This window comes from Simochromis diagramma, unplaced genomic scaffold (assembly GCF_900408965.1).
Source record: "Simochromis diagramma unplaced genomic scaffold, fSimDia1.1 OVJJ01000113.1, whole genome shotgun sequence".
Classification (NCBI taxonomy): domain Eukaryota; kingdom Metazoa; phylum Chordata; class Actinopteri; order Cichliformes; family Cichlidae; genus Simochromis; species Simochromis diagramma.
In genome coordinates, this window is record NW_024387142.1 from 544,790 (window position 1) to 616,878 (window position 72,089).

A 72,089-nucleotide genomic window follows, 5' to 3' on the forward strand; every position below is an offset into this window, starting at 1 on the left:
GCAGGCCTCACCTGCCACAAAAGCATTTGTCAGTCAATTGTTCCATTTATTTTTGAACATCTGAAAGGTAGGGGGACTACGCCATTTTATACTATACAGCTCATGCATAATTTTTGTAAAACCCCTTAAATTAAACCTGAAAGCTTGCACTTCAGTAACATATTGATTTGTGATTTCCACAGTGGTGCTGTTTAAAGGCAAAGCTGCAAAAATGTGCTGTCTTTGCCCCGAACATTCTGGAGGGCGCTGTTTTTGATCCCAAACGATTGATTCTCGTTATAATGTAGACACAACCTTCAAGGGTAGTTTTAATAAAGTGCCTTTAGAAATGTGCAGATTTGACAACCCAATTCAGCATTACACATATTTAGAATTTCCATATTTACACAGAGAACAGAATTGAAAATGAGCTGTTGCACTTTGTTTGCACAATTTTACTTTACGACAGTGTGTGGGAAAAGTATCCTCACGTTCATCACTTTTTAATTTTTTTACATCTTTGTAGCTCAACTGCAATAGGGTCCGCGCAAGACTTATAGCAATGACAAAAACAGTTTGCTTTTTATTCAGTGAAATTAAAGAACTTTTCTAACTTCTGATTGAATTCTCGACCTCTCGTCAGGACCATAATCCTCACGTGTATTCGCATCCTATGTGACTCTGTTGGACTCTATCAGATTTGATCATTCTTTGAAAATCATTTAAAAAAACAACAGGGTGTTTTTTAGTGCTTTTCCACAAGTCCATTTTAGATCCATGGAAAGAGGTATTTGTGTTATTTTGTTCCTTCTCTTGTTTTTGAGGAAACGACATGTTAAATACACCTCAGTAGCAAAATCAACGCGTCCAGTGTACCAGTTAATTATTATAAACTTTATAAATTCGGCATTAATCATAGACCTATTGTAGTTGATTACATGATGTAGATGATTTTAAGTTCCCATCATGTGTCTGTGTATTGTTAGTTCTTCAAGGTTTTGTTTTGTATCTAAAACTACATTTTGTTTACTTGATTTTCCTCCTCAGTACAGAGTGTTGTGTTTATTTGTATTTGTGTTACTTCCTTGTTGTTTAAACCCTTGTCTTCCTTCCTGTCATGCCTTGACAACTTCTCCTTATTTCCATCCACCTTCTGCAACTAGATGAGATCACACTCCACCACGCATTGCTCAGTATACTCTTTCACCAGCTCCACACTCAGGGTGTCGTGGCAGAATTCAGCCATGGCCTTCCAAAGCGGTGGGTCTAGGAACATCTGGCACATCACATGACCCTTCAAGGTGGCAGTATGGCGCTGCAGGTGGTACAAGAACTGCTGTCGAGCCAGGGCGAGGTCTTTACCAAACATGTCGATGTTCAGGTAATACCTGGTTAAAGAAAACATCATGACTGTGTGAAAACAGTTTCCCATTCTTAGCAGTAAGGATGATTGTAAATGTAATGACCATATTATAGAAACAACACGTTCTCATCCCAAAACGTAACGTTCGACGCCATGTGCCAAATCGTCGGTATGTTACGCAGTCAGAAACATGAGAACCATTTGGAATGAAACATGTAAATTTATTTTGCTTCCTCATCATTAATCGCTTTGGAAACACTATCTAATACAATTGAGACTGTGGTTAAGGTTAGGGCTGCAATACACGGTGCATATCATAGGTGCTATGGGACGCCTCAGGACGTGACAAATCGTCAGTATGTTACGCGTTGGGAATAAGAACGGTCTCTATAGAAACTATCTGTACCGTGTAGAAAAAAGTGAATTTCTTGTGCTCCCTAGTGATACTATTAAAAGTTGCTATTATAGACAATGGTTCGTGTTACTGTCAGTACACTTGCTTCAGCAACATCCATTTAGTCCTATCAATAAATGAAGAAGGAACATTTACCAGTCATCTCCAATGGGGACCCTGAATGGGAAGGTACAGAGGCTGGCCACAGTAGGATTGGACACATCATCCACCATCCAGTCAATCTCCTTCTTTAGTAGGATTGCCATGTTACTGGGCAAAAGCTTGAATGGCTGCCAGTCTTGAATGATGGTTGCGTTAGGGAGGACCCCGTGCATCAGGTCACTGTTTAAGTACAGCTGCTGGATTGCTGTATGGTCCAGACGCACTGGAGGAGGACTGGAGCAAAAGGTGGACAAAGTGGATTCATTGTCTCCTTCTAGACCAAATTCAGAGAGATGCAGCTTGAGGTCTTCAGCTCTGAAGCGCATCAGCAGGATTCCCTGGAGAGAGAAAAGGCAGCATTGAAAGCATGCAAACAGCCCAAAAAGGCTCATGATGACTAAGAAGCCATTTAACATCAGGACAGATCAAAGCATTTATTTACTCTACCTGCTTAGTTATGATGCGGTACTTTTCAAAGTCCTTTGGTCCAAGCTTATCATCACGGGTCAAGCGGCACACTTTGACCTCTGGATACCTAGATTTAACCAGCTCAGCACAAAAGCGTAGCAGAACACCTGCCACGCCCTTGCCCCTTTCCTGGGGGGCAACACGGAGACCTTCCACCAGCATGGTCTCCCCCTCATCGATGACACAGACAGACTCCAGAGCAATCTACCAAGCAATCAAACAAAGGAAGATAACAGACAAGAAATTACAAGCCATCACGCTGACATGGATACCTTTAATTACTTATTTATCTAAGGGGCCAACTCTGCTAGTTTGTGAGGAAGTCATATCTAGTTGCCGGGTGTTTTACTCAAGCTCATAGTAGCAAGTTTGGCGGTCCGTTAATAGGAGAGATAATTTACTTAATTATGTGCTCGAATCAACAAACAGCATTCAGATATATGTTTTGTTGTGTTTTATATGTATAGTAGATGTATATGTAGAATGCAACCTGCTGAGGTTTCAGGCTGGCTGGGTCATTTATCAGGGTGATGCTTTACAGCCATTTATCCAGTGAACTGAACTTTTACTACTGAGTGAACTTACCACTTTTCCATGTTTGCGTGCCAGTATAACTGTACGGTTGGTATCCTGCAGCCAGCTAGTGTATCTAGTAGGTAGATAGTCAAGGCCTCCATAGATGTCCTGGCTCATAGCCATGATTTCATCAAAGTCCTCCTCAGTTGCCACAGTAAACTGAAGGCCTGCCTGGGACAGGGCCTCTGGGAGCTGGGGCATATTCAGGCTGGTATCAATCTTCATCTTGGAACAACTGATAAGATAAAAATGGAAGAGATATTATTGTGGACTATATTAAATCATATTTTGTGCTTCAGAGCGGGATGTCATTCTCGCGTAATCAAAAATAATTAGCCACAGATAAGTAAATCATTTTACCATTTTCTGAAAGCAGAATATAACAGACCTCAAGGTGTATGGCTGGTGAACCAAGTTCACCGATTCCATCCTTAGCAAAGGGGACAAAACATTAAACACTTTAGTATTAACCACACCAAGAGACACACATTCATTATTCAAAGGCACTAACCAATAGGAAATCAAACATACATGAGAAGAAGAATTAGGAGCTGATTGCTTCTGCAAATTGGATTGCAGATTTTTGCGTTAGTGGAGAGGCCGTGCATGTAAAATAAGAGGTTCTATCTTGGACAGAGGCCAGAAGAGTCCTTGTTCATTAACCAAATTATTTAACAGCACATGTTTTCTTTCTCACAACACTGTGGGAAAGCCCCCTGTTTGGACCGGGTCTATCGTTGGTTCCATTCAAATACAATCAGTGCTCAAATGCTTTATGGATCACGTCTCTGATGTTAAGTAACACATTTTTCAATTCAATCCAATTTTACTTATATCGCAATAGTTCACAAAAACAGCCACTATAGGTGCTTTATATTAGAGAGAGAACCCCAGAAATCAGCTGAGCAAGATTTTGGTGTTGATCGGGAGAAAGAACTCCAGTCGAAGAAAAGTTCAAGGAAGAGCCTGCATAGCATCAAATTATTATAAAGAAACCCAAAAAGTGCAGATTTGGGGAAGAAAGGTTTTGGCCATTGCAGCACAAAATCCAAGATGAGCATGTCCTACTATGCATAGTAGAAAAAATTCAGCTTAAAGACAATAAAGCCTTTCTCTTCAAATTACAGCCCCACTTCAAAGACTGAAATATCCCTCTTTTACTACCAATGAAACATCAAGGAGTGTGAAGAACACTAGCTGCACATCACTTTGAGAGGTGATCATGAATTGGGACGTTTACCTTACATCAACCTGACATCAACCACCTCGGTAGACATACCATTGCATGTCAATTTGTGTAGCAGTGGGTGGCAAATACAAGACTGTGGCAACAGCAAACCACAAGGCCTCAAACACCGAACCACAAAGGGAAAAAGAGGGATTTTGCCGTATGTTCAGAAGACACAGATTGTGCAACCTCTGAAAGAACATGATTGGTGCAACTTGGTCAACAATCTGCCAGCAGTTGCCATGAAAGAAGTGTTAACGGGGTTTTAGAGTTTACTTTCAGCTGGAAAAGATGATTCACAGTACAATAACATACTCGCAGCAGAGTACAGCCAGAGGCATAGACTGCACATCAAACCACTAGCAACTACAGTGAAGAAAATGAAAAGATCGTTGCCACAGAGTTATGACCCCAACTACAGACACAGAAGTAGTGAAATCCTGTGGTTCTGAAAACTCAAGTCCAATTCAACCACAGTTGTGGCTGAATCACAGAAGGGCAAGCAGAGAAGATGGCTCACTTTTAATACTGTTTAATGTCCAGCATCATATTCTAAACATCATAAGTTTGTAGTGGCTGTCCTGTGTGGACCACATTACTACAACCTTTTCAAGCTTCATCTTATCTGCATCACACATGTTGGCCAAGCAAACTCGTCTGTTATGAATCTAAATTAGTGAAGATCATTTACTGGCTAATGCTCTCTGTGTTCCCATCTGAAGCATAGATCCTAACTGATCTCAGAGCAGTGAAAGCAGATTCAGCGGCAGCTTGCCAGGCATGCCATCATGTGCAAGCCACCAGGAAAAAAGCTGCTGGCCTCTCAGCTTGCACAGCTCCAGTCATTGTTAACAGGAGATGGACAAAACCGTCAAAACACAGAGAGCTGCAGTTTTCTATGAGATTGAAAGAAGCACAGTTTTCAGTGGCAACAACCAGCTGTGGCCACAACATGGCAGTAATGTTAACTGACAGGTTAATATTACTGCCAGCGCTGTCTGAGATGAAAGGAGATAGATCGCTTTACTTTGGTATGTTTTAATTTATGTCTATTTTTAAACATTAGACTTTTGTATGACAGAGTATTGGGGTCACATTAAGAAAAAAATATTATTGATCATTCTGAGAATAAAGTCAAAATGTGGAGATTATACAGTTGTTTCGACAGCTGCTGTACCCTCTGAGTTTGTGAAATTGTTCTTCAGAATCGGTTTTAGTAACAAGGAAGGACGTCGTTTCTCTTTTAGAACATAAACACAGGGTGCTGAAAAGTATAAAGATGTTGAAAAGATGGTGGAGAAGCTACATGTGGTCAGAGAAACCACACAAACCTGGTCGAGTGGCTGATTTGCTTCACTGACTCATGTAAACAAGTCATTTTGCATAACGACTGTGACGGTCTGTGTTGAAACAACAACTGTAATCTGCATGTTTCAACTTTTTTCTCAAAATTGTATTTAAACTTTTTCTTTTCAAAATACAGCATTTTGAATAAATTTCGACTTTATTCTCAAAATGATCAATAACATGTTTTTTCTTAATGTGGCCCTAAAACTCTGTTGTACTTGTCTTGCAGTATCACAAATTCTGAAATGTACAGTTTACAAATGAAGAACAGTTGCAAACTTTGCATAACAACCCATTGTAGACTACAACTTTTCCACAGTAAGTTTTAACCTCAAGCTCAAAGTGACAAAATCACACACAAAGAAAAAGAAATGACATTTGATTCAATATCTACCATTACAAAAACAAATATTTATTGTTCAATGTGAATACATAAGAATGCCATAGGGGCACTAAGAAGAAGCAACAACCTGTCCACATATTTCAGCATCTGTCAAACACAAAGCTGCTGTTTTAAGCAATACATTTGTCTTCAGCCTCCACACACCTGCAGTACATAATTCTGTACTACTAGAATTGCTCACACTGAACACTTGTAATTATAAAATGTCAAAAATGTACAAAAATGGCCCAAGAGAATCAGATAACCTTTGATGAAAATTTAAAGAAAAGTAAAATATATGGATGAAATGTATAAAGACGTAACTCTGAGAGAATCCTGGAGAGTAAAGGAATGCTTAATTTGTACGCTAACAATAAACAGTGCCTGTAGTAAAACGTTGCACCGTCATTAGGTCGTATTTCTGTGTAACAACTGGATGTTTGTTTGTGGATTAATGTTCTAGATTTGAACCCCTCAGAACTTTGTGTTCTCTGGTTTCTTCCATGAATCCAAACACATTCATGTCGTTGGTGATATTTTTAATTAAGGTTGATGCAAAATAATTATGTCTTTAATGGAAGGCAGACTAGAGAGACTGAGACTAGTAAAGCATGATATATTTATTGTTTTCGTTATTGTGGCTGAGCTGGGTTATTATAAGTCTGTTTGTCTGGGTTTGTGATGTGCTGAAGCACTGGAGTGTGGACAGTTCATTGGGGAAGTGCAGGCTAACACAGAAATGCTAAACTTGTTCCTACAATCTATTAATCGGCCATGTGAGCTGCAAGGGCATTTGCAGTGAAAACACTGTCTGGTCACAACAGATTGAAATGTACACATTGGGGACGCTGGTATTTTTCCACCATGCCTTTGAAGCTGTGAGATGAGCTGCCATGCTTGGCTGAGTATCCTGGTCCTACCAGTGAGAGGAATGCTATTTTATTTTTGCCTTTCTGTCTCTCAAACACTTCTCTCCTGTTCCTAATGGTTCTCTCTCAATGGCTGGCAGTGTTCTCCAGACAAAATGGAATTGGGCAACACTGACTGACCATCTAACGTGCAACTATCAGTGCGGACCTACGTCTAGTTTTTGTCCGAGCTGCCCAAAGGAGCTTTAGAACTGGTGGCATGAAAACACAGCGGGAAAAAATGTAACCAAAAGATTCACAAAAACAAGGACCAGACCATGATGTGACTTTATTGGTGAGTCATGAAGAACACGCATTATTCAGTAATTTCAGTTCAGAAAAAAAAGCCTGCTGTTGGAAATGTAGGCAGTGTGCCTTTCACTCACAGAGCAGTAGTAGTGGTTATAATAAACATACACAGCATTTTAACCAAGGTGACAATAAGTTGAAAAGACTGTTCCTGGTATTAAATTTCTTACACTGGTCATCTTTGGTGTGAACCACAGTGTGAACAAACTTTATGCTTTTATGCATCAGTAATGCTTAACAGTGAAGTGTGTACAGCTGCAGCTGTACTGGGGTTTACCCACTGTTGGGAGTCTCTATGTGTTATTCACTCAATACACGATTTTAAAGCATGTATAGGCTGTCACATGCACAGGTGGCAAAAACTGGAAAATGCTGGAAGCTGAAATGCCACCGAAGCACATCGCCCTCCATAAAGGCAAGGACAGCAATAGCTATCATTCAGTTTTATTAGTGCTGTCAGCGCTAAGCTTGTTAAAATGCCGTTAACGCCATAACCACAAATCTCCGTTAGCGAGTTACCGTGGCATCAACGCGTTAGCGCGGTTAGCTCGTTGTACATTTCACAAACGAAGAACAGTTTCAAACTGCGGTTATGTTGTTAAAGTCATTTTAACGAGATTAACGCTGACAGCGCACATTTTTATACATTTTCTATGTGTGAACATATTCAGCTCTTTACAAGCAGAGAACGAGCCATGTGCTCAGCACATGTTGTTGTTGTTATATGTTGTAAACATGCAGCCTCCTCATTGCACTCAACTGAAAAAGTACACTGACATTCTTTAACAACCTATGAAAAACGTTAGCTCACATGGTCAGTACACTCTGGTGAAGTCACATGTCACATACATTCATAATGAACATACCATCTTTTTTCTCTGCTAAGAAGCAAGAAAATATATTTGGAATGTTTCCAGCTTTCTTTTTTGTGTTTTGCACCAGTTAAACACAGAATTGTTTGGGCCATCACACTGAAAAGAACCCCAAATAGTACAAAACTCAAAGGAACACACCATGGATTCAGTTGGTTGGTCAAGTGATGACAACATGGACACCAAAATGATTCATGTCTCCTGGGTGCATCTGTGGCTCCAGTGCTTCATGCCAGTAGCCTCCATGTTGATGCAAAGACATTAGCATATCACTCTGTTGCATGATAGCAGGATCCGTTTCTCCCACGCAGCCCCGCCTATACATGAAACACACCATTGACACAAAGGCACCAGAAAATCATTAGTTTGTAAATCTGTCAATAATCATTCTGTGCTTGTTGTGATGACATTAAGACAACTGTGTCCTGCACTCAAACTATGTCACCTACGCTGGCTGGTTCTGTGTAGGATTAATAACAATTCAAGTAAATGTATAAAGTAACTGCACATTTCTATCATAGCCACAGCTAAACTGATGTTGTTGTGTAACTGTGGAGAGCCTCGTAATCTGGTCTAGTTGTAATTTGTAAAGATTACAGAGATTAATGTATTTTAATAAAAGTTATTAACAAAGGCAGTTCTATATTGACCCTGACGTTCCTGTCCCTCAACAGACAAATGACTAGTCCTCTCATTTTTGTGGTTGTGGGGTGACTATATAAAGAAAAACATTCCAACAGCACAGCCAGTGACTGAGCAGTCTCAAAGATCAATAGTGATTTCTATCGTAAAACTATGAGAAGTGATGACCTGAAACTTCACCTTCACAAATTATATTAAATGAAGTTTAATAAAGTAAATAAAGATGAAATGATCGAAAAGCTTTTTAAATACTAAAGTGGCCAAAACTGAATTCCAAAGTGTATCTAAGAGCCTTCTGGGGGCAGCTGTACAGTTTTTTAGGATAAATGAATTGTAGTGCAATAAAGATGGATCCATACATGGGGTTATGGAAACTGTTAGATTTTTTTTTTTTTTTTTTGAGATGAAAGAGTCTTTGTAAAAGCCTCAGCATTTTCACTAACTATTAATTATGTTTGTGTATTGATGGCATGAAAACTTTTGCTTTTTCTTACGGTGAGCTGTTTGAAAGTGTCTGGATATTTAGTAGAATTCCTGGTAATGAAGAGAAGTCTGATGAACCCACTAAGTAGGTGATAAGTTGGTGAGGTAGAAGTAGACAGAAAATCCCCTCTGCTATATTTAAGAGCATACCTTGCACACACACATATGTGTTTGTATGTGTGTGTGTGTTTCTTTAGAATTCTCACTGAAGGCATCAAAACTACGAATGAACACGTGGAATTATGTAGTAAACAAAAAACTGTGAAATAACTCGTGTTTTATATCTTAGATTATATCTTGGTAATATCCACCCTTTGCTTTGAGTCCTGCTTTGCTCACTCTTGGCGTTCTCTCCATGAGCTTCATGAGGTCGTCTCCTGAAACGGTTTCCAACAGTCTTGAAGGAGTTCCCAGAGATGCTGAGCACTTGTTGGTCCTTTGCCTCCACTCTGAGCTCCATCTCATCCCAAACCATCTCCACTGGGTTTAGGTCAGGTGACTGTGGAGGCCAGACCATCTGGTCAGCACTCCATCACTCTCCTTCTTGGTCAAACAGCCCTGACACAGCCTGGAGGTGTGTTTGGGGTCATTGTGCTGTTGGAAAATAAATGATGGTCCAACTAAATACAAACTGGATGGGATGCATGTGGCTGCAGGATGCTGTGGAAGCCATGATGGTTCAGTGCGCCTTCAATTTTGAATAAATCTCCAACTGTGTCAGCAGCAAACCCACCCACACCATCACATCTCGTCCTCCATGCTTCACATTGGGAACCATGCATGTAGAGACCATCGTTCACCTTTTCTCTCTCACACAAAGACTCGGCAGGTGGAACCAAAGATCTCAGATTTGGACCCATCAGACCAAACCACAGATGTCCTCTGGTCTAATGTCCACTCCTTGTGTTTCTCAGCAGCTGTTTGACCATAAAGGCCTGATCCACACAGTCTCCTCTGAACATGTAGAGATGTGTCTGCTACTGGAGCTCTGTGTGGCATCTATCTGGGCTCTGATCTGAGCTGCTGTTAACTTGTGATTTCTGAGGCTGGTGACTCGGATGAATGTGTCCTCAGCAGCAGAGGGGACTCCTGCTCTTCCTTTCCTGGGGCGTCCTCATGTGAGACAGTTTCATCGTGGTCTTGATGGTTTTTGTGACAGCACTTGGGGACACATTCAAAGTTTTAGCAGTTTTACAGCCTGACTGACCTTCAGTTCTGAAAGTAATGATGGGCTGTTGTTTCTCTCAGCTGATTGGTTCTTGCCATAATATGAATTCTAACAGTTGTCAAATATGGCTGCCAGCTGTGCACCAACCTGACTGCTGCACAACACACCTGATGGTCCCAACCTCATTAAGAAGGCAAGAAATTCCACAAATGAGCCCTGACAGGCTCACCTGTGAGGGGAAACATGTCAGGTGACGACAGCATGAAGCTCACTGAGAGAAGGCCGAGGGTGTGCAGCGCTGCCAACAAAGCAAAGGGTGGAACCTAAAATATAAAACATATTTATCACTTTTGTCTTTACTACATAATTCCATATATCTTGCTTCATATATTTGATGTCTTCAGTTTGTATCTACATATGGCAAATGGGTGTGTGTGATCTCTGGCTCTGTTGCTGCTGTTGCACAGAGGATCACCTGGCCACGGCGGACAACTAACCCACTTCTGTCCTATCTGCCTTCCCAGGGTCCAGAAACAGCCGGCACTGTTCCTGAGCAACAGAGTGCATCACAGATGCCGGGGGAGGAGTGCTAGAAGTGTGGGCTGCCAGGACACCTGAGGCCTGACTGTCCGCTGATGGAAGTGGGATAGGTGTTCCCCATCACCGGGGCTCGGGCACCCTCCCCCGGTCCCAGACGGACTACCGCATTCTGCTAAGGTGTCAAGTGGGTATAGACCAGGCTTTGGTAGACACAAGCTGCACGCAGACTCTGGTCAACCAAACCCTGGTTCGCCCGGGAGTATTGTTAGAGGCTGAGTGGGTGGAGGTTAGATGTGTTCATGGGGACATCCACAAATATCTCACGGTGCCGCTGCTGATTAAATTTAAGGGCAGAATGCAGTTATATCGCATCCCTGAATTTGGGAACCTTTTGGGGCTGTGGGTCAATGATTCACCCCCACGGGAGATTTCCCACTGGAGCAGTCATGTGACCAGTGTTGGTCAAGTTACTTGAAAATAGTAATTAGTTACTCATTACTTTTCCAAGAAAGTAATCCTGTAATCCCATTCTTCATATTCCAGCATATAAAATAAAATGGAGGTCCCATTTGAGCGCATTGGAATGGACCTCATTGGGCCATTTCACCAGAGTGTACATGGCTGTCGCTTTTTACTAGTTCTGGTGGATTATGCAATCCAATACCCAGAAGCAGTGCCGCTGTGCACCTTTTCTGCAAAGAGAGTGGTGCAGGCGCTGTTTCAGGTATCCCAAAAGAGATACTGACAGACCAGCTCACGTCGTTCATGTCTTGCACACTAAAAGAGCTGGACGAATGATTGGGTGTTAAATCAGCGTCTACCATCATCAGACTGATGGACTGATGAAGCGGCTGAATAAGACTTGAATAAGACCCTGATTCAGATGTTTGGATGTTGCTGCATTGCAACAGAGTTTTGCAGATGTGTTCTCCGCCTTTATTTTGAAACGCAGCTTGGCGTCACTGGGAGTTCACAGCCCTTCAGGTTGCCTGAACATAAGCAACATTTCAGCCAATTCAGAAAGAATTGGCTGAAATGCTGAAAATGGGAGTGAGAGAAGAGTCACACAGCACTTAGTGTAGCCCCATAGTTCTGGTATGAAGAAAGAGGGGTCTATACAGTTCTGTGTCACTACCACAGGGTGAAAAAAGTGTCACGGTTTGATGCCTACCCCATGCCCTGGGTCGATGAGCTCCTGGACTGATTAGGTAATGCTTGATTTTTCACACTTGATTTAACCAACCAGAGTCGAAGGAAAACACTGTCTTCTCCACTCCGTACAGTTTGTTCCAATTTGTCACACTTGTGTTCGGCTTGTTCAGAGCCCCGGCCACTTTCCAGTGCCTCATGGAGCTAGAGGGTCTCAATGCCCGGTGGTATCTAGTTGTAAAGCCAGACACCCCCGGGTTTGGCTCAATGCAGCTCTGACGTCAGTCGGGCAGTGTGTGGGGGGGTGTTCTCTGGGTCTGCTGCAGTGGTGCACTGGGCTTCAGTGCCAAGGAGGCTGAGGACCAGGTAGAGGGGATTAAATTAATTAATGCTCCTCTTTTTGTAGTGACACTGAGGACCACTGTGTGTGTGCAGAGACAGAGCACTCAAGGTGCTGACCAGAGATACGGTCAGAAGTTTTCATGCAGTTATCATTGGCATGAATATCGTAGCATTAGATCTGTTAATTATTTATTTGAACTGTTCTTTTTGTTTGGATGGAATGGTACAGCGTGCATCTTTAATGAGTTAGTTTACATACAGTTTCATATAAACACCTAATATTTGGTTAAATGTCCCTTAGTTCAACCAGATTTTTTGGTAGTCATCAAGAAGCTTCTGGCATAATTCTGGATGGATATTTGATGACTCTTCATGGGAGAATTGGAAGTTTCAGTTTATTTCAGTGGACTAGCTCATGAAGTTTGTTGGTTGGTTTCCTAGCACTGGTTTGGCTTTTAAGAATGGTCCACAAATTTTCACCAATGCTGAGCTCAGGGCTTTCCAGGTATTCCATAAGCCCAATGTTAGTGTGTTTTATCCATTCATTGTCCTGTTGGAACTCCCAGCTGTGTCTGAGTTCCCACCAGCTAGCTGTTGATTAATGCTGATGCTCCCTCCCTTTCGTGCTGCAGATCAATCCCTCGAGCACCTGGGCTATGGGACATTTTCTCCCAGCAGGTGAGGGGGGTTTCACCCAGAAACTGTCATAATGGGAAACACAGTACAGTCACAGACAATCCAGTGGGTAGTTGACTTCCTTTGCTATTAACTCCTCAGATGCTCACTCATCATGCCCACACTGGCGATGGGGTTTGTGGCAAGGTGTGGTGGTGCAGCTGGTTCCAAGGCATTGCCAGAGGAGACTGGTTGACACAGCTGGTAAAAACTGGCAGCTTCAAATTTTAATCAATCAAGAATGTGTCGATGTCTTTTGGAGCAGGATCTTCTTCCTTGGTTGGTACCCTCTCAGTCTCTGGGAATCTAAAACCTGCTTCCCTACACAATGACACTGGTGGTCCAGCAGCTTCCAGTTAATAGCAGTGTTGAGCCCTGTTTTTTTCCTGGATTGTTCCGAACCATCCAAACATTTCTTCACATCTTATGGTGGCAGTCTGGGTCTTCATCCAGACCCAGCAAAGTGGTGACACACCTGAATAACTACTACAGTTTTTTATTTTAATTTTGGAATTATGGTCTTGGAATCTCCAGTTGTTTAGAAATGGCTCCATGAGGTCTTCTTAGCTTGTGTACATCTACAATCGTGCTTCTTGCATCTTTACTGAATTATTTGGAGTTTCCCTTTGATCTGAGCATTGGTCAACCAGTAAGTACTGTCAAAAAATCCTTCTTTATGTTGGCAAAGAGAAGCAGTAGTTAATCTACCAGTAGTGGTTAATCATGATCACTAATGAGAAGTTAACTGGCCTTGTCTAGTCCAAAGAAAGTTGCAGCACGGTGGCACGGTGGTTAGCACTGTTGCTTCACAGCACTGTTGCCCTGGACAGGGCCTTTCTGTGTGGAGTTTGCGTGTTCTCCATGTTGTTTGCATGTTCTCCCCATGTTTGTGTGGGTTCTCTCCAGGTATTCCAGCTTCCTCCCACAGTCCAAAGACATGCAGTTAGTGGAGTTGGGTTAACTGGCAATTCTAAAAAACCCTGTCCAAGGTGCACCTGGACAGGGTTTTTTCTCTCGCCCTATAGTAGCTGGGATAGGCTCGAGCCCCCCCCCCGCCACCCTGACAAGGATAAGCGAAAGAGAATGGTTGGACAGAAAGACATCGTAAAACCTTTAGCACCATTTCTTCAGAGTGTTGAGTAATATATATATATATGTACTAAATAAATTCTAACTTTTGCCCCAATTAATTTTTTAAAATAATTTTTAATTTAGCTTTTAAAGGTGTATGCTATAATCATTCCAGCAAGGAAATATAAAAGTTCAAAGAAATCATTAAAAGCACAACTACTATGAAATTCATGCCCATCATAATTGTATGTAAAATTCACAACTGTATATAATGCACAAATTAAGTACACTGAAACATATCAGTCTGTTGACATACCAATATATGGACAAATTGTAATTAACCAGAATGTGCTGAGTGTCTTTTTTTTTTAATATAGTTCTCTTGATTAAACAAGTACTCCTGTACACTGCCTGTGACTTTGTTCATGTTAACCACACAGAGGTTGAACAACTGTAACAAGAAAAAAAGTTTACTCCAATCCTAAAAAAATGTCTTTTTAATTTGGAAATTTCCTCAAATAACTACCTATATGAACATAATATCAAAACCAAATTGCAGTTCTTACACTTACCCAATAAATTATTCTTTTGAAAAAGATTGCATCTGATGAATTTAAGCTATTTGTTCCAAAAACTTTGGAGAGTTTAGAATCATGCAGGCTCTGTAGGCTTGACTGGGGAGTAAACAAGCCCCAAATTTGCAAAGCGTATTTAAATATTCAGCAACCTCATGCAAAAGGATCAGGAAAACAGTTTGATATGAACACATGCAAAAACTTTGAGCATTCTTCGTCCTTCAGTCTGCTCAGATATGTCTGTGTGTGTTCCATGTCACACGCATCGCTGAAGCACTCTTTCCATGCAGTGGTTTGGGGTTACACAAACTAGCCACAATATTAAAACCACTGAGAGGTAAAGTAAAAAATAATTGAACATCTCACCGTAATGTTGTTATGTTCTGCTAAAAAACCTTGGTTTCTGGCAGTGTTGTGGATGTGACTTTGACATGTACAATGCACCTTAAGACTATTGCAGATCAAACACACCTCCACATAGCAACAGTGCCCCCTGATGGCAGCTGTCTCATTCAGCTTATTCACGATGCACCTCCGCTGGAAGAAAATGCAACAAAGACTCCCCAGATCCTGATCTAATCAAGGATCTGCAGGCTACAGCAGAAGACGTTCCAGACACAACAAACACCCCCAACATCTGTTGCACCCATGCTCTGACTGCTTTGACAACACAAGCAGGTCTGTGCAATTTTAAGCAGGTGGTTTTAATGTTGTGGCTGGTGATCATTATTAAAATTGATTATTCATAGGCTCTAATACGCTTAGTTTAGCAAACTTAATTTGTTTGCTGATGTGACAAAAGTTAGGGCTTCACTTCCAGCTGGGTAACGTTTTAATGTTTATGTGGAAATATATCACTGATGGTCAGTGGTAAGAACAAATAGACACATCTTTTGCTCTTTCTTCCTCACCCAACTGGTTCAGGCAGATGGCCCCGCCCCTCCCTGAGCCTGGCTCTGCCGGAGGTTTCTTCCTGTTGAAAGAGAGTTTTTCCTTCCCACTGTTGCCAAGTGTTTGCTCATAGGGGTCATGTGATTCTTAATATTTGTCCATATTATTGTAGGGTCTACCTTACAATATATAATATACCTTGAGGCGACTTTTATTGTGATTTTTTTTTTTATAAATAAAACAGAATTGAAAAGAAACCTCAAAAATGTTCAAATAAATGTAATTTTTCTAACAGATTCGATTTGGTCTGCAACACATTGTTTAAAATGCTGGTGGACTACAGTAGTTCCTTACACTATCACAGGGCCATCCCATATGGAAAAGATATATATAAATCTTATAAAGTTTGTATCTGTCTTGTGTGAAACTTGTATGAAAAGCATACAAGAGTGAAAACAGATATAAGATCCCTTGAAAAATTATACAATGAAACTTGTATGTTTTGGATACTTCCTAAAACAATATATGAAAGTAATGAGAAAGTGGCCACTTTCATGAGTAAATCACATAAGTTTTTACTATTTCTTCTCCATATGGGATAGCTTGGAGCCTGTTAGCAGAAAGAGGGCAAATTACAATGTAGTAGTTGACTCATTCCTTTAAAATCAGAGTAAATGACTCTGAGGGCTCCTGGCTATGAATGAAATGGTGAATGAATGTTATGTATGCTTTTTGAATTGCTTAAATAAATGTGATAAAAGTATAAAAGACTCCAAAACATTTTGTGTTTAAAGGGTTTTTTTTTAATTGATTTTGGTAACAGAAATTAGAACAGCAGCTTTTATTATGTGTAAGGTTTTAGGGGCTCATTAACAATGCAGCCGTGCTGTCTCTGTCATCTGGATCCATGCTTGAATGGAAAAGCAGTTGCCCCTGTTTTTTTCTGGAAGTATAGAAACACATATTATGCTACAAATTTTGACTTTTGTGATCAAGTAGTTACCACATATAAAAGTAAAACATGCACTTTACTGAATGTTCCCTTACCTGGGCAAGGACTGCAGAAGCCTTTAACCAGCATCAGAGAAAACACCATTCCTCTAAGCTTTCACTGAATCCATCTAGCATGTGCGATTAATGGTTTAAGCCCACTACCTGTACAACAAAGCACTGGTTATGAATAATGGGATATTTAAGACGGCATCGATAATTCAGAAAAGGTTTTCTTGGGCTCTACAACCTGATTCGTTTAGATGAAACATCACTTATTTTTCTGAGTTACAAAACACAACAGTAAAGAATATTTTTCTACTTCTTGTTTCTGTGCTTCATAACTTCACTTTTATTAAATGATTTGTTCAAGTGCTGATAAATTGACAATTGGTGTTCTAGTGTTAAGTAATTTAATCAGACCAGAATATGTAGGGTTTTACTTTTTTTTGTTTTTATCTCTCATCAAACAGAAAAAATAGAGTTGAATAGATTAACTTTATTATCAACATCAGTGGAAAATTGTCTTCAGTTCATGAAGCCATAAACAAATCAAGCAAATAACTTCACATCAACCTGCATTCACACTTCCACACAAGCACACATACAACAACAATAAAAACACATCGCAGCATCTCATTATTCAGTATACCGATTGCTCTTTGCGCAACTGACCCCTATAAGGTCATCCTGTGGGCGCTAATTCAAAGTCAGAATAAAGAGGGTGTTCACAGTCAGCAACAATAGACCGAGCTTCCCTGAGAACAGCCTTATGATGCAGCTTATCCAGCAAAGTTTGTTGTCCGCCAGTAATTTTTCCAGCAGTTCTGACAATCCTGTTTAGTTCTTACTTGCCACAGTTGGGTTACCATACCAGACTGAAATACTGAACATAAGGATGCTTCTGACCTAGCTCACTTAAACTCTTTCCAGCACGTTGTGGTTCCAAAGCCTCCTGATAAGAAAGAATCTCTGATTAGCTTTCTTGTAATAAATTGTGTCAGAGACCGGTTAATGTGATCGCCACGTGCCAAAAATGAGAGGATCATCATGGCAAGAACACCGAATAATCTTCACACAATTAAACCTGCATAATAAAGCATAAGACATGCTATGGTGAACACTGTGTCAGCAGCATATAGCCACACCCCCTCCCCTTACATGTCCCATTGTGAATGCAAAACTCTCCAAAACTGCAGCTCCTGTGGGATGTTCCTGGATTGCAATCCAAAGTAGTCCAAAGAAGGGCAGTGATGAACTATTAAAAGTGTCGTGGGTGCATACGGCTTAATTATTCACGTGGGGAACAAAGGCTGGCCTGCGTCGTCCATTTCAACAGATGTGCTACTGTGGTTCAAATTCCCCCAAAATGTAATGCTGCTTCTGACAGAAAGGTATCAGAAAGCACAGTAACCCCGGGACATGTTGGAGAGATTACATCTCAGGAGTAGGTGGTGAGAGGCAGGTCTGAGCTTCTCTGCTGCTGCCCCCGTGACCTGACTTGGCTGCATGACTTTTTGTTTTGCTATTTTAAATTGTAACTTTTATTGAAGTGGTTATGAATTTTCAAACAGCGGCATCCTTCATAATGCACAGCAGAATGTACTACACTGTTTATTTACAATTTTTGAGCATATTGTCATATTTTACTAACACGTGGACATCTTTTGCAGTAACATGCTTTCAAATTATATTCAACACGATGCGAGGTGCCACGCGATTAATTGGAAAGATTCATTTTTGAAGAATGTGATGAATGGGATAAAATGCCTTTGTTATTAATTTTAGACATTTTCCATTTAATTGTTCTTAAATGTAACAGAATATCTGAGTGTTTCTTAGCTTCAGATTAGTCAGTTAGTCTAATTGTTTTTCTCAATAAGTCGGCTAAGAAGTTAGTCGCCGGGAACATCCGTAGTCAATAGTACTGAGCGCTGCTCTGAGGTCTAGCAGGACAAGCACAGAGATGAGTCCACTGTCAGAGGTCAACATCATTTGTAACCTTCACTAAAGCTGTTTCTGTGCTGTGATGGGTTTTACGGAGGCCTTTTTTATAGGGCAACAAACTATTTTTCTGGGCTAAATGATCCACCCTTCCACCCATTTTCTTCCTCTTATCCAGCACTGGGTCACACGGGTAGCAGGCTAAGCAGAGGAGCCCAGACCTCCCTCTCCCTGGCTACTTATTGTAAATGTTCTGATTCTTATACAGAGCTTTTCTACTCAAAGCGTTGTATACAACATGACTCATTTACCCAATCACACCCATTCCCACAAGCACTTTCTCTGTACGTAGTGCTTTCTAACTACATTCACACACATTCATAAAATGCGCCAAACACATTCTAAAGACTAATGGAGAAGTGCATGAAGGATATGCATTTGAAAGGGGTGCTAGTTTTTTCTCAAATTGATTGTGTTCTCTAAAACCCTGGAAGATCATGAAGCAAGATTGTTGGAGGTCCTCACTCATTTCAGAGAGTTCAGATTAAAGTTATCACCTGAAAACTGTGTGTTTCTCCAGACCTCAGTGCGGTACCAGGGGCACGTAGTGTCCCAAAATGGAGCTGACACATCCAGAGAAAATCTCTGCCCTTTGTTCTTGGAAAGTCCTTCGAGATCTCAGAGAATTGTGATCTTTTCTTGGATTTGCTGGATATTATCGAAGGTCTCTAAAAGACTATTCCAGCATTGTGAAGTCCCTCAATGATCTGATTCATGGTTATCCTCAATCTACCAAAAGGTTTAGATCAAGAGACAGCCAAGACCAATATCACCCTCCCAAAGGGCTTTTTGGGATCCGCTGGACATTAGCTTGCCAGCAGGCATTTTAGTTGCCAGAATGGCCCATGATGCAGAGAGGGAAATAAAGACCTGTGGTAGATGCGTGCGCAGAAAGGCGTTCCCTGACAAAGCCACACTGTTAGGCAACATCAGTACTACAAGGCCACTTGAACTCTCTGTATGGATTTCATCTCTCTCAAACCAGACAAAAGTGGAACCAAAGACATCCTTTTAATTGCTGATCACTTTACTAAGTATGCAATTGCCATAGCAATGTACAATCAAAAACCCAGCACATACAATTCCACCAAGACTGAAATAACTGGGTTTGCAAACTTATCTTTGGTTGTTACCTCCACTCCACTCCTGAGACTGCATCTACTCCCCTGAGGCTATCTATCCACAGAGAGTAGTGACAAGCCTGTGAGACAGACACAAGGACTTAAGCCAGCAACGTGTCTCAGACTCTGATCAATAATATCCAGACCAAATCTCACAGACTGACCAGTCATGTAACTTCCCTGTTGACAGTCCAGATTTAGTAACTCTTCCAGTATCTGACATCGTCGTGACACAGAAATCGTCATTGCAGACCAAAATCCACCAGCAGAGCTGCAGACTGAAAGAGTTGCATTTTAAAGTTTCAGATGTGTCCTTGATCCAACACAGCTGATTTAAATGGTTAAATGACCTCCTCAAGATTTCTTGAAGTTCTCCAGAGGCCTGATATCGAACTAATCATGTGATTCAGGTGTGTTGACCCAGGATGAGATCTAAAACCTGCAGCCGGCCCTTGAGGCCTGGAGTTTGAGTTCAACTAGGGATTGAGAACAGCCGAAACGCGTTCAGTATGAGAAACCTGGGCACTCACTAATAGCTGTGGTATATCAATCAATCAATCAAAGCTTTATTCGTCACATGCAGGTTGCCCTGCAGTGAAATGGGACCCCCCCCAACCTTACACATATAGCACAAACATTACATGGGGATACAGGTCGGAGATTGGTAGAATCAGAGAAAAAAACATTGAAATGTACACTACAGTGGGGAAAGTGCAAGAGGAAAAAAGAGACCCCTACTCATGCTGTGCTTCCATGGTAGGACAGCATGAGAACAGGAAACAAAAAAAACTCCTCTGCACAAAGAGCACATAAATGTCCACAGCACAACATTGTGAAGACATGACAAGCTACAGGGGTGGGTGGGGGGTGAGGAGTAATCCGAAGCGAACACAGCAGCCACCCTGCACAGCGCTACCATTCCAGCGCGGCACACAGCCCGCCGCGTTCCCTCGCAGGAAACAAGCATCGAAGGCGTTGGAAGGGGAGGGGGGATGAGTGAGTGCCTATCAGTGTAAGTGTATGTGTGTGTGTGCGTGTCCATAGTTCAGCTGAGACAGTGTCCTTCGCCCTATCAGGCTAAGTAAACAGTCCTCCAGCCAACCCAGGTGTCCTTGCATGGGATGGGAAGAATAGCCGTAACACAGTCGTTATCAGGGAGTGATTGTTCGGCTCCAGCCTTGGGCCTGCAGCTGGCGCGTTATGGGGGTCCGCAATGTTATAGTCTCTGTTTCAGGGTTTAACCACAGTTTTTACATATATTTTGGATGAAGGTTATCATTCATTTGATTGGCATGTTTAGTCCCATCAGATAGTAATTACTCAACCATTGCCATGCAACGTGGCATGCATGAGTTCAATGGTGGAGGTTGTAGCCCAGCTAGAAAAACAGAAAAATAATTTAGTCATGTTAGTCATTATTTTCTTTGAGATCTTCATAATGTGCAAGTCCAGTGAGCTACAGTGAGTTGCCAAATGCAGCTAAGTGTTAAATCTAGGAGTTGTGAACATCGTCAGGCCTTCAAGTTGATAGAAGGCCTTAAATAAATGTGAGAAAGATATGATGCTGCAGTGATTTATTTTGTTGTACAGCAGAGCTAGTTGAATTAAGATAAAGGTTACACGGACACTGATTGTTCACTCTGAATGTTCTGAGTACGTGAGACTGTATCACAACTGTATATGTGACTATATGGATCCTGTGACCTGTTTATAGGTCAGGTTTTTTTCCATCTGGTAAAACAATGACTCAACGGATGAAGCAGTCTGAAGCAGGCCTCCACTGAAGAGTAGTGATTCCATACGTCCAGCTAACTGCATGGCAAGCCACTCCAAGAGTGGGTAAGACTGCTTTATTGAAGGCAGAGCTTTGTTTCCATGACAGACAGAAAGCAGCAAGTGAGGCTGGGGGAGATCACCTCTGAAACCCGGTCCCTCAGTATTGGTGCCCCTCAAGGATGTGTCCTCTCACCACTACTGTTCTCCCTCTACACTAACGACTGCACCTCCAAGAACTCGGCTGTCAAACTCCTAAAGTTTGCAGATGACACCACTGTCATTGGCCTCATTCAGGATGGTGATGAGTCTGCATACCGGCAGGAAGTTGAGCGGCTGGTACTCTGGTGCAGTCAGCACAATCTGGAGCTGAACACTCTTAAAACTGTAGAGATGACAGTGGACTTCAGGAGACATCCCTCATCTCTGCTCCCCCTCACCATATCAGACAGCCCTGTGTCAACTGTGAAGATCTTCAAGTTCCTGGGTACAACCATCTCCCAGGACCTGAAGAGGGAGACCAACATCAACTCCATCCTCAAAAAGACCCAGCAGAGGATGTACTTCCTGAGACATCTGGGGAAGTACAGTCTACCACAGGAGCTGCTGATCCAGTTCTACACTGCAGTCATTGAGTCTGTCCTGTGCTCCTCCATCACAGTCTGGTATGGAGCAGCCACTAAACAGGACAGGAGCAGACTGCAGCGGACTGTACGGGCAGCAGAAAGGATCATCGGCGCCCCCCTGCCCTCCATCCAGGACCTGTACCTCTCAAGAACCAGGAAACGGGCAGGGAAAATCATCGCAGACCCCTCACACCCTGCACACAGACTTTTTGACCTGCTGCCCTCCGGCAGACGGTACAGAAGCCTGCAGACCAGGACCACCTGACACAGGAACAGTTTCTTTCCCCTCGCCATCTCCCTCCTAAACAGTTGACCTGTCACACTGCTCCCACTGCCAGATTGCAACTGCACCTTATGTACATTCTGTAGCATTCATTCCACCTCATTTCATTTCTGTATTTTATGTGTAGAAGTAGAGCTGGGCGATATGAGATTTTTTCATATCACGATATGTTTTTTTCATTTCAGGCGATAACGATATCTATCACGATATAAGCCAAATAACTATATTTGTAAGATTTAAATGTGCCGTTGCTCACAAGTAAAATGTGAAATAATCAGCAGCTTGTTTTGATTTAAATATTTATTTCCCATAATAAGTTCAACAGGGTAGATGTACTTAAGGAACATGAGACTTTTTCAGATAAATAAAGGCAAATATTGCAAACTACACAAAAGGCAGCCGCTAAAGCGTTTAAGTTTCAAAACAGAACAAACGAAACAGACTAAATTGTCAATTCCACTTAGAAAAAAAAATATTATTTCTAAAAATAAATCTTAGTTTGTTTTACAGAAGAACAGACAAAATTGACTAACTTTTATAATATTGACTAACTTTTGTCAATATCAGATAAACTGAGAACTAAAAGGAAATTCTCAACCTGTCCTTGTTGTATAGCTTAGCTTTTCAAACAGTTTTAACAGTTACTTTAGTCTGACAAAAGCCGAATGACGAATCAGCGCTTCCAGTCAGAGATTGAGCATGCACCGCTTTATTGTATTTCCAGACTTGCTTTCGGCACATTTACAGTGCACGCTACTCTGTTTTTTGTCAGACTTGAAATAGCCGAAATACCTTCACACTACGGAACTTCTCTGGCTCTTCCGTTCGACAATCTCTCCGGTATTGGAACCATCATCTGTTTTCTCTTCGGTAACCTTCGGTCAGGCTCGGTTGATTTTTCTAGTCGGCACACTCATTTCCTCCATTACCCGGGCGGTACGGTGGCTGGCTGCTTCCCAAACAAATACACATGTGCGGCTTGGCACTTGTGCTGTACGCAACAAGTCACGTGACGTGACGCTGCGGCTGTGATTGGTTCGGCTCTGTGCTACTTAATTTGGATTGGCTGTTCTTTTTTTTTTTTAAGAGGACAAGAGCGGCGAGGTCTATCGCAATAGTTTAATTTTTCTATCGAGAAAAAGTTATTTCGCGATACATATCGTTATCGTTCTATCGCCCAGCTCTATGTAGAAGTTTAGATTAGTTATTTATAGTTGGTTTACACAGCTTTGTGTATGTATGTGTATGCATGTGTAATGTATATATAGACGTGTGTGTGTGTGTGTGTGTGTGTGTGTGTGTGTGTGTGTGTGTGTGTGTGTGTGTGTGTGTGTGTGTGTGTGTGATTGCTGTGCTTGAGAGCCTCCATCTACCGGAACCAAATTCCTTGTATGTGTCTGCTAGTATACTTATAAATAAACACGACTCTGATTCTGATGGTGGGACAGATACCTGCAGGACTTTCCTTTTTCACTGGAGTGTGGTAGGACAAACAATTAAACAAACACAGACCGGGCCCTAACAATCCGTCAGTTATGAGATATTCATTCATACATTTGACTCAGAGACTCCGCTCTGCCCCCTCTTAACACCACCCGAGGCTGCTACACACTTTCCCCCTCTCCCTGTGACCAATCAGACCACCCCGCCCCCTCCCTGAACACTCCACTCCATATGTCACTTCTACGCCTAATCACTCACCACTTTACTCCCTCGCCAATAGCACCCCACCCCCTCCTTGAGTGCTGACAAGGTGAGGAAGAAACTTAAGAAGTTCAGAACCAGAAAGGCAACAGGCCTGACGGTGCTGAGCCTTATTCTGGAGAAAGTCCCAGTCCTGTGGAAGACTTCCTGTGTGGTCCCAGTGCCATAGAGTGTATTCCCCAGGGTGACTAACCACTTCAGACCTGTGGTCTTAACTTCCCACCTGAAGAAGACCCTGGAGAGGATTGTTCAAGATCACATCCAACCTCTGGTGCGCATGCTGCTGGACCACCTGCAGTTTGTTTCATGTAGATGATGCAGTCATCTTCCTCCTGCACAGACCACTTTTACCGTTGGATTATTAGAAGCACTGTGAGGGCCATGATTTTGGAGTTCTTCAGTGCCTTCAATACAATCCAACCAGCACTGCTGAGGGAGAAGCTGGAATCAGCAGGGGTTGACTGTCAAATGACTGCATGGACATTTGACAGTCCATGCTGTCTGCCAACTGGTATACAGCACAACCTGGAGTATAGGAAGGTCATCACCGACCTCGTCATCTGGTATGAACTCAGCCACCTGCACATAAACACCAATAAGACAAAGGAGATGGTGGTTAACTGAAAACCAGCCCCCATCGCACTGATGACCATCCATGGTTTGGACATCGAGGATGTCGACATGTACAAATTCCCAGCTGTTCACCATAACAATAAACTGGACTGGCTACACAATATTCATGCTCTGGGCCAAACATGGCTCTATCTGCTGGGCAGGCTGAGGACATTCGGGGTGTGAAGAACACCACTAAGGACCTTTAATGCCACCTTGATTACTTCTACTATCTTTTATGTGGTTGTCTGTTAGGGAGGTGGTAGCACAAAGAGGGACAGGAAACAGCTTAATAGACTGATGAAGAGGAGCAGCTATGTCCTGGACAGTCCCCTAGACTCCATAGAGAAGGTGGGTGAGAGGGGGATGTTAGCCAAGCTAATGTCCGTCATGGACAACAACATTCAACCTCTGCATGAGACCGTGGAGGCCCTGAGACGCTCCTACAGCAGTAAATCGTTACAGCCCCATTGTAGGACTGAGCGCTACCGTAGATCGTTCATCCCACAGCAATCAAGCTGTATAATACACACACAGGATACTATTATGTTTATTGTTTTTCTAACATATCTCTAATTCCCCATTTCCTCCTGTCCCTTGTGCTGCTGTAAAGGGTAAAATTTCCCCAGTGTGGGATTAAATAAAGTCTGTCTATGTCATCTTTCTGTGGGTCACCTTCAACAACACCAGCCTAATGCCAAATCGCCAGAAGGTGCCCCCTGCTGCCCTCGTTGGCACCCAGAAGTGTTCTGTCTCTGCACCTCAGTACCAATGACAACAATCAAGCTCTGAAAGAAAAGCGTCCGGACTTCTTTAAGTTTCCTTGAAGACGTCTCGATCAGCCAAGGTTTCGGGTGAGCCCACTGTGAAACTTGAACTCACCCTATCATGTGATTTACTGAGGTCAGATGGCCCAGGATGAGAGCGGGCGTTAAGGCATCTGGATTATAGATGGCAGACAGTTGGTGTCGTAAGCCCCGCCCTCTGTTCAAAGATGGTCGCTCACAGTGGACGTAAATGGCTTCTTCCACTCCTCTTTCAAACCATCTGTCCTCTCTGTCCAAAATGTGAACATTGGCATCCTTGAAAGAGTGACCTTTGACCTCTAGATGCAGATGAACAGCTGAGTGTTGCCGTCACACCCTGAGGTTAATTATGGCGCTCCAGTGCTGAGACTCATTCTATTTACATTATATACATCTGGATGAATGTTTAGTCATCCAGGTAAGAAGAAATGTTCGTCTGGACATTTTCAGTGGAAGAAACATTTTATGACTCATGACTCAAATGAATCAAATGTAACAGAAGGAGAGGATATTTCCCCATATTGACCTCTCTTCTCTGCTACCTGCACCCCAATAGAGCACGTGGCTCTCAGACTGCAGGCTCACTTGTGGTTCCCAGGACATTTAAAAGTAGAAGAAGAGGAAGACCAGCTCTCTTCTGTAGAACCAGTTTCCAGTTTCGATTTGGGAGACAGACTCTCTGCTTTTAAGATTAGGCTTAAAACCTTCACTGTTCAACTCTGGCTCTCTTCCACGGTGTATCTTTTGTCCTATATTCCTCTGCGTTCTTCTTCTCACCTCACCCCTAACTAACCCCTTCAGTTTATTACATGCCTGCAGAATCAGCCAGCGACAGAATCCACTCATGAACAATTTTATAAACTGAGAACGTTTTTTGGCACAAGACCGGCATCACCATTAAGTGCCTATGATAAGCTATTACACAGAGTCACAGTAATTAGCTACATTTGAATTGTTTTCTGTTTTCTGAAGTATGCATGGATATTTTGGCATGGAGGAAACCACCACCCATATTGCTAACAAATGTATTACTCTTTCCTTAGTGGATTATATGTCTGATGTACACACAGCACTAAGCAAATCCCTCTGTCACTATTCTTTGTCTTGAGGGTGATCATAACCTCTCCATAACCTCACATTAGCAAAACCTTCAAAGCAATCAGAAAACCTCGTGAACAAAACGAATCCTTTTGACTAATAATGAATAACTGCCTGTCTATAAAATGAATGAGGGTCAAGGGGAGGCAGCGATTGGTGTGGGGGATGGGCTTGGATTATCTGTGTCATTACTGCCGCAGCTTTCAGTGGGTGTTATAAATACGATGAAACACTAGAAGGTGAGAAAACTGCAGGAATGACAGCTTTGTGTTTTGTATTTCTGGTCTGCTCTGTCCATTTTCAGATAAGAGTAAAGGCGTGAGTTAAGCAGTTTGCTCAGTTACACACGGTTTTAATAAGCACTGTTTCACAGTAGTACATCTCGACTGAGGGCTATCTGCAAGCAATGAAAACCTCTTTTCTTTCTGTGTAAGTCTTAATGCTTATCTGAAGTTCATACTCTGTCAAACCTCAGCTTTCCCTGAACCATCTGTTTAGCTTCTTTAAAAAAGAACCTCCACTCCTCTTCCTTCTTGCAATCCTACCCCCCTCTCTTTTTTTACTTCTCTCCTCTTTCACCCCCTCTCATCTTTCCTCTCTGTTTGACCAAGCTGCACTGCAGCACATGTGCAGTCATTAATTTCCAAGGACAACGCTGCGCGTGACTGCGTGTGCGATGGCCCTGACAGGTACAGTAGGGAACATGGAGCTAAGAAATAGTATGCACAGGTATACACAGAGGAGGCTGAGGAGAAAAGGGAAAAAAGAACCACAGAAACAAGATGAGAAAACGGGGAAAAGGTAGGTATAAGTACACATAAGATAATGCGGGAAGAGGAAGCAGGTGGGAGCACAGCTGGAAACTATAGACATAATGAAGTGGGGGGAAGTAACAACACAAGACGCAGAAAACAACATTACAACAATAAAACAGGAAGAAACAACTGAACAGGAAACATACCTAACTTAGGGATGAGAATCAAGAACTGGCTCTTGTAGAAAGCTGGTTCCTGCTAGTCCAATTCCTTGGAATTATGAGTCTGCCTGCCTATCAATCCCGCTTATCGTGTCAGAGGAGGATATAGCGACGCAGTCTAGAGCATGGATATGGACATTTATTTTTATCCATCCATCCATTCACTTCCGCTTATCCTTTTCAGGGACGCAGGGGGTGCTGGAGCCCATCCCAGCTGTCTCAGGGTGAAGGCAGGGTGCACCCTGGACAGGTCCCCAGGCTGTCGCAGGGCATTTATTTTTATTCCATAAAAAAAACGAGATACATGGTAAAGTGGAAAACTGCATCCAGGGCAGAAACAGCTGCATTATGTTCCTAACACAACTTTGGTTCTTTGCAAGCATCTGCCAAGACAGCATGCTAACGCTAAGCTAGCCAAGAACCCAGAGTGAAAGCTGAGTGAAAGCTGACCCCAGCAGCCAGGTCCTTACCCAGTCAGGCTGCAGCCTCCATTTCTACCTGTTCACCTTTCTAAAGCAGAATCACCGCGGCGACAGCTTTTATCTTTGCTTTGTGCGGTCAGCTTTGTATTCTACTAAGAGAAATATCTTAGAGTCCTCATTAGGGATTTGTGTTGTTGTGTGGAGTTGTAGCCTCAGGTTTATATTGTTAAATGGTGATTATGAGACAGCGTCTCTAAGTAACTCAGTAAAGTACTGCATTACATTTAAGGAGCGTGTTCTGTGCAATACGTGTAATAATTGTGAGTAATGACTCCAACAGTGATCACAACATAGAGGGGAAACACCTCAACAATCATGCACAAACATTTGACCCACAGCATGCATTTACTTTGCATGAATGTAATGTCTTTATTGCTGGTTAGCGACGGTGGTGACAAGAGAATCGATAAGGAATCAGAATCACTAAACTCGAATCAATTCCCGCCGACGGGTGAAACAAAAGGTGTAAAACGGCCAAAAGGTCAGGAAAAAACACACAAATCTAAAATCAACACAGTTTTGCAAACACAAATATCTACACTAATATCTAAGCCAACTCATAGGCTCTGCATAGCTTATGACTCTAGACAGAAATGTGCTGATTTCTTGTCACCTCTTCATCGTACTTTCTTCTGCCAGTTCAACAGCTTTCATGCAGCTGTTCGACTGTTCTAAACCCGCCAAAGAAGTGTAGCCTTATGCAATTGTCCAAGTGGCTACTTTTGTGTCTTTTGCAGTTTTCTGTTAAGTGCTTTAAGCCCCGTACACCTGTAGTGGTCCAAAACAATTTGGCACCAGGACAAATCAACAGCAGACGCATAATGCAAAAGAAGGCATTGCTCACACCACATCCAGCTAACCAACTTCACTTGCTGGAGCGCTTGAAGTCGCCATCCTCAGGCAAGCAGTAGCGAACGAGTGAGTGCCCCTGCTGTGATGATGTGTGAATAACATTGAATTGTCCAATCAAATTCTTAAACAAGATAGGCAGTCCATGCCAACTGGTCAGGGATGCACAAAATTGCAGCCCGAGGGGCAAATTCAAAGCTCCAACAGACACTCAGGCTCAGACCCCTGTGACTGGAAAAAACTGCAGTCTGTCCACAGACTACCATTTGGCTGTTACATAATCATCAGAATGTAATCATGTTTGGCCAATAGGGCAGGCAACATGACGTACGAGCAAACTCATCCATTGAAAACTTATTTTTATAGTTGTTTCTCACGATATTTTTATGGGAGTGGTGTCCTAGCGCCCTCTATTGATGAGCCAACATTGCTACACAGGGGAACATGGAAAAACAATGGACAAACGCAAAAGACTAGGACACCAAGCAACACAAAGGGAACTAATAAGAGAGCCAATAGAACACAGCAGCCAAAATACAACAGTCAGGCGTCGTGTGATGTTCCAACACGTTCTGTCTCCCAAAGTGTAACATTTACATACGCTGGGTGACAAACCGTCGATATCTTACGCTTCTGGGTACCCAACACGTCCCTCGATCACGTAATCGGAAAAACGAGGAAACATGAGAACTGTTTGGAATGAATCTAAATATGTACGTTCATTTTACTTAAATGTCTTGGGAAAACACTGTCTAACGTCATTAAAGTGCTGGTTAAGGTTAGAGTTTGGGCTGGAATACATGGCTGGAACGTGTTTTACCGCGGGAGCATCAGTCAACTGGATTTCATCCATAACCCGGCGTGTAGCATAAGAACGTGGAAGGTCACCTTTCGCGTTTCTCAGGAACGCCTCGGGACGTGACAAATCATCGGGATGTAACACCTCGGGAGTGAGAACAGAACATGTTCTGTGCTGGGTTTTTGTTTGTTTGTTTGTTTGTTTGTTTTCCTGGGCTGTCTTTCTGCTTAAACACCTGCAGCAGGACAATGATCCAAAACCCAACAGTAAGTCTACTCAAAACCACTGAAAACGAAAAAAAACCCAAAGGGACAAAGGTTGGGGAGAGTCCTAGTCAAATCCGAAACCCAGAAACATCTGATTGAGATGTTTTGACATCACCTTACACAGGATGTAGAATCCACTGCAGCTGGATTAAAATAACTGTGATAACTATAGTGGGACAAAATTCATTCAGACACATGAAATATCAATTGCCAGTTATAGCAACTGCTTGACAGCCAAGAGCAATGCAACCAGTTTCTAGGTTTACTTTATGACTTCTCACAGTTCAGTTTTTAGCTTTTTCCATTAATAAACTGCATTTTGTATTTGGTCTGGTTATCTTTGTTTAAAATTACAAATTATTTGATGATCTGAAAAATGCAAGTGAGGGGGGAAATGCTTTTTCACAGCACTGTATAGTGCAGCCTCCACCTGCACTTTTTAGTTGCATCTTTGTGAGCTGCTCAGCTCAGTATAGACATAAAGACTTCGAACATCAATAATGTGTAAACACTGTTATGCGTGAGGTCTCTGTCGGCTAATATTATAGAGGTCTCAAAGTCCTTTAAAACAAGCACAAATCCACTTAGCCCACTTACGCAAGAGCCATGTACATAGTCACATGATTAGTTATGAAACATACAACAAGCACACAATCAGACACTAGATTGGAATCATTGGTGATGAGTTGGTGAGGAAGCAGCACAAGCATGAACTATAAAGCCTATCACTGTAACGAGCTGTGCACGCTGACTTAATCACCTGTTAGGCTCACGCTCAACAATCTGAACCCAGGGTAGCAGACTATGAGCGGATCTCTGTCCACATAACCGCCCTGTGTTGACGTCCACTGCCTTTGTCAGAGAAACAGTGTTAAAAAGATTGTTGACAAAAGTGGACAGAGAAGGATGTCCGTGTTGTGTTTTCTCTCACTTGCATGATTAATACAATAATGCCTCCTCTCTTTCAACTCCAAATACCAAACTGTCAAAAGAGATCAGCTCATATCAGAACCTCTCTCTCTATTCAAATCAGCTGGAGGCGCCGTGTTGTCACTGATCCTTTTATTCTGCATGTGTTAAGTGGAACATGTCATCGCTGATGGTGTGTTTTATATGTACGAGTGTTGAGCCATATTTTACTAAAACCACTGCATGACATGCACACTCTGTTGATTCGTCACAGGGTGTGTTTGTATTTGGTGATGCAGAAAATGTAAAAGTGTTTTTATAGATGTTTCTAACCTTCAGTCTCTTTGGCGCTTGTGCAGCCTCTGGAGCACAGAACACACACCGTTAATTTTTAAAAGCATGCATTTTAAAGTTAAAGTAGAGCCTCCCTCATTAGGAATAACACTGATAGCGCAGGCGGCGTTAAAATAATTAATTTAACTGAAATATTTATTTCACAAATCGTGCTAGTAAACGATTTTCTGCAGCATTAATCTCATGTGCAGCAGTTTCGGATTTTACCCTTTTATTTTTAATGTTTTTGAATAGTTATTACCGTTTTATTATTATCATCTGTGATTGAAGTGGGGAGCATTAGCATTAGTGATCATGGACGTTTTAGTATTAATGTAATACCATGTAAATTCAGGATCAATATACTGATGATGATACCAATACTTTCAACTTGTTCAGCCATCTTATGCGGTCATGATATGGGAGATGAATCATCATCAAGTCTGAACCCGTTTTAATGACCATTGTGTGATTTTTACTGTCCAGAATAATTACATAAACCTTTCAGCTAGCTTGTTTTTTGGAGCCCTGGAATGTATTCAGTTCAATTTAATTCAATTATCTTTATATGGCAACAAATCACAACAACAGTCACCTCAAGACACTTTCTATTGTAATGTGACGACCCTACAATAACGCAGAGAAAACCAACAATACAGGACTTGGCAACAGTGGGAAGGAAAAACTCCCTTTTTAACTGGAAGAAATCTTTGGTGGACAAACTGAAGAAGAGAGCCAAAGATGATTAAACACTAATGATTAAATGCAGAGTGGTTCATAAGCTCACAGAGAGTCAAAAATGTATGGGCAACAAACACCTGGGAAGCCAGCAGCCTAGGCCCATTGCAGCGTAACAACGGGAGGATTCTCGATCATCTGATCCAGCCCCAACTCGAAAAGGAACATTTTAAGCCTAATTGTGAAACTTGAGAACGTGTTTATCTCTTAACTCCAAGCTTATTTCACAGAACAGTGTCATGAAAGCTGAAAACTCACAAGTAAGGGGCCACAAGTAAGTCTTAGAGCAACCTAGCTCCACTAGGGTGATCCGAACACGACTCCAGGATTCCTCAGTGTTATTGGCAGTGAAGTTAATTCCAGGCACATTAAGTATCTGGTCAGACACAATGACCTCAGTTTATCTAAATGTAGAAGCAGGAAATTAGAGGTCATCGAGTTCTTTGTCTTTAAGACATTTCTGCAGTTTAACTCATTGCTGTGTATCCTCTGCCGCTTCCTAAGGGACGCACGCATAATGTAATCAGAACTGGTCCCATCACGGGATCCTGTGGAATTTAACTCGGTGTGTGACTTTACTTGGAAAAATTAAAAGGAGTCTATTGCATATGATTCAAACCACTGCACCTTTACTTCCTATGGCATGCACTACTTTATATACTAACATACTTTGGTCGACAGTATCGAACGCTGCACTGAAGTCTAGCAGGACAAGCGCAGAGCTGAGTCCACTGTCAGAGGCCGAGATCATTTGTAACTTTCACTAAAGCTGAATCCTGATGAAACTCTTCCTCTGCAGACGATCTGTTAGCTGCTTAACAATTCTTTGGAGATTTGTTTGATAAAAGGAAGGTTGGAGATTGGCCTATAACAGGCTGAGAATGCTGGGTGAAGTGATGGCTGTTTGTACTAGTCTCTGAATGTTTTTCATGTTTACGCAAGAATTTCAACTCATTTATAGTTAAGCATTAGAAAATTGTTTGAATACCAAGACAGTCAATGAATGGTAAACGTATCATTCTTAACAATGTGCTAGATTAAAAAGAAACAGAAAAAAATGCCATGACCTTTAATGATGAATTTCAACCTGCCATAATGCTGATTTTGAGGAACAGTGGAGCTGTGCACACTCGGTCAGTTTTATTTCATTTATTTTTTAAGGGTTATTTGACTCAGTATGCAAAATGAAACATGAGTTGCTTTTGTTTTCTGCTTTTTTTTGTACGCAAAATGCTTTTAAATATTTAATGAGGAAAAAATAATGTTTGTTAAATGTACACTTCGGTGGTTTGGTTCACCGTTATCACATCAACACTCTTCCTTTACTCCTGAAAGAATAGAAAAAGCAAGAAAACAAACCTTTGAAAGATGACCAAAACCTGGTGACAAATCAATACTACGTAACTGAGTCATGAAGTAACTGTGCTGCTATATATTACTCAGTAATGAAAGGCCACACCTTTTCAGTGGAAGCCTTAATTTGGGTAAGAGAAAAACCCAATCCCAAAAACTAAGCGTGGATCCCTCTCTGAGATGTGTGACGGTAGATGAGCTGGGTTGAAAATGCAGACCGAGCCCTCATCCTGCTGTTTACTAAGGTCCTTCTGTTATAATTATTCAAACTTCCCCTCCTTCTGGCTTCTCTCTTTAGGAGTTCCCAGAGCAGATCATCTGCATCTCCATCTCATCCTATTCCTACCATCCTCTTCTGTCACACCAGCCCTCTGCATATTCTCTTTCACTGCATCTATGAATCATAAACTTCTCTTTCTTCTGCCTCCATCTTCAGCATCCTTCCTACATGTCCACTACGTCTCTGCACATGTCCGAACCACCTCGGCCTTGCCTCTCCAAAATGCTTGACCTGAGCTGTCCCTCTGATATACTCATTTCTAATCCTGTCCATTCTGGTCATTCCCATTGGTCATACCCCTGACAGCTCCAGTTCAGCCTCTGGTTTATGTCCCACCATCTCTAAAAACCATTCTAGTCCACAGAGAGTCCAGCCTGGCCTCTTCTGTATCACCACTGTGAACCAGAAGAGGCTCAGAGCAGATCCTTGATGTAATCCCACCTCCGCCTTGAACCCAACTGTCCCTTCTACATACACCTCATCGCTTTCTCCTTGTCCTCATATACGTGTCCTGCACCAACCAGACATATGTCTCTGACACTTCTCGTTCCCACATGCCTGTCTTGGAGTGATTTCTCAGAGCTACAAAGACACCGTGCAACTCCTTCGGACCATCTCTACAGTTCAACACTCAAAGCAATTATCACATTTGTGGGGCTCTGTCTGGGCATAAAGCTGCACTGCTAATTACTGCTCATCACCTCTCTTCTTAGCATAGCCTCAACAACTTTTTCCTCGATGCGATGAGTCATAAGCTTTATCCCACGGTACATCATCCTTGTTTTTGAAAATTGGTACCAGGAAAGATATTCTGCACTCCTCAGGCATCCTGTCCCTCTCTAAGACTATGTTTAACAATGTGGTCAAAAGGTCCAATGCCCACTCTCCTGGGCATCACGATCTGGATCAACCACCTTCCATCCTTCATCCTTTCCAGAGTGATGAAGAGTGGAAAGGCTTTCACCTTTTATGAATGTTGAATTGATTCAGTTTGAATCAATCATCTATTAAACCACAGAAGAATTAGACTAAACTAGACCTTAATGAGCTGGTAGGTAATAAAACAAAAAATGTTCAAGAATATTAGCAAGAAACGCCCAAAAAGGTCTACATGAAGTCACTCACTGTCATTTTTAAGGACGCAGATTGTGTTACTGTCAGAACTTCTCTGTTCCTCGCTGTGAAAAAATTGAATAGGTCGTCTAAAAGATGTGAGTAGAGATAGCAGGTTGACACTAACGAAGTCCTAAAGCTCGTTTTATGTTTGAAATGTGGCAATTTCTCAAAATCAGATGAATTTTCTCAAAATTAACTATAAGGGCTTTTATTTTGAAATGTTCAGCGCGTTACAGCATAATACATTTTTCTGCTTATGTGACGCTGTGGATTAATAAGTAAACCCTGGCCTTAAATCATGCGGACAAATTATTACGAAATTCCAAAAGAGAAAAACGTAATCACAGTAATAACAATGGTATTACCGATTAACGGGAGGACATATGCGTGGAGGGACAACAATAACAATAATAATAAGAATAATAACGCAGAACACGATGCAGTTGTCTGTTTTGCAACAATACTACCAAAAATAGAATACTGCAATACTGCCCATTAAAATAACTCGCATCCATCAAAACGTCATCACGAAGCGAGCCGGCCTGCTGAGCACCGCGCGCCCCGCAGCCCGTATAGGATGGTAGTATAAGCTGGTAATTTTCCTTTAGACAACATATAGGACAGCGCTGAGCCAGCATCTGCTGCCGAGCCTCCAGCCCTACGCTGTTCGGGTCTTACCACAGAGGATGGCCAGGAGTAGCGTCCTTAGAGTCGGTGTTCGGAGGAGTCAGGATGGCTGATGGTGGAACGGCTAATTTAGGAGCAGAATAATTCCACCGATGAATGAACGACACAGACCAGCCGGTGTCGGTGATCCCCGGAGATTCAATACGAACCCCAAGCTCCGCCCATCCCAGTTTCCTACGTCAGCATCCATACTGGGTTCACTGGAGCGGCTCAGCATCCCCCTCCCCCTCCGCTATTTCTGTGTGTCCGTTTGCGTGAGTTTGACACCATCAGGGACGTGCAGAGAATTCCAAGCAGGAGCAGCAGTGAGCCATTTTGCATCAGTGTAGCGGACATGTTTGTCCTTTGCTGGCTCAAAAATGAACTCAGGTCAAGATGCGCTGCAGATAATCAGGTGCGAGCTGTGATTTCTCTTCTCACGCTGCAGAAATGTTCGCATTCCCCAGTGTGCGACAATTAGAGGACTTTTGTAACAGTGTATCACTACAGATCCCCTTAAATGTTTAAGTCTGTTAGTGTTTCAGACCTTTCCCGGTCTGAAGGGTCCTCACTAAGGAAAGTGACCCGGAAGGATCCGGTTGGCGGCCATAAGAACTGTTTAGTTTCTCGGACAGGACATCCAGTCATGGTCGCCTCCTGCAGCGTGGAATAAAACACCGTTTCAGAATTCGTTCATTCAATTCATGAAAACAGGATCAAAGGATCATTAAAGTCACACAAATGTTAACAAATCAGTTCGATTTTCCGTTTCAGTTTTTATAACTTGCTGATTTATTTTGAGTTTTTATTTTCTGGAGTTTCATTCATTATATAAAAAAAACCATTGTGGTTATTTAACACTTAATTATACTTCTTTTTTTTTACTAATTAGTATTTTTTTGTAATTTTGAGTAATGACTGTGTTAAAAACACTATATCAAAACTAAAAGAATCTTTTTATTTCTAACAGAACATTCAGTGTATCACCGAAATGTGTTATTGAAAAACAACAACAAAACCAGAAATTATATCCTTGAGAACATTAATACTGGATTAGAATAAAACCGGGTTCCACAGTTTGAGGACAAAGTCACTGAATAATCAGTCCTGTGTGCGTTTACCTGCTATGCTATGAAGAAGAATGCACAAACAGTATGAATGAAATAACTTACAAGCAGCCAAGATATTCTCTCTTTATGTTTGATATTTATTTTTATTCTGTGTATTATTATTATTCTGTCTTCAAGCATCATAAGTCCTTTGAGTGCAGCCCTGTACCAGCTGAGGACTGTGCGTGCCATATGTGAGTTCTTCACTCTTTGAATCTCTGTAATAATTGTAGTGACAGCAACATTAGCATAACTATCAGACCATAAATTATATGTATTTTAACAGGATTTTATGTGATACAAACACAATGCAACACAAAGTGGTGCATAATTGTGAAATTGAAAGAAAATGAAGAACACTGTTCATAAGGTTTGTTAAAGGGACTTTGCTTAGGCGAAAGACAGTGCGTTTATTTACAGTGAACAAACACCAAGTGGATATATGCAATGTGCAGGGGAAAGGGGTCCGGGTCTCCAAGGTCCGTGGGGGAACAGGGGTCGGTAAGAGGTGCTCCATACTTTCTGTACAACTCCAGCTCCTCTCGTAGTCCGTAACCAGGATTTAGGAAAGATCTACACACAAAAGGTCCGATTAGCAGGACAGTCACAACACTCACAGATACAGGTTCAGGTTTATTTCTGAGGAAATAACAAAAAAAAAAGTAACGTAAAGGAAAAAAACATGTTAAAAAAAAACTTGTTAAGAATCATATTGTTTGTAATTACTGGATGTATTTTTCTAGCTTTTATTTTGGCAGTATAAATATATTCTATACGTCAGAGCTGTGGATGGATGAATAAGGACGAAGTCACTTTGTGCAGCAAATAACGTTTTCTCTTAAAAATAGAAAACTCAACTCAACTAAAGAGCAAACAGTGTCAGAGCTGAAAAATCTGCCCTCAGTTTGAATTTTAATGCAGCACACTGCACCTCTCTCTCTCTCTGTGCTGATATGAATGAATGGAGCTCCGTCTCTTTTTCTCATCTACATGACAGTAATTCTTAAAATAATATTTATAGACTATTTATTCGATTTAACTTTGAATTCCAGTGTTTAATGATGGTTCTTCACTATAAGATAAGGTGTTGCTTTCTTTTATGCAATATATAGAAGTGATACTATCAGAAACAACATAAATACAAACGACTCATAAATGTGATTCCCGTTGCCTCGCCCTAACCCTAGAAGCAGCATCTGTGCTGTGTACCATAATATGACTGACTGGAGATTCAAGTGTTTCTGTAGATCAGTTGTGCAGCTTTTACTTCTCTTTAAAACTCTGAATGAGAAAAAGAAAACAAAAAGCAGCAGCTTCTGTGCCTCAGTCCTATCAGAGGAGGCTGAAGTCTCAGCTAAAGACCACCGACCTCATCTTTTATAAAGTTTATCAAGTTACTGCTGTAAAAGCAACAAATCCCTCATGTGTGACCTTAAAAACACAGTTTTGATCTCTAAGCTAACGTCTTCCAACAGTTATAAAAGTGTGTTAGCATCACAAGCACAGCCACTATTTAACTCACTTTGTGTGTTGTAATACGTTTTCCCAGAAAGACACCACACTCACCTTTACTCTTGGCATAAAGCTTCTTTCTGACAGCTTTTGGGGAGACAGCCAGAAGAAGCAGACGCATAAATGAGCCCATGTTTGAACTCAAACCACTTCAAACTTGTTTCTTGGCAAAATGTTAAATAAACGGCTCCTTCCTTACTGAATCTTAAACAGCCAGTTATGACCACTTAACATGAGATTAGCTGAGTTCAAACTACTAATTTGATTTGAGAACTAATGATTGTAATGATGGTAAAGTTTAATGAAAACCACATTTCGATTTACATCCGTTGTTGGATGAACACAATTTAATCATGGCACCTTTTTCCACGTGATTTAACCAAGTACAGTAACTGATTTCTGACCATGTCAAACCAACACATTTGGCATCTGGTGGTTTGATGTAATCAGATTACGTTGGATCAACGTAGTATACATACATTGACTTGAAGTGATTTATTTAAATATGCAGAGTGAAATTTGTTTTAATTCATTCTACACAAGTTAACAACTTTAGGAAAACACAATGAAATCTTGTTGTTTGAACAACTACTTTGTTAATCAAGGCAATTACTGCTGGTCTTCCTTAATGAACCAATATGGGGGTTGATGATTTCATAGAGACAAACAACCATTTGCACTTATATTCATGGGTAATTTAGAATGACCAACTTAACTCTAACTAGAAAAAAAATTGCATTTCCTGTAAAAATGCAGTGTGGATGCTTTAAAGCTGAAGCTGTCTGCTGAAAAAGCTGAAAAGGTTGAAAAGGTTGAAAACTTGCAAAAAGTTGTATGGCAGTGAAGAAACTTAAATTTCTGCTGAAAACAGGTGAAGAAGCAGAAACTTTTGATGAAAAGTGGTGAAAAAAAAATGTTGCCCTGAGCAAGATTCAAACCTGGCCCTCCACTGAGCCAAACTCATTCTCACAAAGAAGTGGAGAGACTGACAATTCTGCTCAAATGAGCAGAAGCTGCTGAGAAGTGTGCTGATGAGAGGTGAAATGGCTCAATATTCTACAGAAATGAGGTGAATCAGGCTGAAAATTCTGCAGAAAAGAGTTTTTCTAAAAACAGCTGAGATGTGTGCTGATAAGAGGTGAAAAGGCTGAAAATTTTTGCAGAAGAGGTGAATAAGCAGAATTTCTGCTGAAAAGAGTTTTTTTCTGAAAACGGCAGAAAAAACTGAAAATTTTGCTGAAAAGAGTTAAAAAAAAGTTTAACTGTTAACTGAAAGAAATGTTGCCATGAGCGGGATTTCAACCCGGGCCTCCCAGTCTGAGAACGGCTGCTCATCTCACTGAGCTAAAACACAGCTCAACCGGGCAAGGAAAACCAGTGACCAGAATGATAATGTGGAAGAAATGGGCAAAAAATATTGCATAAAAAATTCAATCTCAAAAAGCATAGAAGTTATGAGCACCAAAGTCATAGCAGGAAAGAGCAGAATTTCTTAAGATTTGAACGGTGAAAATAGCACAAAAACTGAGGGAGTAGTTAAGCGCCGAAAAACGTACGGAAGCAACTTGCAGATGAAAAATAATATGTGTAGATGCCTTTGAGGGCATCCACACTATTACACACTGCAAACCAACCAGGTTGTGGATTTGAACCCAGGCCCTTCAACAGCACTAACCATCACACTAAGCTGTCAATGCAGGCTTAACAAAACTAGGAAAGCTATGATTACAAGGCTTGATGCAGCATTTTCTGTATGTTTTTGTCCTTGACTGGTTAAATCACATGGGGAGAGCAGGGTTAGAGCTGGGTTAAAGTGGATAACCAGAGAGGGTAAGTATAACAGTTTTTCCAGCTTACTTGCAGGAGGTGGAGGTGTGGTAATGAGGTGGAGGTGAGGCACTTCCTCGGAATTTGAAAAAGGTGAAACGGCTGACCTGGGGTTTGTTGGATCCAAAGTGGTGAGTGAGCAGGAGGGCAGGCAGGTCAGGTTTGGAAATATTTCCCAGTGAAAGGAGCCGAGTGGTGAGCAGCAGTCGACACTGGAGAAAAGTCCTGAAGCACAAGAAACAGCGTGAGTCAATCTACATGAGAATAGCAGCATGACCGTGAGAGCCGGTTACCAACATCAGGTAGCTGACGAACTGGCAGAGAGGAGATGACAGCGCAGAGCTTAAATCCCCTTTGGCCTGATGGCCCCAGTTAGCTCCAGATGCGTGAAGCTGAGGAAGTCCTGCCCACGGGCGGAGCCAAGGGTGCTCCGCCACTGATGGAAATGCCCGTCTGCTCACTCAGACCATGACATTAGATCACTTTGAGTAGATTTTTATTTTTGTTATTTCAATTATTTTAATCTTTATTTAACCAGGAATAAAATATCCATTGAGATTATAAAATGTCTTTTACATGGATGTTCTGATGAGAAGCAGCACAGAATCAAACCAAACAAAGTGGGTGTGGTTAGTTAAGTAGCTTTTAATCCAACTAATCTGATCTGTACTAAAACCAAGCTTTTGTATAATACTGATAATATAACATTGATCCAAACACCTTGTTAGGTCAATAAACAGCCAAGCAAAAATGTTTATTTTCAAGTGTTACAGAGAATCAGAAGGACAAACACAACAACACTGTTATCACCATGTAGCAGGTTTATCAGAGAAACATCCCAGCAACACACTCACACACAAACTGGTTCATCACAAAGACAAAACTCCTGAACACAAACTTAACAATGTGGTGTTTGCTGCACAGTGTAGAGGAATGCTCAGACCAAACAGCCACTTCATAAACGCACAACATGGCAGAGTCACCTCCACGGGACAAGACTCAGCTGTTCATCTGCATCTAAAGGTCAAAGGTCACTCTTTGAGGATGCCAATGTTCACATTTTGGACAGAGAGGACAGAGGAGTGAAAGAAGCATCTATGTCCACTGTGAGCGACCATCTTTGAACAGGGCCTACGACACCAACTGTCTATAATCCATGTTTTGAGACACTTCCCAGACGCCTTAGTGCCCACTCACATGCTTGGTCATTTGTTCTCAGTAACAAATGACCAAGTGGGTGGGTCGGTCGGTGGGGGTGGGGCTAGGTCTCACAGTGAGCTCACCCAAATGCTTTACTGATTGGGACCCACACCTGTTTTCACACCTTGGCTCATGTGATTAGGTAGAGGATCAACAGGGGGTCCATGACCCTCTTGAGGGGACACTCCCACAGGGCTTTAATCTGGGACTCTCCAACAGTTGATCCTAGAGCTGAAAAAGTTTCTTTAAGGAAACTTAAAGTAGTCCAGAAACTTTTCTTACCAAGCTCCTTAGACATTAAGTAGAGTTGACATATCCTTTATATCAACAATAAAAGTGTTACCATATTTCAACTTGTGAGGAAGACTGGAAGCAGATGGATTTTGTAGCCTTCTAACTGACTTCCAAATCTTAAAATGAGCGTTGCAGGTGTCAGAAAATCAAAGTCCAGTTATTATTTAAATCTAAGTTCATGAAAGTGCAGCCAGTCAGAGGGAGACTTGGTATTTGTATTGCAGAATGCAGTTAACTGAATTCTGTTTTCTTACTCCTTCTAGTTTATAACGTTGCTGCTGTAGGACAAGCATATGGTAAATGGCCTGTATTTGTATAGCGCTTTACTAGTCCCTAAGGACCCCAAAGCACTTTACACATCCAGTCATCCACCCATTCACACACTGGTGATGGCAGCTACATTGTAGCCACGGCTGCCCTGGGGCGCACTGACAGAGGCGAGGCGCCACCAGGCCCTCTGACCACCACCAGTAGGCAACAGGTGAAGTGTCTTGCCCAAGGACACAACGACCGAGACTGTCCAAGCCGGGGCTCGAACCTGCAACCTTCCGATTACAAGGCGAACTCCCAACTCTTGAGCCACGATCGCATAGTTTAGTCAACCAAGATGCATCAAAGACTGCGGCCCTGCTATGGATGGTGTGTTCTAACACTGTTTATGTATAAAACCATTTTGTACACACTTTATTTTAAAATGTTTTAATGATATCAACATTTAACAATCAGTTTAGCAATCAAAAGTGTAAATTAAATGTGTTGCAATTAAATTTTTACCCCTGAGTCACCTCAGAAACTCGGATCGTCATTCATCTGTGATGCGTGAAGGCTCAGCTGTCAGTATTTACTCTGGATCAGGCTCTCAAACTTAGCGAGCATTAGTACGACTTTCTTTGAAGGGGATTTAAAATTGTTGAATTGCAGATAAACTGTCATATTATGTGAGAATGTAAACAAACTGTCAGCAGGAAACTGTTTTTAGGACACTCTAGCCTAACATTAGCTGACATCATGTTATATCCATCTGTTGTTGTTCTTTAGCTGGTTCATTGTTGGCTGTCCAAAGACGGGAGGGTCGGAAGTAACTGCATCGATATTTGGAGTAAATGAGCATGTTTATAGACATTTCTGTGTAATAGAGCCACGTTTGCCTTGTTCACGTACTGGTGGGTTGTTCAGGTGTGACTAAGCCATGTGAACACGCTCTTCTTGGAGAGAAAAGGCTTTCTTTGATCGCCCTTTTAAACAAGCCATACTTTTTCAGCCGTTTTCTAATTGTACTGTCATTAATTTTCACAATTAATTTGCTTCATGTGGCTTGTAATGTCTGAAATTAACTCTTGGGAGTCTTTCTTCTGAGTCTAATTGACTGGGGCATTGTGCCAACACACAATAGAATAATTCAACAAACTGCCACAACCTATTTTTATAGATGTGGTCTCGCACCACTTGCAGATGTTCAGATAATGAAGTGCATTTCTTGAACAACACTTGGAGTCCACTGTAGTGATGATCACTGTTCTTTACATTCCTCTAATGCTTACTCGGGCCTTAGACACCTGTGCAGTAGCATTAGCAACCCGCAGAACCACTATCCTGACGCTGTGCTCATCATTGCAGGTGACTTTACTGATGCAAGAATTAAAAGCAGCGTCTCCTAAACTTCACCAGCACACCAAGTACGCTAACAGAGGAGCTAACACACCGGATCAGCTCTATTCAAGCATCAAGCTGGCATACAGAGCTAAACAACTAGCGCTGGGTACTGATTTCAGTTTCTATAATCAATTTGATTCCATTTCTGATTCAAAAGGTCCCGGTTCAATTCAGTTTTTACTCAGTCAGTCAGAAACATTATTATTATGATCATTTCTCAGCACATATCCATATTTTTATATCTGTGCATAAAAACAATCAGCAAACATCAGATGTGTGAGCATGACAGCAGATGCCTTTGTGTTAACGTAACTGAGGATAATGTTGGGTTCATTTTATGAGAGAGGAAAGACAAATATGCTCAAAGTGCATTTTCTTACATGTATTAAGCAGTTGAAGGTTCAAGTTAAGTGCTTTTTATTATGTGCGATAAACACAAAAACAGTTTAGAGTGACCTCAAGTCTGATGTCAGCTCAGGTTTCTTCTTCTCCAGCTTTCTGGCCACTTCACTATGGCAACCACCTCTGACCCTCCTGGGACCTGCATAAAGGGTGCATTCCATAAGAGCAGATTTATGACCGAGGCCCCATTCCTGTGAAGGCTCCCAGTCGTGTGTCTGCTAGTGTCAGAGTAACAGTCTACTTCAAAACCTCTCTACACAGCAAGATCTCCAGTGTTAAATTAACACTACAGAGTGTCTATATGGGGCCACTCCTCTGAGTGTTAAATACAACACTGTTGAGTGTTAAATTAACACTTCTGACAGTGTTATATGTTTAAAAGTAACCTGGTCAGTTTTGAAGGTTAACAATGGCTAACACTGAGCAGTGCTGATCTTCTAACACTGGAATATTTCTAACATTTTGAGTTATTTTCCAGTGTTAGAAAATCAGTATAATCAGTATAAAATCAGTAATGTATAAGAAATGTACACAAAAGTTACATGTAAAACAACCCATTTGATTTGAAAAAATTAACAGTACTCTTTTTTAAAAATTGTAAACCCTGTTACTAATTTTGCAACAATACTTGGACTTTTTATATGAGTGGTATATTATTTTATGTCACTAAATTTCAACTAGATTTACATGATTTTGATCCCTGTTTCAATCCTTGGCTGCTCCAGCCTGCCAGAGTATGTTTAGGCAACAGAGTGAACTTCAAGTTACTCTCTGAAGTGTTCATAAGAGAGTGAGATTAACCGAGAAAGCACTTAGGTAGAAAAAGCATTGAAAAAAAGGATTTTATGAATGGGTGAATGAGGCATGTTGTATAAAGTGCTTTGAGTTCTCAAGTTGAGCAGAAAAGTGCAATAAGTTAGATAGAAGCACAAGGAGGGCTAACCTGATAAGGAACAGAGCGAGACTCTGGCGGCATGTGTACACACACAGGGGAAAGTGAAGGCACAGGCCACAGGTGGGACACAGCTTCTTCTTCGGGTTTGGGAGGCTAGATGCAACGATGCTCTATGCTGCCATCTGCTGTTTGTTACTTACAAGTCTTCTTCAGAATAAACAGGCCAGACACAAGCACTGTCAGTCTCAGGCCTCTATGCTCTCTTACACAGGTTAGTACTGCGTGAGTAATGTAACAGTACTTTATTGAAAAGTAAACTTTTTATCGTGAAACACATTAATGATCTTTTCACACCTTATGCAGATATTTTCCGAGTCATTCTCTCATCCAACCACATTCCAAAAATTTAACTGCTTGACTCTCAAGGTACTTTCCTGATACTTGCAGATATTTAGTTGCTACTTTCCTTTTATGTCCAAATATCACATACTTAGTTTTATCAACAGATATTTTAAAGCCTGAATCATTAGCCCGTGTAACCACATCCTCCAAAGCTCGGATGCTCTGAATCTGAGAGAGAATAAACGGAAGGTTTCTTCCCTGTTTCCAGGCGGCACCATCATCTGCAAGCAGAGAGACACCAAACTCTTTTCCCAGCCGATTAAACATGTCATTCAGCAGAACGTTGAACAGAGAAGGACTAATGACACTTCCTTGAGCAGTACCATTTTCCACCTCCAGCTCCTCACACAGTTCACTGCCAGCTCTCATTTGTGTTGCCCGGTTACATAAGAAATTCTGGATCCCATGTAGCATTCTTTCTCCTCCAGCATCATGACATGTTGTTAGCAAGCCCTCCTTCCACAGCCGGTCATTTGCTTTTTCAGTATCTAAGAAGACTTCTACTTGCACCCATAGCTGAGTGACCCCACCTCAAACCGCTCTGGTGCAGTACAAAAACCCACTTTTCCAAATTCTTTACTAACCCGTTAACATTCACTCTATTGTCTTGCATATTAAAGAGGTGAGGGCCATAGGCCTGTACAAGCTAGACTTAGGCTCCTTTCCAGGTTTTACAACAGGAATAATCATTGCACGTTTCCATTCTTTTGGAAGACCCCCATTCCCCCACACATTATTAAATACAGCTAACAGCTTTTTAAAGAGTAGCTTTCCTGACTGTTTAAATAGCTGGAATCCTTTTCCACCCCTGCCTGGAGATGTGTCTTTTCCTTTCGTTATGGCTCTATTTATCTAACATTAAGATCACATTGACAGCACCTGAGTTTCCTTGTTGTTGCTCTAGTCTCTCCTCCTTTTCTCTGCACTTACCTTTCTTTACTGTGTACCTTGTGAAACTGCTAAACTAACATGGTTAGCACCAGGTTCCATGTTTCGTGCTTTCACAGCGAGATTACATTTCAGATCCTACGGCGGGATCGTAATAGTTGTTTGGACGGGTTTCTTCTGTGGTATAACCTGAGCTGCAGCTGACCATGCTGACATTTTATAACAGAATCTTGTATTTGATGCAGTACATCCCATTTACCAACAGTTCTGCTGATCCAAATGTCACGTCAGTAGATGATGATACTGTTTGATTTGTCCAGAACCATGAGGGCATGGGTCATCATTTAAAACAACCAAGTTGTGTTAGTCTATAGATTCCTCTAGAACTCTACTGTTTCTGTCCTCCTTCTGGCACTCAGCTACTGCATTCATTGCATAACAAACAGCATTATGCAAACAGTGCTAGTTGTCATCATTAGAACCTCTGTAGAACGAGTCCTCTGTGTCTGTGTCGTCTCATTCTAAATGGAGACTTTCATTCAAACCTTTGTGATTGATCTCCTTGCATCCTTGCAGCCTTTCTGCAGCAAAGCGATTTCCTGTCACATCTGAATTATTATTATTTGATTTTTTTCGGCCATTTTTGATTTCCACATTGCTTCAACCATAAACACCAGTAGTTACTTTCCACTTACCACCACTGAATCATCACTAGCAGTTTATATGTTTATACGTTCAGCATAAACTTGTCTGGCTCCACTCACACTGTCCACAGGTTTGATAACTCTGATAACTCGATTCAATTCAATTCAATTCAATTTTATTTATATAGCACCAAATCACAACATAAGTCGCCTCAAGGCGCTTCATAGATACAGAGAAAAACCCAACAATCATATGACCCCCTATGAGCAGCACTTTGGCGACAGTGGGAAGGAAAAACTCCCTTTTAACAGGAAGAAACCTCCGGCAGAACCAGGCTCAGGGAGGGGCGGCCATCTGCTGCAACCGGTTGGGGTGAGAGAAGGAAGACAGGATAAAGACATGCTGTGGAAGAGAGACAGAGATTAATAACAGATATGATTCAATGCAGAGAGGTCTATTAATACATAGTGAGTGAGAAAGGTGACTGAAAAGGAAAAACTCAATGCATCACGGGAAGTGATGCATTATATATTACTCCTTTAACCACTAACTGGTTTGGACACTTTTACACTCTTACCCAACAAATTATTAATCTTCAGTGCTTTAACAAACATGTTAAACCCCTCCTCTCTATTTTGGTCCTGTCCCAAAAGGAAAGCTCATCCATGTCACCATCTCAGGACATGGATGAGCTTTCCTTTTGCTTTTACTTTTGCCGGCTGTATTCCAGTGTTGGGCAAGTTACTTTGAAAAAGTAATTAATTATAGTTACTAGTTAGTTCTTCAAAAAAGTAACTGAGTTAGTAACTAAGTTACAAGACTCTAAAAGTAATTAATTACTTGAAAAGTAACTATTGCGTTACTTTGAAGAAAACGTTTAACCCTCTGGGGTCCAGGGTATAATTGGCCATTTTTAACTACTTTTGATGTTTCCTCCACATTTCACCTTTACAAACTATTTCCTTTGTCTTGTTTGGTCTCATCCTTTTCAGCACAACCTCACGTGTCTGAATTTACAGTCATGTTTTCATTTTGACAAACTGTATTAACACAATTGATCTAAAATCAGACAAAAAACATAAAATCCGAATAGAAAAAGTTCTATTTTTTATTGTAACAACCACAAACATGTTTAATGAATCATATTTCATAACTTTAAATGCAAATATAAATTGTCAATTTTAAAACCACATGCACAAGTTTTGCAAACAACAAAGTTACTTGCAGCCATTTACCTTTTACCTTGATTTTTTAAATAACCATTTCAAACTATTTACAGAACAATCAGCTGTTCTTCAATAAGATGCCACACAAATATCTCTGTCCACTATAAAGGAAACATCACAGCCTGATACCTGCAGGTCTGACAGCAGCAGGTGTGTCACTGCTGTTTCTACCTGGAGACAGCAGTCGCCTCATTGTCCTGACACACAACACAAAACTATCCACAACACTACACACTAACTACACAAGACATCACAATAACTACTCCAAACACGCTAAACGTCACAAATCTCTCACATCTCAAAACTCGCTCTCTCTCTCTCTCTCTCACTCTCACTCGCCATCACTCGCCGTCACTCGCCGTCACTCCTAAAACTTCCCCCTCTTCCTAAAGAACCAAATGTCATGTTGCCATATCATTTTTTATTGGTCGACACGGTGCATTTTTCCACCAACACGAAAGGGCTGAATTTTGTTTGCTCGTAAGCAGAGAGTGCTCGCTGCGCTGTCCTTAGACAGTAAATGTGACGAAACGATTGAGGAAAAACACGCGTATATATTGTTTATCATGACTCTGGTTTTACGTGACACCGTTAGTAACGCCGTTACTTGTAACGCCATTATTCCCATCACTGCTGTATTCCACCCTCCCCCATCACACTCTCCACCTGCATGGATGGGTCTGGCTCCAATAGTACACCCAGAAGTTTGTGATTAACCAGCCTAACATGATGCTGGCAGTGGTGGCTGCTTTTTATGGTTTTTCTCTTGGGCAATACAGAAGCCCAGAGGTAGCCTGCAAGTTTTCAACTTACTGGGCCTGTACAGGCTGAAACCTGCACACCACTCCTCTTATCCTCCTACACAGTTTATCAAATACAGTTTCTGTTATGCAGATCAAGTCCACTTGCTATAGTTAATCAAAAATCGAATACTCCAATTCCAAATACTTCTAAAGTTCGCACCACACACTCCTGACAAAGGAATAAAACTCAACATGATACACAGGAGAGAGGAGACTATCAAAATAAAACAGGAAACAACACACACTGAGACCTGAATTCCAAAAGACTGAACCACAAAACCACAATAACCTCAAAAACTGGGCCAAAGACCCAGGACCAAGATGGTTTTCCATCATTTATATTCACTCATAGTGTGCAAGTTTGCCTCACATTTTCTTAAATCCCAGTAAATAAAAGTAACTTTTATTTAACTTTAATTATAGTCAATAGAACTTTTAGCTCTTTTTAAGTCATAGCTAAAAGTTCAGGGATGATTTATGGTTAAAAAGCTTAAGATAAGATCCCGTGTGGCAGTTACCATGGACTGTGGAGTATTTGAGTTTTTGAAAGTAAACAGGGAATCCTGCCGTTTCTTTTTCTGCATATACAGGATTGGCTGGCTAAGCTGGAGAAGCAGGTTGGAGGCGTGCCCAGCCCGACTGAAGCAGTGACAGTTGCTGCTCATGACTAGTACTCACCTTGCAGGATCCAAGTCCGGTGTGTGGCTTCTCTGACAGGAGTAATTAATACATGTTTTACTAAGCTGGCATATACAAGGAGACTGCTAATCACGTGCGTACTATTGCCAAAATGAATTAACACATCTAATTAATTGTATATACACTGTGATAATTTACAAGAACTGAACCATTTTCTTAACAGCTTATTTAACTCAGGGACAATCGCTCAACGTTAAGAACCACTATGTCTCTATTAAAGGGAGGAGATGGGAGCTGAAATGGCTGATTCATACTGGAAAAATTGGTAAAATAAATAAGCGATAATGTGAAAAAGAGCTAATCTAGTAGAGTCCAAGAAAACAAAGCAAAGAATTAGACATCAGCACAATAGTTAGCTTATAACGTTTAAAACTAACTGATTTCAGCTGGAGGAACCATATCTACATGAGTATAAAACATGTATGTACATGTCAACATAAAAAACAGGCACACCTGCTCCGAATGAGGCGTGTAGGCCAAGCCGTCCGAAAACTACATTTCCCTCGAGCCTTTGCGAGCTGTAGTTTGACAACCAGCCAATCCGTGCCATGACAGGCCGGCACGTGACCTAGAGTGAGTTCCTGTTGTAGCTTGAGGGAAACAGGCCGACTTTCAGCCACGGGAGAATCGCAATTTGCGGGTAAGTTGAGACATCTGGCCGGAACGAGGTCACCTGAGTATATATGAAGTGTTATTCGGAGGGCGTTGTCGCAGGTTTCCGCGCTCTGTTAATCAGGAACGCGTGAATCTCGGGGGGAACGAGCTGTCTTCCCGTGTAGGCCTGCTCTATTTCCTGGTGCACATCTGTGTCTGTTGGAATGGCTGAGTTAAAAAAGTTCATTTAAGGCGTTTCGGCGTAGCTTTGTCTGTTTCTCACTCCGCTTCCTGCAGTGCTCAGATTTTTCCATGAACGCTTCCCAGCTTTGGCGCTGAATTGTAAAAAGACTGGAAGCCACACTTTGCCTGTGCTGGGAATATTTGAGCTGGTTTCGGGCACCGAAAGCGGCTCCTTGTGTGTTGTTCTGTTTCACAGCAGCTGACCAAGGCAGGAGTGAAAGCAGGTTTATTAACCCGTTATTACGCGACAATGCTGCTTCATGTCGCCCTGCTCCCACATAAAACAAAACACTTGCAGATGCAGACTGCTTTTACTAAGTAAAATGTTTCTGTTGGTTATGTTAATCATCATTAGTTGCCGAGTTTCTAAAAAGTCAGAAGCAGCTTCAGTGTTGAACACGTTCAGGCACGTCACGCGTGGAATTAACAGCTTTGTGCACAGAAATCATTGGAGGAGAAACATGGCTGTAGATCTAAACGAGCAGCCATATTTAGACGTAGAAACTTTGCTGTTATGACTGTGGGCTCGACCTACTGCGCCGGCCTCCGTTTAGAGGGATCACTGCCCACATCAGCGAGTCGTTTAGGTTATTAAAATCTTAAAAACAACAATATCGTCATGTTTTGTTTTATAAAGTGTCCTTTCTTTTGTTCTTTAAAGGGATATGAAACACCAAATGTATAAGTTTACACCCTTGAGCTCTGCTCTCAAAAACCGACACAGATATAACCATCAGTGTAGCCGGATTTAAGAAATAAGTGCTTCAAGTTTTAAAAGCATATTTAGCGCCATCTTCTGTCTGTGCGGATCCTTAAGTCACCGGTTGGTTGGTTTCCGTCAGCAGACCAAAAGGTTGCATCTGTTCATCTGGACGTTTTCAGCGGGAGAAACGTTTCGTCACTCGTCCTTCTTCAGTCTCAGCTGACTGCAGGTTTCCAACCTTATAAACAGGACATTTGCACAATGACTGAAACCAGCCCACTGAAGGAACAATGGGCTGTTCACTCATCACTAATATGCAAATTGTCACAACCATTGATCAACAACCACTGATCAAACATTTCTCCCAGTGCTAACGTCCAGATGAACAGATTTACTTACCTTGGTGACTGAGCGTGCACTTAGACCTAGACTTACATTAGCTTATGTTAGCTAACTTGTAATAGACCCAATAGCTCAGGGGATATAAGAAGCCTGAAACTAAAAATCAGTTCAAGGAGAGCTTTTGTTCTTCCCCGGGCAGCAACAATGAGTTTTATGTTAAAACCAAGGCTACACTGTCCACTTTTACTCTCTGTGTCTTGAGTAGGGGTTCCTCGTTGTTTGGCTAGCTGCACTGACACGCTTTTAGTTGTAATGTTCAGGTTTATAAATGAGGACAGTGTGGAGGAGAAGAGGCTGTCGGAGTCACCAGACCCACAAGCTGCAGTCTGACACTCGGGTTTTTCCATGATAGGCCGGATGCAGCGGTCATCCACCTGTCACCTGAGTCAAACAGGCTCTCCTCTCTGTTCTCCTTTATTCAACCAAACAGCTAACAGGTGGATTTCCTCCTGTCAGTGCAGCTAGCCGAACAACGACGAGCGAATTACTGCTAAAGAGACACAGAGTGAACGTGAACAGCATATATGTGGTTATAACATATCATCTCCAGCTCCACATGTTTCTAAAACAAACTTTAAGCTGTTATTTGTTAAATCCAGCTAACAAACAGTGCTATACCTGCATCAGGCTGTGAGAGCAGGGCTCCATTGTGTAAATTAGCCTCTGCATTTAGTGTTTAATGTCTCCTTTACAAGTGTTTCAATTACACAGGTGTTGATCCTAAACGACCCTGCAGAGTTTATTATTACACTGCAAAAACTCTCAGTACACAGTGATTTAGGAACTAAAGGGATTGTTTGTGGTTACAACTTTAAATATTGTTCATTGTCTTAATATTAGAATCATTAACACCTTAAACATGGTGCTGTTTAGTGTGTGACTGGGAAGATTCACACCCAAAATACCGACTTAAATCAGGGGCCGTCGAATCAAAGACGGACTAACCTAATATGAAATGAATGAGTAGTGTTAATACTTTCAGTCCTATACAGAGTATTTCACATGTATTGCTATAAAACACTTGAAACATATCGTACCACAGCAGCTATTCTCATTTTCTCAAACCTACTGATGACACACTGTATTTTTTCATAGGTTTTTACTTGTTACTCCACCCTGCTGTCTTGGCGTTTCACAAAATGAGGAAGCATTCACTGCTGCTGGTTTCATGTACATTTGAGTCAGAATGTTTTCGAGTCCACTTACTGTTTTGCTTTAAAACCTGGTTTAGAATGGTTTGAACACTTTGTGGTTTATTTAGTGAAGATTAAGTGTAAGTGAAACATGACTTTTCAGTTGCTGCGTCTGTGAAACGTCCTGAAAAAGTCCTAAAGGTTCTGGTATGTCCAGGAGCGCCGTGGCAGAGATCAGACAGACATTCCTGTATTGTTGCTGCACTTAGGCAGTGCACAGTGAAGGACCTTGTTTAGCCCTTTCATCAAACTCCATTTCACAGTCTGAGAGCAAGAGGGAAACTGTTCATTGTTTTGATGAGCTGGGCTGTTTTTGGCAGAGCTCCGAGCATCAGGGCCTGCTCGCTGCTCGTTAATACCAGGCAAAGCTGGGCTTGGTGGTGGCATCATCACGCTGTGAGGCTGCACACCGCAGAAAGGAGGAAGAGCATCCACAAACACACAGAGAGGAAGAATAGCTCAGCGGTGCTGAGACTCGAGTCCGCGGCACGATTTCATCTCGTCAAATAAAACAGCGACACTGAGTCCTGAGGACAAGTCTCTGTCTGTGCTAAAGTGCCCAAACTGATAGTTTTACAAAACAAACAAACAACCCTGGACACACAGATGATGATGAGTTTAGTTACATTCTGTCTCTGTAACACAGCTGTCAGTGACTCAGTGTAACAGAGAAGGTGGCGTGTCTCTAATAGTGGGGTTTAAGATTTTAACTTCAAGTCTTGCTGTTTTCTTTGAACGCATTTCTTGAAACTTATTCACATGATTGATTTTTGAAGTCGCAGGATTAAGAAGGGAGAGTTTCTTTACTATCTTGATTCACAATCAGTGTTATTACATTTTTCATTTTGACTTTTGGTTTTGAGTTGAATTTGGTCTCAGTTGGTTTCCTGAGTCGATTTTCAGTTCAGTTTTTATCTAAAAAAAGAAAAGAAAGAAGTCTCGGTGCTAGTTTTAGTCTTTCGGGCATGGTTGTATCTAGTTTGAGTTTTTTCTTTAGTTTCAGTTGTAGTAAGGATAATAACCCTGCTCACGACACACGCTCGTTATCAAATTAAGACTGCTCGTCACTCAGTTTAATTCAGTTCAGTTGTAATTATCTGGCACCAAATCACAACAACAATGTGCTCAAGGCACTTTATATTGTAGAGTAAAGACAATAATAGAGACAATTCCAACAATTAAATGACCCCCTGTGAGCACAGGAAGGAACCTCCAGCAGGACCAGTCTGTGACCAGTGAGGGTTGAGGGCAGGGAGCTGGGACAAAAGAGACACTTATGGTCCCAGTATGCCCACTGCATCAGTCTCTTTGCCTGCCGGTGCAGACTCACAGTCAGTTGTATTTATACCTGCTGTTAAGGTGCCATTACATCATTTGTATGTGACTCAAACACATAAAACACATATGTCAGACTCAAGATAAAGGAAAGAGCCAGAGGAGGCAGCGCGTACAAGAGGAAACAGTCTGTGAGGTCGTAATCATGCTAAGACTAGAGCTCCTCAACTAGACGACACCAGTTATTTATATCTTATGCTAGTTTGCTGTAATCGTTATTTATATCATAAGTCTTGCACATAGTTTTAATGGCTGTACTGCATATTATCAGTCTGGGTGTTAAACTAAGCCTCACAGCGGTGCGATGTCACTGTTTCCACCTCCATTAATGCACGTTGTTGCATCCTTGGATGCAGCATCCTTGAGTCTTGCAGGTCTGACGCTTGAAACCATTCGATGACGCCTGACAGCAAAAAGGTGGTTTTGATGTACTCGAGGTCAAATTTATATATGTAGCACATTTAAAACAACAAAGTTGCTGTACACTGAAATGATGTAGTTCTAAAAAGTCTGCACAAAAAAATTCAGAAAAATGTAACACAATACTTAACATTAACATAAAAAAGTAGAAAAAAACAATTTAAAAATTTATTTTGGACAAAATGCAACCGTCTATGATGATGTCACAGCGAGAGGATAAATGTTTTAATAAAGATTTACATGTGTGCAGTGTCTGAGCTGTGCAGCTGTGGCGTGGTATTGATTCTGTAGCTCTGGTGCTGTAGATGCAGGAGCTCGATCACCTCTGTTTTAATCTGGTTTCAGGATTACTTAAGAGCATCTGGTTAGATGACCTCAGACCGCGGTGATGTGTGCATGCTTTCTAACGCCTGTTAAGAGGCGAGCTGCCACATTCTGGACTAAAGATAAAGATAACTGTTCAACACCAAAGTTAAAGTAGCCCAGGCAGCAAGTGCTAGAAGCATGAAGAACTTTATTTTCAGTTCCTTCTGTAAGAGGTGAAGCTTTACTTCTTCAGTGACTCTGAGTTGATAAAAACAAACTGTCGTGATGACTGTTATTTGTTGGTCCATTTTAAGAAACCTGTTAAAAGTCATGCCCAGATTTTTTTTACAGCAACATGACTGTAAGGAGCCAAAAGGCTCACAAGAGTCATATTTACCAAAGCGTATGAAATCGGTCCTTCTTTCATTAAAATGTAGGAAGTTTATCCTCATCCAGGACTTAAAGTCACTAAGACAAGTTCAGCTGAATGGGCATAAACACCTGGATGTCACGGCAAAGAAAGCCGATCTTTTCTAAAGATAGAAATTAGGGGCAACACGTACAGTGAAAAGAGAAGTGGGCCCAGAATGGACCCTTGAGGTACTCCACAAGTGAGCGATGCTCCCACCTGTACAAAACAACTTGTGTTTGTCAGTTCTGATTCAAACCAGGTCAGAACTGTGCCTCTAATCCAGTTTCATGTAGAGCTGAGGTAGAAGGACCCGGTGGTCCACAGTGTCAGAGGAGGATGTAGAAGCAGCGACTTTAGAGTTCACTTTCTTTGTTTCTGTGTTTGCAGACGATCAGTCGGATTTGACTCATTTAACAACTGAAGTTTTACTTTAGGGGAAACTTGAAATAGATTTCTTTAACAGAGGTGATAAATAATGCTCACATTTTAAATGCTGCATGTGATGCCTTTATATGATTCTAGTTCTGATTTGGGAAACTGACAGACTTCAAACCTGTGAACCGGCCTATAAGTAATTTATACTTATGTAATTACAAGTATTTTACTTGTGTTTAATTAATTTCACACTATTGTGAAATAATAAAATCTTCCCTTGTGTGTTGTCGTGCAGTGCAGTGGATAGATGTTATCTTTGCTCACGCTTTTGTTTGGCGTCCCAGAAATGTGCAACTTGTGTAGCTACCAGTCCAATGCGACTGAACGCAGCACTGAGAGAAATGTTGGTAGAGAGGCTCAGTTACTTTAATCAGCTGCTTAAATCTGACATTTTTACTGTGCTTTCTGGCGTCATGTCTTCCTGCCTTTGTGGAAACATGTTTTTGACGCAGGCTGATTGTTTGTTGGACGTAAGTGACGTAGCTCTGCAGTGCAAAGAGTTTAACAAAATGTTTTTTCTAACATTTAGATTGCATCAGTGAGTGACCTGATAACAGGAAGTGCTGCTGAGTGACAAGACCCAGCAATACAGCTAATGCACTTTAGCTTACTGCTTTGTAAATGGTACATGGACTGGTCCTTATATGGTGCTTTCTTACTCTGAGCACTCAAAGCGCTTTACACAACCATGTTTTCTGTGCTCTCTATCTTTCCATCTAACGCTCACACATTCCTACTCTGATGGATGCATCCGAGAGCACCTGGGGGTTAGAAACTTGCCCGAGGAAATGGAGCAGATAGGGGTTGAACCACCAGCCACCAGCCTTCCAGTTCATAGGTGACCTGCTCTCCATCCTAAGCTACAGGCCTGTCTCTTAAACAACATATTATACAGGATATCACCTGAACATTAACATTTTAGTAGTCAGTGTTTACCCAATAGGTTCACTGTAATCTAGAATGCTCTCCTCATACAGTTAGGCTAAGCTTTTGGATTATGCTAAGTAGGGCTGCAGCTATCGACTGTTTTAATGAGTTATTTAAATTTTCCTTATTAATGAGCAATAATAAATACTCAAAGTAAAGGCTGGTGTTTAAAAACAAACTGCTCATTGGCTTCTAATTTTAGAAATTGCAACGTTTGTTTCATCAAACATTTTATTTTTTTTATAAATGCAAAAATATAGAAAGAATCTCAATTAGATTCAAAGCCAGATAAAAGTTATTGCTTTGTCTTCTTGGACGGTCTGTTTCTAGTCGCTCGCGTTGGCGTTTCCATGGTAACAGTGGCGCCACAGAGCCTTGTGTGAAAGCAAAGAATCTGTGTTGAACCATCTCAGCCCTTCAGTGTTTGGTTTGTCCTGCACTTCAGCTGCTGCCCGGTCGTGGCAGACTGCTGACCTTCTGCTGCAGATGTCTTTGTGTTTGGAGCGTTCGTCCTTTCCACTGTCACCAAGTCGAGTCTTTACCGTCCAATTACAAGTCTTGAGACGATCGTTGTTGTAAATTGGTGTTAGAAAAACAACATTTCATTTTATTGAACAGTTATTAGGATATATCCATTTTACTGCAAGAGCAGTATTTGTGAAAGTCCTGTTCAGGTCCTGGAGCTGCGATCAAGGTTGCTAGCATCTCATATTTTGTCATCATGAACAGAGAGCCCTCACAGTCCTGTCTCTCTTCCTCAGCCTGTGGAAACTCCCTCCCTCAGCAATGGCCTCACCTGTTTCAGTGTACAACATCTTAGAGTCACACACGCCCCCTGTAAGTATGCGTTTGTGTGTCTGTGTTGTGCATTTGATTGTGTCAAAGGCGCTTCTTAAAAGATGTAGAGTTCAGTGTGACACAGAAGAAGCCAAATCTCTGTTCTTGTTTTCTTTTTTTCTGAGCTTCTATTACTGTGATAACTAACTGCCAGTTAGACGAATAACACATTTAACTGTAACCTGCACTACCGCTGAAAGGTTTTAGAACAATTATTCCAGTTATTTAGTACAATTGAAGTCATTCCAGTCACATGAACAGTTTAAGATGGTACAAAGGTTAAAAAAGGTAAGTTTACACAAACAGACTGATACAAAAAGGCCTTTTTCAGGGATAACATGGGCTAACAGTTTAAAGCTGCTCTGCAGCAGTGCAGAAGCTGCTGCTGCTCCTACAGCTGTTACTTCCAGCCCCCTCTGTCTGCAGTAAGCAGTGCTGGACACACTGTGGTACCAAACCCTCGTCAGCATCAGCTGAACAGTGCTGTACTGCAGAAAGTAGAGTGATGGTGCAAACATGGTGAGAAAATCTGTGAAAAATCTGAAACGATCAAAAACGTTTCACAATATTGTCAAACAGTGTTTGTATTTAAACAATGAGCAAACAATGAGCAAACTTACAAACTCATCAGGTGATTGACTGAATGTTAATAAATGAGGGCGGGGCTAAATTGCAATAAAAGCTAAAAATCTTTTGTTATTTTAAACATTGCATACAGTCATGTATGTTGATATTGGTGTTTGCAGACCCGCAAAGAGTCTCTGAAGATGGAATTGTTATCTGACGTGTCCCTGCTGCCTGGAGAGGAAAGGATTACTGGTGAGTCCTGTGCAGCTGATGAATAAGACTGTTTGCTCCACAAGTTTCTCATATTCTGACTCTTCTCCTGTCTTTCCAGATAAAGACATAATCTACATCTGTCCGTTCAGTGGAGCCGTGAAAGGCAAAGTGTTGATCACCAACTTCAGACTTTACTTCAAGAGCTCAGATGCTGTAAGTGTGTGTGTGTGTGCGTGTGTGTGTGTGACAACTCGATTAGATTAGACACCGTATCTAACACCATCGCTGTGAAGCATCGCTGAGTTTTTTCTGAGTTTTCTTGTTATTGCACTTTTGCTTTGTTCAGCTGTTACAGACTAAGTTTAGCATTTACCACCTTTATTTATAAGCACCTTTAAAAAACCAGGGTTCACAAAGTGCTGCACACATACAAAGAGCATAAAGACAAAAAGAGAAGAGGCAGCTTTGGAGCAGCTACAGCGAAGCACGAGCAGGAGGTTTAAAAACACATAAAAGAAGTTTAAAAAGGATCAAAGGTGGAGTGAAATGAAAATGAGCTCAGACTTTCTTGTTCCAGTTAAAAGATGCGCTCCAGCTTTTGGAAACTACCTGCAGACGTGCCACTAACTCCATAATAAAGTGTGTGGCTGTAATCCAGCCTGGATGCAACAAAGCTGTGGGTTACTGCCTGAAAAAGCTGCCTTGATAAAAGGCTTTATTTTGGCGGACCGCCTTAAATGGAAAAAAAAAAGCAGCAGCTGTGACGTTGCTTTCAAGTTTAACGTCTGCATCCGTTTTAACTGTGATGACATACTGTGATAGGGAACCAACATCATACTCAGAAATGCCACCAAACCCATCACTTCTGTGTTTGTCTTATTAAAATGTAAAACGTTCAAAATATAAAGGCTGGATAAAAGCGCCACAGTCTGTCGACGGTGCGGCACGAGGAAGCCTCATGAGCCTGGCAACACGCCGGGCGGCTCATGACGTCACCCTGATGTGACAGGAGCTAAGATGAAGGCTGCTCAACCGCTGATATCTGCGTTTAAGCAGCCTTTGCTGCCCAGTCTGATGCAGACGTGAGGCCACGATTGGATATCCTGTCGCGTGCACACTTCAGTGACAATATCGTCCAAGCATGTATGAGCAGCAAAGTCTAAAGTTATGGCTGAGCTGTCCCGGGCGCTTCTGTAGCCCTGACTACAGGAGGGCGGACCTCCAGGGCAGCGGGAAGCCATGTGACCGCGACCGCTCGTTACATCACAGCGTGAGATACGTCAGATACGCCCGACGTCGCACCTTAATTTGTTTTTATATAAATGCTTGGAATGAGTCTTGAGTTGAATGTTATTTAATGGGCAAAAATACTTAAATAAAAAAATGGCAAATTAAATTTTTATTGTCTTTTTTCATTTTTTGCTGATCTGAAAATTGATCGGTGACTTAAACCGTGATCCGTGATACGAGTTTTGATTTTGGGACCAGTGTGGATGCTTTTTGTGGACGCTGCGAGTCGTTTTGCTAGTTTTACATGGTGAATTTGAATGTGTGACATGTCACCAGTAAATATAGGCATTATTGTGTGTTGTTATTGAGTCTATATTTATAACACGAGTGTCCGTTGCTAATTTTGTAATTGTGTGTTTACAGTAAATGTGTTTATTTTCCAGTTATCGTTGTTTCTACTGCTGAGCCAGTTTAGCGTCACGCTGGAGCCTCTCCCAGCTGTTGAGTAAAACACCACATTGAAACTGAGTGATAATAAAGATGAGAGAGAGTTAATAGCTTTACAATAAGAGTCACTGGACTCATCACTGTCCTCGGTGAGTCCAGTGACCGTTATGTCGTCTGCAAACTTTACGTTTTAACAGTGAAGTTATTTGTGTAGAAGGGCAGACGGTCGAGGACTGAGGGGTGCTAGTGCTCCGATTTAGATGTGATTCTCCCCAGACTTCAACTTTCTGTCCGTCAAAAGTTTGTGAGGATATAACAGATGAAACTGAAACAGGGAGCGGAGTACTTTAGGGATGAAGTGCAGTTCTGTGTCGACAGCATTGTCCCCAACCTGTCTGCACACAGCCTACAGGTGGTGTCCTGCAGGTATCACAGAGGGCTTCTTGGTTACTGGAGTGATTGTTGAATGTTTGAAACAGGAAGGAGCCAGTGTTGAAGATCAGTGTGAAGACGGGGGCCCATGATCTGGGAGTGTCCTTAGAGTAGATGGGTGAGAGTGTGGCAGGCGGAGGTGGTGAGGCAGCAACACTGTCTGCTAATCATCAGCATGAATGTTAGTTTTTCACAGTGTTGATTATCTTCTCCAAGGATAAAGTAGTAAAGTCTTGAAACTCCTATAAAAAGGTGCAGGAGACCCAGGTGCACGATGTACTAACGAACCACACAGGAGCTGAGTTCTTCCAGTTTTGGTCATAATCATTAGGGGTGGGGGAAAAAATCGATACTGTGTAGTATCGTGATATTTTGTTTGCTAATAATGTATCGATACAGGGACAGCAGAATTCGATATTTTGTTACAAAAAAGGTTTTTGTGCTCAGAGCATGTTGATCCTTTTTCTGAGCGAGAATCCTGACATTCCTTCACTGTCCAAATGTGTTTAGCTTTTTTTATGGCAGCAATAAACATGACAGTTTACTTATTTTAATTTAAGACGTGTTTTATTTTAATTAAGTTTAAAACTTTTTTATTTAATGTAAAGTTATATTTTGTTTTAATTTACTTTCAAATTCTTCAGTTGCTGAATGGGCTGCATAGTTTTCTTAAATTTCATAGTTCAGAATAGCTATAATTGTACCAGATGGTTGCATTCAGTTAAGCTGGACTAGACTGTAATACAAACCGTTCAGTTTGTCAACAATAAAACTGACTGAAATGAGAGAAAGACTGAGTGTGAGACTTTGTTATTAGATAAAATGAATATTGATAAAGTTTAACTTTATGTACAGAATCTGAATATTGCAAAATATTTTAAAAAATTGCAATAATATCGTATCGTGGGATGTATGGTGATTCCCACCTCTAGTAATCATCTAGAAGAGCTTACAGAGATCATATGAAACTCACAGCATTAGTACCAGGAACCGTTCTGTGGTGGACAGAAAACTGAACAATTCCTGACGACACCGTTAAACGATGTATGACTTCCTGCTCACGCCGTCACATCTCAGATTATTATAAAGTCCAGTTTTACAGAACAAGTCATTTATAATAAATGAGCTGTTGGCACAGCATGCATTATTCACCATTAATTTAGCAGAGCAGGCCGTCAGGGCAGGTATCATGTTTGGTGACACGATCACTCAAATTTTCATTAACGTTTTCTGCTGTCGTTTTGTCTTTTATGGTAAGACTGGGAAAAACTGCGAGGCATGAATAAGATCAAAGTACTTGATACAATAAATCAGCCGAGTGGGTGCCGTGTGAAGTGGGATTGTTACATTTGCATTTCTGTGGTCATACCTGAGCCGGAGTATTTTTTTTTAACTCTGCTGAAGGCTCGTACCTGGAGCTTGTTTTCAGTATCCTAAAATGTTCATCAGTTTGAGTGGGTGCCAGTGTTTCTTCACTGTGCCAGTGTTTCTCTGCCTTCACGGGGACGAGCTGGGAGGGTCCTAAAGTTTATTCCACTGCATGCTCTTAAATAAGAGCTGTGTGTGTGTCGTGCATTGTTTTTAATACACGCTGGACCTCGCGTAACAGAACAGCTTCCTGTTGCTGAGGTCACATGACTATATTTGTCATACTTTGTGTTGCAGGATGTGACGGTGACGCTGGACGTTCCATTGGGTGCCATCAGTCGAGTGGAGAAGATGGGTGGGGCGTCAAGCAGGGGAGAAAACTCCTACGGCCTGGATATTACTTGCAAGGTGTGTGTTTAATGTTCAGAAGTCATTTGCTTTTTTACAGTTACTGGATTTTTATTTAAAAGAAGTCTCATCTCTGCCATCGCATACATGTGCTGGTAGCTTAAAGTGTCACAGCAACACTTTCTTTTAGTTGTGTCTGTTTTGCAGGTCTTACATGTTGTGTGTTGACAGTGAAGTGTTTGATCTGTTCTGTCACCAGGACATGAGGAATTTGAGGTTTGCCCTGAAGCAGGAAGGCCACAGCAGAAGAGATATTTTTGAGGTTCTCTTCAGATATGCCTTTCCTCTGTCACACGGTCTGGTAAGAAACCTTCTAACGTCTGCTGCTGCTTTACTTGGTATGTGGAAAAAGAAGAACACCTTATTTTGACAGAGCCTAATAAACATTATGGGTTTTAAATAGAGCATATGGCTTCTGCTCACCCCAACCAATCACAGCAGATGGCCCCGCCCCTCCCTGAGCCTGTCGGAGGTTTCTTCCTGTTAAAAGGGAGTTTTTCCTTCCCACTGTCACCAAAGTCTTGCTCATAGGGGGTCATGTGATTGTTGGGTCTGCCTTACAGTATAAAGCGCCTTGAGGTGACTGTTGTTGTGATTTGGTGCTGTTTTTAAAAATGCTGTTCCAGCATTTCTGAGGCTCTATTTTCAAATTGCATCATCTAGTAAAACTACAGCAGGTTCTTCTTTGGCACAAACACTTACATTACAGTGATGACGGCTTTAGGTCTGAGTTGATTTGGAGGCCGTTGGAAACCACAGTTTGTTAGGCGTCTGATAGCTTTTATACAAGCCTGTAATATTTCTTTTCACGGATATTAAAGCTTGAACGTGAAAAAGAAAGCATAATTTTCATTCAACTTTGAACTGACCTTTTATGTTTCTGGTAAAAACTAAACCAATAAAGCCCCTTCATTCGTTCTGCTAACTGCCTGCTGTCCAAACCAAGAGTATTATAACATCGATGGGGCTTAATATTTAAAAACGCTCCCTGCTCGTGTGTTTTACTGTTACAATGGCTGTTCTAATGCATGTGCTGCTGTTTCTATAAGACCGCTGTATACAGTAAGGTCTGACACGTTTCTCTCTTTTGCTTCTGTCCAGCCTCTTTTTGCGTATTTGAGTCAAGAGAAGTATGCTGAGACTGGCTGGACCATCTACAAACCTGTAGAGGAGTTCAGACGGCAGGTAAGAAAGACAACGTGCGCAGTATCGGGGTCCCAGGACAAATGCTCAGGACAATAGGAATGGCAGTGTTTTCTATAAGGGCTGATAATCTGTTTTTATTGAACCACAGTAAGCGAACGCACCCTCAGAAGCCTTGATGTTAAAAACCTGATGACCTGTGAGGTCTGATGCTTCTGAACAGTCAGAGCTGAGTTTGAGTTTCAAAGAAATGAGCCAGTAATGATCATTATCTCTTCCAGGGTTTACCCAACAACAAGTGGCGTATATCATTCATCAATAAGAGCTATGATCTGTGTGACACCTACCCCACTGTGCTGGCCGTACCCTACAAGAGTAAAGAGGAGGACCTCCGAAAAGTGGCTGCCTTCCGGTCAAGAGGACGAATACCGGTGAGGGCAAGACTAAGCTGTCAAATATAGGAAAGACTTTTTGAGTTAGACCAGAGCTTTGAACGCATACCGTGCTGTACTTCCTCATGGTGCTGTAGATACTGTTACACACTTGTACTGTGTTTCTGAACAGGATGAGCTGATTAGTTTAAGTTTGCATTTTAAAAACATTTGCATTGACAGTTGGTGTGTAAAATTACCAAAGCTAGTGTTAGGAGTCAAACTGGACTTGGTTCTTCACCGTGACAGGGCTGCTATCTGAAATCCAGTAATAATGAAGCAGGCAGAAGACATGTATTCATGTGTGTTTCTCCTGTTTTGGCTTCCCTTCATTGGCTTCCTGTTAAATCCAGAATTCAAAATCCTGCTCCTCACATACAAGGTCTTAAATAATCAGGCCCCATCTTATCTTAATGACCTTGTAGTACCATATCACCCTATTAGAGCACTTCACTCTCGCTCTGCAGGCCTACTTGTTGTTCCTAGAGTATTTAAAAGTAGAGGCAGAGCCTTCAGTTTTCAGGCCCCTCTTCTGTGGAACCAGCTTCCAGTTTGGATTCAGGAGACAGACACTATCTCTACTTTTAAGATTAGGCTTCAAACTTTCCTTTTTGCTAAAGCATATAGTTAGGGCCGGACCAGGTGACCCTGAATCCTCCCTTAGTTATGCTGCAATAGGTGTAGGCTGCTGGGGACTCCCATGATGCATGCAGTGTTTCTTTTTCCCTCACTCTGCATTTAATTATTAGTTATTCCTATGCTTTCACAGTCTGTCCTGTCCACGTCCTCCTTTTTTGTGGTCCTTCTGTTTTACTTCTTTTCTGCAGTGTCCGAAGCTTCTTAATCTTCCCTCTTGAACTTTGTTTCCAGACCACCGAACCTCAACCTGAGCTGTCCTTCTAATATACTCATTCCTAATCCTGTCCATTGTGGTCACTCCAAAGGCATCTGTAACTCCAGCTTGTCCTCCTGTCTTTTTTCTCTTTTATGTCACAGCAGGTCTCACTACCATCCTAAATCTTCACTTTCAGTTACGCTGCCATCTTTCACTTCACTCTGACTGCATGCTAAAAGCTTTTTTGACCTTGAGGTGCAAGAAAATCCCAACAACAGCTGCTGTAGTTGGTGCTATATACAGTAAATTGAATTTGCCTGCACAGTTCATTGATGGTTGACCTCTGGTATTTAAACTTGTCGACCTTCACTAGCTCTTTTTCTTGCAGCTTCACTGTCACACCTCCCTGCTCCCACTACAAGTCACACTGTGGTCTGTAAATATCACAGTGTGTGGAACCTCCCGCCTCATCTGTCACCCCGTCTATTACCAAAGCTCTGCACATCACTATTGTTGTTCAATTTACTGTGTTTAATACTTTGCAAAAATACTTTGCAGACCCTAATGCTGTGTTTCCAGCTTGGCTTTTACTGTAGCCTCCTGCAGCTGCTGCTCTACTGGGTTGAGATTAAGGGGCGTATCATGTCACTGAAGAATAACCCACTTCTCTGGCTTTAGCAGTCTGCTTTTACTCATTATAAATTTGCACCGTGAAGTACTTTCCTATCATTTTTGCAGCATTTGGCTCAATCTGAGCAGAAAGTATAGCTGTGTACACCCCAGAATTCATCCTGCTACTCTTGTTAGCAATCACATTATCAGTAATCACTGGTGGCCAGATTACACTGGCAGCTATAGATACCCACCACAGCATTGCTTAAGTGATGCGTGTTAGCTGATGGGCCTGACTATATTCAGTGGGGCCTGGCTATAACACGGTTCACTTTTGGCAGATTTTTTTGGGGCAGTTTTGCATACTTTTTTTTTTTTTTTTTTTACTGCGTACTGTGTTCTGCATCCTGATTGGCTGTAGACCATCATGTAGCATCCAGAAGGCAGAGAACGATGCTAACCATCACACAGAAAGTTGGACTTCTGGACATGCTTACTGTATTTCCCGGATTATAAGGCACATTAAGCGAAACAAAACAGTCAAACTTTACTCAACTCATTCGTCTTGCTTCCTCTGCTTCCGTACCAGTGATTCATTAATGATTCATTAATGTTGAATTCTCTGGCAGCTGCTCTATTCACTTGTTCTGGACCTGATAACAGGGTTTGATCTTTAGTTTCATTCTTTAATACTGGACTTATGTTCCTACCAAGGTTTGAACTTTGAGAGTGTTTAAACAAATGTTCATGCCTGTCTGAGAAAAGTGTATAAAGTGTGTAAAATGGGGTTTTACAGCCTAAAACATCTATAATAATTGTAAAAAATAAAATTCACTACTTTGCAGATTTCACCTATCGCGGGTTGTTTTTAGAACCTAACTCCCGCGATAAACGAGGGACCGCTGTACTGTGATTTCTGCATTTTCTTGGTTGTCATTACGGACCTGTTTGAGAACTTCCATTGACTGACCATCCAATAACATTTAAAGGTTTCCCCTGGTTTGCACACATTAGCTCCAGATTTGGTTCAGTTACAGTTTGATGCAGGAAGCAGAACCCAAGACAGCCAATACAGAAATTGCCTGTTTGTTTTTGTACTGGAAGCTTGCAGGCTAAAAACATCCAGATGTGCAGTGGAAGTCCAGACGGGTATTTTGTGACATGCTGCAGATTCTAAACACAACTAGAGCTTGAAAAAACAAAGGGATTGTTTCAGACTGAACATAATGGGTTTGACTTGTTGACATAGTTTGTGGCTATTCAGATGTTTGAGGAGAAAAGCTTCTGGATTTCTTGAAGTTTCTTGAAGACGTTTCATCTGAGAAGCTTCTTCAGTTCTAGGGTCAAATGGTGGAGAGTCCCAGATTTTAAGCCCTGTGGGTGTGTCCCCAAGAGGGTCATGGACCCCCTATTGATCCTCTGCCTAATCAAATGAGCCAAGGTGTGAAAACAGGTGTAGGTCACAATCAGCCAAGGTTTCAGGTGAACCCATCGTGAAACCTGGCCCCACCCTATCATGTGACTTATTGAGGTCAAAGGGCCCAGGATGTGAGTGGACGTTAAGGCGTCTCAGAACTGGATTATAGATGGCAGACAGTCCAGATGCTTTTCTTCCCAAGCTCCTTAGACTTCAATGACCTGGATGACTGAGAACCTTCACAGACAGATGTTCTTAACATTGACGCTGTATCATAAAGTGTTGTTCTGTCTTAGGTCCTGTCATGGATCCACAGAGAGAACCAAGCAGTGATCGCCCGCTGCAGTCAGCCTCTCGTTGGCATGTCTGGTAAAAGGAACAAGGACGATGAACGCTACCTGGAGCTGATTAGGGAGGCAAATGATACCACCAAGCTCACCATATACGACGCTCGTCCCAATGTCAACGCAGTTGCCAACAAGGTCAGAAGAAAAAGGAAACAGCGCAATCCACGGGCATCATTTGCAACATTTATCTGTGAACTACTAATTTAATCAGAAACAGAAAAAACTTAAGACGGTACATCCAAAAACAATTCATATCACTTCACCTGTGTACACCATATATACACTGCCAGTCAAAGGTTTGGACACACCTTCTCATTTAATGGTTTTTCTTTATTTTTACTACTTTCTACATTGTAGATACAAACTGAAGACATCACCTATATGAAGCAAGATATATGGGATTATGTAGTAAAGACAAAAGTGATAAATATGTTTTATAATTTAGGTTCCACCCTTTGCTTTGTTGGCAGCGCTGCAAACCCTCGGCCTTCTCTCAGTGAGCTTCATGCTGTCGTCACCTGACGTGTTTCCCCTCACAGGTGAGCCTGTCAGGGCTCATTTGTGGAATTTCTTGCCTTCTTAATGAGGTTGGGACCATCAGGTGTGTTTGCTTTGAATGTGTCCCCAAGTGCAGTCACAAAAACCATCAAGACCACGATGAAACTGTCTCACATGAGGACGTCCCAGGAAAGGAAGAGCAGGAGTCCCCTCTGCTGCTGAGGACACATTCATCCGAGTCACCAGCCTCAGAAATCACAAGTTAACAGCAGCTCAGATCAGAGCCCAGATAGATGCCACACAGAGCTCCAGTAGCAGACACATCTCTACATGTTCAGAGGAGACTGTGTGAATCAGGCCTTTATGGTCAAACAGCTGCTGAGAAACACAAGGAGTGGACATTAGACCAGAGGACATCTGTGCTTTGGTCTGTCCAAATCTGAGATCTTTGGTTCCACCTGCCGAGTCTTTGTGTGAGAGAGAAAAGGTGAACGATGGTCTCTACATGCATGGTTCCCACTGTGAAGCATGGAGGACGAGATGTGATGGTGTGGGGGGGTTTGCTGCTGACACAGTTGGAGATTTATTCAAAATTGAAGGCGCACTGAACCATCGTGGCTTCCACAGCATCCTGCAGCCACATGCATCCCATCCAGTTTGTATTTAGTTGGACTATCATTTATTTTCCAACAGCACAATGACCCCAAACACACCTCCAGGCTGTGTCAGGGCTGTTTGACCAATAAGGAGAGTGATGGAGTGCTGACCAGATGGTCTGGCCTCCACAGTCACCTGACCTAAACCCAGTGGAGATGGTTTGGGATGAGATGGAGCTCAGAGTGAAGGCAAAGGACCAACAAGTGCTCAGCATCTCTGGGAACTCCTTCAAGACTGTTGGAAACCGTTTCAGGAGACGACCTCATGAAGCTCATGGAGAGAACGCCAAGAGTGAGCAAAGCAGGAATCAAAGCAAAGGCTGTTTGGAAGAACCTGAAATATCAAACATGTTCTGAGTTGTTTACTACATAATGTCATGTGTTCATTCATAGTTCTGATGCCTTCAGTGAGAATCTACAGTGTAAACATTCATGAAAATAAAGAGGAACCATTAAATGTGTGTCATACAGTTTGACTGGTTGCCTATGGCAGTAAGGTGATATATTTAAAAAGTGACACAGTACAAATAAGATTCAAACCACAACATAAAACAGACAACTACTAATGCTGTCGTTAGCCTGGCTGCAGGCGCCGACACTCAGGTTTTCCTCGTTGAGTCATCACAGTCACATGTAGGATTTTCTAACTTGTTCTTTCTGACAGTTTTAGCAACAGAATCAGGGTCTGATGGTGGTGATGGGCGGATGCTTTGTTGTGCCAAAGATACTTGCTTTGAGCACTGTAGACTCTGTTATTATTCACATTATTGTGGATGCTGGAGCAGACTCTGTGAAGGTGGAGCAGTGGTGGAGAAATAGAGAAAGGTGGGCTGGGGGGATAAAAGTGGAGAAATCTCCATCTGCTGCATCTGTAACAAAAGACTCACAAAACAAACATCAGTTACAAGATTAAACAGAGGTCTGCAACAACAGACTGCCACAGGTGGACCCAGGAGACCTGGGCCAGTGCAGAGCTGCAGGGAGGAGGACCCCACACCACCACCTCACCTCTAGTCCTTCTGGTCCTGGGTGTGTCTGCCTCCCAGTGTCCTAGGTCCAAGGGCCCCAACACCAGTAAGCCATTCAGTCAGCAAACTCTCAAATACTCTTGAACCTGCAGCTGGATCTGCACAGAGGAGGTTGTAGCGAAGGCCTACACTGCACTGCTGACACGCTCACTTTTATGCTATTATGGCACACCAGCTCCGCTCTGCTCATATCTGTGAGTCCCACCTGCTCAGGTATTAGAAGAGGGATGAGCCACTGTATGTATGATGCTGGGTGATCTGTGATATAGTGGGGCAAAAAAAACACTCAGCCAAAATGAAACAACCAAACGTCCTATAAAACGCCATTTTTGTGGATACTTCCATCACACTCTCTCTTAACCTTTGTCTTCCTGAACCTGCTGCGACACAATGCTAATGAGTCTAATATAACCAGCGACAGGTTATTGGGATAATAAATATTTATTATGTTGGAGGATGATCCCTAAAAGAGTTAAAGAGCACTGTCATCATTAGTCCCAAACATTAACAAAAGTCTCTTACCCAGTTAATTCCACTGATACTGTTATACACATCTGTGTAGAGATGCATGCCCACTGTTTGTGCAATCCTCAGGCCACCGGAGGAGGCTACGAGGGTGATGAGTACCAAAACGCAGAGCTCATCTTCCTGGACATCCAGAATATCCACGTCATGAGGGAATCCCAGAAGAAACTCAAAGATATCGTCTACCCCAACGTGGAGGAATCCCACTGGCTGTCCAGCCTAGAGTCTACACACTGGTTGGAACATGTCAAGGTGAGAGGTTTCTACGTGCATTTGATAACTCAGAAGAGTAGAAAAGCGCTACATAAGAAACAGTCCATTTACATTACCTTGTTATAATAATGTATTTTTATTGCATTGTGCCAATCCTTGTACTCAGCTGGTGTTGTCAGGAGCCATCCAAGTTGCAGACAAAGTGTCCAGTGGGAACTCAGTAGTAGTTCACTGTAGTGACGGCTGGGACCGAACTGCACAGCTCACCTCTCTGGCTATGCTGATGCTGGACAGCCACTATCGCACTCTCAGAGGATTCCAGGTCAGTCGTTTCACCCTCGTGAACATGAGCTTAGACATTCACAGAGGATATGAGGAGCACAGCAGGCTTTAATTTCATCACGATGCCTGTTTGATATTTAAAAGTTGTGATTTTTTTCATCTGTGTCTTTTTTAGGTTTTGATTGAAAAGGAATGGATCAGCTTCGGCCACAAATTTGCCTCAGTAAGTTTTTCACCATCTAGTTTCTGAAATACATTCAATCGCATGAGTTAAGACGACTGATCAGGAGGAAACGTTTCTGGTGTGTGTGTGTGTGTGTGTGTGTGTGTGTGTGTGTGTGTGTGTGTGTGTGTGTGTGTTCAGAGGATAGGACATGGTGACAAAAACCATGCCGATCAGGACCGATCACCCATCTTTGTTCAGTTCATCGACTGTGTGTGGCAGATGACTAAACAGGTACGTGCAGCGCTTCGGTCGTCTCACTGCGTGAATATAGGAACGTAACAATGTTGCACTTTGTAGTTAAACAGCAGCTAGCAGTTTGTAGATAACCCCTCAACCCGACACCCTCCGTGGCTGGTTTCCTGTCACAGTCGTAGCAACACTGAGCTTGTCAACACAGGAGCAGGCTCCTGAATCAACATAGACTAAAGTAGGTAGGAACTCATGGAAGAGCAGAAGGGCTTGAACAGAGATGCCACAGCTTCCTCTTCCAGCTCTTCTTTTGGCATACCAGGTCTTCCAAGCTAGTCAATAATCAAGTGTGACCGGGGTTTAACTTGGGGCCTCCTCCCAGTTGGACATGCCAAAAATACCTCAGTTAGGAGGAGCCAGGAGTCGGTCTAATCTTCTGCCTTTTTATTTAGAATCCTGGCTCTACCCAGAGCCCGACTGAGCTCCTAAACATATCGCTGAGAGAGATCCCAGATGCCCTCCGACGGGCATTTCAGGCACTCTTATCTGCCTCATTCATCATTCTCCTTCTCATCTCAGCCCCTATCCATCGTCTGTGGCCACTGACAAGAACGGGAGAGTAAATTCACTAAACGGACCTCTTCTCTTTCCACCACTGCAGACTGGTATCGAGTATCACCATTACTGCAGACCCAGCAGACACTTTGTTAAGCTACCACTCCCTACTTCTATCACTCATCTACTTTTGTCACTAATGAACAAGACCCACAAATACTTTAATGCCTCCATTTAGGCCGGCATGCATTCCCTTCCTCACGTGGGCACGCCACTCATTTCCAACTCCCAGTCTGCATACTGGAGCTGGAGGTGTCACCCGATGAAGCTAGCGGCACCATATTTCCAATAATATAGAGCAGACCCCTGAACCCGACACCTCGTGAAGGGCCGATAACTTGAGAACAGAGCGTGTCAGTTAACTCTGTTCATGCTTAGTTTGAAACCGGAGCCCCAGGAGGCTCGTCTGCATCAGCAGCAGAGGCAGCATTTCTTGAAGACGTTTGGACAAAACAAATATTTCGGATGAATTTCATTACAGATTGTTGTATAGTTCAAATATGAATGAGAATAAACAAAGAGTGCAACAAACAGCATAACAGCTCGTTACAGAAGAAGAAGATTCAAAATGAATTTTGGCTTCGTTGAGCTAAAATCATCATCGATCGTCACTGAGAGCTCGTTCCTGTTGTAAGTTGAATGTTTGTCTGCCTCTCACGTCTCAGTGGGACTCTCTGTATAGATCAAACCAACAAAGGTGGTAAACAGCACTGTGAAAACCCCACGTTCACCTCCTCGGCTGTTTGGCTGCTACGCTCTGGATTTCACTTTATTTCAGCACACTGTGAACTCTTCTCAGTCCAGCTGCACAGACCAACCAGCCACCTCCTGGTTCAGGCACACGCTCCCCCACTCTGAGCTGCTCTGGTTAGGCTCAAAAATACTCAAACTGCTGTTTGACTTCATGCATTTGACAAAAGAGAAGGAAACATCCCAACAAAACGACAGGAACACTGTCAATGTTTGTATGTTCACTAACGTTAGGATGACTCAGTCTCAGATTACTGACTCAGTCTTTGAATTGTAACTCTCACCTCTTAGTTCCCTACGGCCTTCGAGTTTAACGAGCATCTCCTGCTGACGATCCTGGATCACCTCTACAGCTGTCGCTTCGGGACCTTCCTGTACAACTGCGAGAGCGTACGAGACCAGCATGTAAGAACACCTGCACATATAACATGTACATGCATGCAAAATATGAAAATTGTGTCCTTGTAATACAGAGTTTGGCCCAATGAGAGTTTTTACTCCCTCTCAGACTTTAAAGGCTGACTGGATGCTGCCGTCAGTTTTGTCTTCAGCAGCTGAATCACATGTTTCGTTGTGTTCGGGTCAGGTGACTGACTTGGCTGTTGTAAAATACAGAGTTTCTTTGCCTTGTGAAACTCTCGGGTGTCCTTTGAAGAATGCTTTGGCTCATCATCCGTTTCCATGGTGAAGCATCACCAATCAGGTTTTCAGTATTTGGCTGAATCCATCGTTGCTTCTGTCAGCATCCATGTCAGCCGTTAACAGCAGTGACTTGGTTCTCCTGGCAGCCGTTAACCTTCCCAGCCATCACCATGTTTGCATTTAAAATCTAGAACTTTCCTTTTCCTGTTTTCCTCTTTCATTCATCCTACTGCAACTTCATTTTGGTTTCATTTCATTCAAAGATGTTTTCCCACAACTGACTCTTTTAGTTGTTTTCTGGCCTAATCCGGTCTTCTTGTTACATTGTACTGTGTTTATATTTAT

General features: G+C 42.0%; 2 protein-coding genes across 6 annotated transcripts in view; one reads left to right on the forward strand and one right to left on the reverse strand.

Moving 5' to 3' along the window:
- Positions 1-255: 255 nt before the first annotated feature.
- On the reverse strand, positions 256-35,505 carry nat16 (N-acetyltransferase 16). Of its 3 annotated transcripts, XM_040047173.1 has the most exons (7): positions 35,321-35,505; positions 8,130-8,305; positions 3,303-3,372; positions 2,952-3,177; positions 2,346-2,570; positions 1,893-2,236; positions 256-1,367 (listed from the first exon to the last, which is right to left on the reverse strand). In XM_040047173.1, exons 4-7 carry the CDS (start codon positions 3,165-3,167, stop codon positions 1,139-1,141), a joined length of 1,014 nt encoding a protein of 337 aa, XP_039903107.1. In that variant the 5' UTR covers positions 3,168-3,177; positions 3,303-3,372; positions 8,130-8,305; positions 35,321-35,505; the 3' UTR covers positions 256-1,138. The 3 variants fall into 3 exon arrangements, with proteins under 3 accessions (XP_039903107.1, XP_039903106.1, XP_039903105.1); XM_040047172.1 differs by lacking the exon at positions 3,303-3,372; XM_040047171.1 differs by lacking the exons at positions 3,303-3,372; positions 8,130-8,305 and having other exon boundaries at positions 35,321-35,503.
- Positions 35,506-48,827: 13,322 nt separating this feature from the next.
- Positions 48,828-72,089, forward strand: part of mtm1 (myotubularin 1) — a 28,248-nt gene continuing 4,986 nt past the window's right edge. The window contains exons 1-14 of one of the 3 annotated variants that reach the window (XM_040047165.1): positions 48,828-48,936; positions 56,595-56,670; positions 57,417-57,489; positions 57,569-57,663; positions 61,225-61,335; positions 61,535-61,636; positions 62,437-62,520; positions 62,760-62,909; positions 66,070-66,255; positions 68,897-69,079; positions 69,207-69,362; positions 69,498-69,545; positions 69,687-69,779; positions 71,394-71,507. In XM_040047165.1, the coding sequence (XP_039903099.1) occupies positions 56,620-56,670; positions 57,417-57,489; positions 57,569-57,663; positions 61,225-61,335; positions 61,535-61,636; positions 62,437-62,520; positions 62,760-62,909; positions 66,070-66,255; positions 68,897-69,079; positions 69,207-69,362; positions 69,498-69,545; positions 69,687-69,779; positions 71,394-71,507 (1,446 nt within the window). In that variant the 5' untranslated portion in view covers positions 48,828-48,936; positions 56,595-56,619. Of the gene's footprint in view, positions 48,937-48,987; positions 49,504-56,594; positions 56,671-57,416; positions 57,490-57,568; positions 57,664-61,224; positions 61,336-61,534; positions 61,637-62,436; positions 62,521-62,759; positions 62,910-66,069; positions 66,256-68,896; positions 69,080-69,206; positions 69,363-69,497; positions 69,546-69,686; positions 69,780-71,393; positions 71,508-72,089 lie in introns of those variants that run through there. The other 2 variants (XM_040047166.1, XM_040047163.1) reach the window with 2 other exon arrangements.

What these genes read in the sequence shown, in the direction of transcription:
- nat16 (XM_040047172.1), bottom strand. Translation starts at nt 3,167, where the DNA reads ATGAAGATTGATACCAGCCTGAATATGCCCCAGCTCCCAGAGGCCCTG. An exon ending in CACGCAAACATGGAAAAGTG is followed by an intron (nt 2,571 to 2,951) that starts GTAAGTTCACTC and finishes ATTGCTTGGTAG; the next exon opens with ATTGCTCTGGAGTCTGTCTG. An exon ending in ACCGCATCATAACTAAGCAG is followed by an intron (nt 2,237 to 2,345) that starts GTAGAGTAAATA and finishes TTCTCTCTCCAG; the next exon opens with GGAATCCTGCTGATGCGCTT.